At 23.9% G+C, this 72,089-nt stretch overlaps 1 pseudogene; it reads left to right on the top strand.

Moving 5' to 3' along the window:
* Nucleotides 1-54,657: 54,657 nt before the first annotated feature.
* Nucleotides 54,658-64,556, top strand: LOC145841635 (sphingosine-1-phosphate lyase-like; annotated as a pseudogene).
* Nucleotides 64,557-72,089: the final 7,533 nt, after the last annotated feature.

Below are 72,089 nucleotides of genomic sequence, written 5' to 3'. Positions count from 1 at the left end.
CGAGAAAGGAAAAATTTAACTTCGGAGTAAATTTCTTGATTTCAATGCCTAAAATGTTTTATTTATTCAAATATTTTAAACATTCTGACCATAAGATCGTTTTCAAATAAACAAATCAGTTGTATTATAATGTAAGTATATATTCAAAATAAACAAGAATGACAAAAAAAAATCAAGGCTCAAAAACTGAGACAACAAAATTACTAGTTTTTGAATTCTCTACTTCAAACAAAATTCATTACAATTATGTCCCGTTTTTAATTTACTTGTATGTTACATAACTTATCTAAAGTATTTAAAGTCGTTAAGCAATATGTAAAGGCAATTTTTTTTACTTAGTTTAGGTATTTATTTTGAAAGAAATATGTATCACCAAAAGAAGTAGATGATTAGATAAAAAATATTTGATTTATTATTTAAATTAGTTTTGATTTGATTTTTAAAACTATAAAAAAACACCTAAATATTGCCTATTAGATAAAGATATAAAAATGTATAAAATTCGTATTACGTTGTAATGTATGACATAAAATATTAAAATTACTATTACTTTTCAATATAATTATTATTAGTGATTTTTTTTTGTTTTTACTGCGATTATTATTATTTTCATTTTTATTATTAGTACGAATACAATGATTTCTATACATTTTTGGGGTAAATATGTTAAAAACAGTTTTAAAAATTGATATAAAAATTAAATTAGTAAAATTCAACTTTACTCTAAACAGCCTTTATAAGAATGTTAAATTTGAATAATTATAATTTGCGACGTTTTTGTTCTCCTGTTACAAAGGAATTGTTGCAATAAAATTTTACGGTTTAAATTGATAATGAATAACATAATTAAGGTTTTTTAAATTATGTCTAGTTTTAATATAATAGAAAGAAGAGAAAACATTTAATTTTTTTTTTCCAGTTTCCTATTATGTTTAAAATTAATAAGCTCTATGCTTTCTGACAAAAATTACAAAATTAGTCATGAATTTAATTTTAAAAACTAATCAGCAACAAAATAATTAATAAACCCTATAAATATACATTTTAAAATTACCATTAATTTTAAATTTTCAACAACGGTTTTTAAACTTTGTATTGTTCTTAAACAATTTTTATTTAAAATAAAATTTATTTGGTGTTTGTAAATTAGTTAAAAATCTAGATTTTTTTACAGAACTTCTACTCAGTATATTACTGTATAAAATTAAATAAAAGAATGGAATTATATTTAAACTGTTTTTGCAACAATTTCAAAACTTTTACCAAAGTGTAATTTATTTGATGAATCTTTAAAAATATATTACTATATATTACATCATTATTACTATATATTAATATTAAAACTAATAATTTATGTGCTCTATATGATGACGTCACTCGGACAATTCAAAATTATTATCGCATAACTTTAATTTTACATTAAATATATTGGCTTTAAAACTAGAAAGGTATTTAAATAATTTTTAATGTAAGTGTTTTAGGCTTTTATACTTTGGCTGTTTTAAAAGTAATGTTGGTGTAAAAATACAACTGAAAAAAATGTTTTGATAAAAAAAATAAGCTAAATTAAATGGGAGCTTGTAAAATAGAAGTAAAATTATAAAATTTTAGAAAACAAAGTAAAATCAAGAAAATTTGTCTAAATAGTGTAACGTAAAAAGTAGAAGAAACAAAAAAATAATTAAATTGAATTTATGTAACAAATATAATATTAAAATAGAACGACAATGTAATATGTACATAAATTTAAGTGTCTATAGCTTACAAAGTATTCGTTATAACATGAAGCGTAATTTATTTCGTACAATTTATGTTAAAAATTATTCAAATTAATTAATATAAAATTTTAAAACTTTTAATACATTTTTATTCTATAATTACTTTAAATACTAAACACTAGTTTTATTTAGAACGAGTATAGTCAAAACTTAAATGAGAAGTTTCAGTTACTTTCAACCTATAACAAACCAATACTTGTAAAGTTAAATTAAGAATTAAAATATTTTGAAAAATTTGAGGTACTTAATTTTATCGCATTTATAACATTTTTATTAGAAATCAATAACTGCATTTCATAGATATAATGATAAACTAACAAAGATCAATCGGAAAAATTTTCAAAGAAAATCATTAACTGAAGTTCAAGTGACGTCACTCAAAAAATTTTAACGTTTTAATTAGTTTTATTATTTCTTGAATTTGTCCTTTTTTTCTAGTTAAATTTTTATTGTGCTGTATTTATGTAAGAGAATTGTAATTAAAATATTTAAAGCTTAGAGTTATTAACTGTGCTTTAATGTTTTGAATATTTTTTGATTTAAATTAAGTATCATAACCTTTATGTTTAGTTTCCTCTTAATATAGCTTGAAATATATGTTAAATATAGTTAGAAAATTAAATGAAGATAATATATAACTAATAAAAAATAATTACTATTTAGTAAAAAAAATATCGATATTAAAAAAAATTTCATACAACTTATTTCTAATTAAGCATTAAGAAAACTATTAATGACATAAAAAAACAAGTTATACTAAAAAGCAATAGAGCGCTTTTACTTTTGAAAAATACGACTGCTTTAAGCTTTATTAAGAATCTAGAACAATATTTTTATCCAAGTTCTACTCAGTACTACAGATATATTATTTGTATTAGTAGAGCATATATAAACTGTTTTTACAACAGCTTCAAATAGATGAGAATTGTACAAAAAACTCAAGAAGTAGCAAAATTCAAATAACAACTTCATTTATATTTAAAAAATAAAACTAATAACTTGCGGGCTCCTGAAATGACGTCACTTAGACAATTCAAAATTATCATCGCATAACTAAATAGTTTTACTTCTACTTTAATTATATTGGCTTTAAGGCTATAAGTTGATTTGATACTTTATAATTTAAGTCTTTTTGAATTGTTTTTTTTTTTCTTTTTTAAAAATATTAACATTAAAACTTTAAATTGTATAATACATTTTTATTAAATAATTTTTAAAATTTAGAATTTCAGCTTTTTTAAAGTAGTTATAAAATTAGTGTAACTATACAACAGAAAAAAAGTGTTTTGATAAATACACAACAACTAAGATGAATTATAGTAAAATTTATTAAACTTGACTAAGCTTGAACAATTTAAAAAATTTAATAAGATAGAGAAAAATTTATTAAAACAGTTTAGCAAAAAACAATTATACAAATAAATCAAAAATTAATGTAAATTACAGTAAAATAGTACGAAATTACAACTTAACTTTGAGAAGTAAATAAAATTTTAAGCGGTTTATAAAAAACATTGATTATGACATAGGGAGTAATTTATTTTTTACAATTGTTTACAAACAAACATATTTGAATTATATAATTTAAACTTTCGTAAGTTTTAACATCTTTCAAAAATTTATATAATAAACTATTTCTTGTTACTAAATAAAAAATTTAGATAAAATAAATATAGTCAAACTTTAAATGAAAAATTTTAGTTTTTTTTATCATGTAACTAACCAATACTTGTAAAATTAAATCAAAAATTCAGATGTTTTAATACACTTTAGAGGTATTTAATTTTACTGCATTTATAACAGTCTTATTAGAGATCAATAACTGCATTTTAAAGCTACAAAGATAAACTACGAAGATCAATCTGAATAACTTTCAAAAATATCATTAACTAAAGTTCAAGTGACGTCACTCAAAACTCACTTAACGCATTAGTTTTATTATTACTGCAATTAGTGTTTTTTTTCTAGTTAAATTTTTATTTGTGCTGTATTTATGTATCATAGCTTTAAATAAAAATATAGAGATAAATCTGATATATACAGTTTACAACATTTTATTGTGCTGTAATGTTTTGAATATTTTTTGATCTAAATTAAAGTATCATAGCCTATATGTTTAATGTGGTTAATATAGTTCGAAATATAACTTAAGTATAGTTAGAAATTTAAATAGTAATAGTCTATAATAATAAAAATTATTTTTATGTAGAAAACCAATATCTAAGTTAAAAATATCTTTAAGTAACTAATTTGTAAATAAGCATTAAGAATGTTATTATCGAAAAAAAACTATGTGTACTAAAAAGCAATAGAGTACTTTTACTTTTAAAAATAGGACTACTTTAAATTTTATTTATTAACTCTAAATCGTTTCGTTAATATTAAAAGATATTTTGGTTTTTCTTTTACAAATATTTTAACCATGCTTAATTTTTTTAATATACTTTTAAATACAATTGTTATTTATGGTTTATTGTCAGAAACATTATAGCCTAATAGAAACTTAGTTTCACTTTCAACTAAATTTGATAACTTTCATAAAATTTATATCTTTAAATATATTCGATAACAAAAATATCAAGTTCAATTATCTTAAAAATATTACTTTTTTATTACTTTACAATTTTACTTTACAATTTTTTTTATTTTGTTAACTTGTTAATTAAAAAATGAGTTATCATTATGGTTTTTTTTGTTGGTTATTCATAAATAATTAAGAATCTAGAACAATATTTTTATCTAAGTTGTACTCAGTACTACAGCTAAATTATTTGTATTAGTAGAGCACATATAAACTGTTTTTACAACAGTTTCATAAACTAAAATATTATCGAAACATCTGCAGAATCAGCGATTCTAATAACAACTAAATTTATATATAAATATTGAAACTTATAACTTGCGTGCTCTTAAGATGACGTCACTTAGACAATTCAAAATTATCATCGCATAACAAAATATTTTTACTTCTACTTCGAATATATTGGTTTTAAGGCTATAAATTGAATTGATACTTTATAATTTAAGTGCTTTTGAATTTTTTATTTTTCTATTTTAAAAATATTAACATTAAAACTATAAATTGTATAATACTTTTTAATTTAATAATTTTTAAACTTTAAAATTTTAGATATTTTTAAAGTAGTTTAAAAATTAGTGTAAATATACAACAGAAAAAAAGTGTTTTAATAAATACACAACAACTAAGATAAATTAAAGTAAAATTTATTAAACTTGACTAAGCTTGAACATTTCAAAAAATTTAATAATATATAGAAAAATTTATTAAAACAGTTTAGCGTAAAAAATAATACAAATATATCAAAAGTTAATGTAAATTAAACTAAAATAGTACGAAATTACAACTTAACTTCGAAAAGTAGCTAAAATTTCAAGCGGTTTATAAAAACATTGATTATGACATAAAGAGTAATTTATATCTTACAATTGTTTAAAAACAAAAATATTTGAGTTATATAATTTAAACTTTCGTAAGTTTTAACATCTTTCAGAAATTTATAAAAAGTTCAAATAAAATCAGTATAGTCAAATTTTAAATAAAAGGTTTAAGTTATTTTTATCATCAGGGTTGCCATTCGTTTTTTCCAATTTTTTTCTAGGTTTTCAAAATTTCTTCCAGGTTTTTAAAAGTACAAATTTTTGAGTTAATATTTAGTTTAAAGTTAAGTTTAAGGTAAGAAACTGTGTTAAATAGTATAAAAACATTGAAGAGATATCAAAAGCTATTTTAAATGTTTTTTTTTAATAAAATAGTTTGATGATGACAAAAATGTTTCGTCTATATGATAGATTTTTAGAGTCAAGTCAAAACTTTACGACTTAACATGTTAAAATGGTTTAAAATTCCAAGTTTTTTGTTCAAAATTCCAGGTTTTTCCAGGTTTTTTTAAAATTTCTCAAATTTAAGGTTTTTCAAGTCTTCTTTAGCCTAAATTGTCAAATTCCAGGTTTTTCAAAGTTTTATCAGGTTTCCAGGTAAAGTGGCAACCCTGTATCATTTAACAAATCAAAACTTATAAAATTAAATCAAAAATTTAGATATATTAATACACTTTAGATGTATTTAACTTTACTGCATTTTTAACGGTTTTATTAGAGATCGATGACTTCACTTTATAACTACAATGACCAAATCACAAATATCATTTTCAAAGCTAAAATGGCCCAACTCAGAAAAAAGCAATCTGAATAACTTTAGAAAAGTTATTTACAGACTGTACCATATTCAAGTGACGTCACTCATAACTTTTCAACGCATTTGTTTCATTATTTCTAAAATTTGGATTTTTTTTTCTAGTTAAACTTTTACTTGTGCTGTATTTATGTATTAAAGCTTTAAATAAAAATATGGAGATAAATCTGATATATACAATTTACAACATTTCACTATGCTGTAACGTTTTGAATATCAAGATTTAAGTATCATAACATTTATATTTATTTGAATATCATCAGTAAAATAAATAAAGAAAAAAAAAAAAAAAAAAAAAAATAATTCTATAATTAGAAAATACAATATCTAAACTAAATAAATCTTAAAACAACTTATATCTGAATAAGCATAATGAAAACTATGCAATACACAAATACTTATAAAAGTTAAAAATTTAGATAATCTAGTACACTTTAGAGGTATTCAATTTTATCGCATTTATAACAGTTTTATTAGAGATCAATAACTGCATTTTATAGCTACAATGATAAACTAACAAAGATCAATCTGAAAAACTTTCCTAAAAATCAAATGAAGTTCAAGTGACGTCACTCAAAACTCACTTAACGTTTTAATAAGTTTTATTATTTCTGGAATTAGTACTTTTTTTTATTTAAACTTTTATTTGTGCTGTATTAATGTACTAAAGCTTTAATTTAAAAATTGGAGAAAGATTCACATTTTAAAGTTTTGAATTTCTTACTGTGTTTTAATGTTTTAAATAATTTTTATGATCCAGATAAAAATATCATAACCTTCATGTTTAGTGTGGTTAGTATAGTTTGAAATATAATTTAAGTAAAGTTAGAAAGTTAAATAATAATAGTCTATAATAATAAAAATTATTTTTATTTAGAAAAAGTAAATCTAAATTAAATATATCTTTAAGTAACTAATTTGTAAATAAGCATTAAGAAATTTATTATCGAAAAAAAACTATTTGTACTAAAAAGCAAAAGAGTACTTTTACTTTTAAAAATAGGACTACTTTAAACTTTATTTATTAACTTTAAATACTTTTTTTAACGTTAAAAATATTTTGGTTTGTCTTATACAAATATTTTAACCATGCTTAGTTTATTTAATACACTTTTAAAAAGAACTGTGATTTATGGTCTAACGTCAAAAACTTTATAGCCTAATAGAAACTTAGTTTCACTTTTAACTAAGTTTGGTAATTTTCAATAAAATTTATATCTTTAAGAATATTCGATAAGAAAAATACCAAGTTCATTAGTTACTTTATTTGATTATCTTAAAAGTATTTTCTTAGAACCTTTTTAAATTACAATTAAATTTTTTTTTGTTAACTTGTTAATTAAAAAATAGGTTATTATTATGATTTTTTTTTGTTGATTATTCATAAATAATTAAGAATCTAGAACAATATTTTTATCCAAGTTCTACTCAGTACTACAGATATATTAAGTGTAATAATATAAAATATATAAACTGTTTTTACAACAGCTTCAAAAAGATGAGAATTGTAGAAAAAGTTCTAAAAGTCACAAAATTCTAATAATAACTTCATTTATATATAAAAATTAAAACTAATAACAGGCGGGTTCCTGAAATGACGTCACTTGGACAATTCAAAATTATCATGGCATAACTAAATATTTTTATTTTATATATTAGCTTTAAGGCTATAAATTGAATTGATACTTTATAGTTTAAATGTTTTTGAATTGTTTATTTTTATTTTTTAAACATATTAGCTTTAAAACTATAAATTATACAATAGTTTTTAATTTAAGTGTTTTTAAACTTTAAATTTTTGATGTTTTTAAAGTAGTTATAAAATTAGTTTAACTATACATCAATAAAAATGTGTTTTAATAAATACACAAAAACTGAGATAAATTAAAGTAAAATTTATTAAATTTGACTAAACATAAACATTTCAAAAAATTTAATAAGATATAGTTAAATTTATCACAACAGTTTAACGTAAAAATTGATACAAATAAATCAAAAATTAATGTAAAATAAAGTAAAATAGTACGAAATTACAACTTAACTATGAAAAGTATTAAAAATTTTAACCGTTTTTTAAAAAACATTGATTATGGCATGAAGAGTAATTTAATTCTTACAATTGTTTAAAAACAAAAATATTTGAGTTATATAATTTAAACTTTCGTAAGTTTTAACATCTTTCAAAAAGTCATATAATAAACTACTTTTTAATACTAAATAAAAATTTTGAATAAAATAAATATAGTCAAATTTTAAATGAAAAGTTTAAGTTATTTTTATTATGTAATAAACCAATACTTGTAAAATTAATTCAAAAAATTAGAAATTTAACTACACTTTAGAGGTATTTAATTCTTTCGCACTTATAACAGTTTCATTAGAGATCAATAACTGCATTTCATAGCTACAATGATAAACTAACAAAGATCAATCTGAAAAATTTTCATAAAAATAAAATGAAGTTCAAGTGACGTCACTCAAAACTCACTTAACGCATTAAATAGTTTTATTATTACTGGAATTAGTACTTTTTTTTTCCTAGTTAAATTTTATTTGTGATATACTTATGTATTTGAGCTTTAATTTATAACACAAACTAAATAATTTGAAAAAGAAAGCTTAAACTATAGTTATTGTTAAAAATACTTATTTTATTATTTTTACTGTTATTGTTTTTCCTTTTTTTTTAAGTAACTATATTTACAAAAGTTTTAAATTACAAGAATTATTTAAGATTGATAGCAAGTTAAGATTTAACTTGTAAACTTATTATTTAATTATTAACAGTTTTACAGCTTGATTTGCGACACTTTTGCATTCATGTCACAGAAATGTTTGGATGCAAAAATGTATTACTTATGTAATTTTTTTAATATTTTATACAAATTAACATTTTTTATTTGAAATTAGTTTAGTCGTAGTTTTTGCGTGTTATTAGCTGTAAAAAATAATATTTTAATTATTTTAGTACAATTTATAATTAAGTATATATTTAATAAAGTCTAATCCTTCGGTAAAGGTAAATAAATCTAAAAGTAGAAAAGAAATAACTTAGCAAACAGTCTACTTTACTCTTAATATTTGAAAAAAAAAACTATAAGACTTGCTTAAAATGATCTGATCGAGATGTTTAGTAAATTTAAGAGTGAAATTCATCATTTTCTTAATTTAACTACATAAAATTGGTATTCAGATTCTAAAAACTTGTTTTATTGTCTTTTTTTAAATATTAACCAACTGGTAAAAAAATTATAACATATAATTTATAACCAAGTATTTTTACCATAGAACATACAACTGCATTTATGTTTTTATTTTATTTAAAAAATATGTTACTTTTCTAAAACTAATAACTTGCGTGCTCTTAAGATGACGTCACTTAGACAATTCAAAATTATCATCGCATAACTAAATAATTTTACTTCTACTTTGAATATATTGGTTTTAAGGCTATAAATTGAATTAATACTTTTTGATTTAAGTCTTTTAAACTTTAAAATTTTAGATGTTTTTAAAGTAATTATAAAATTAATGTAATTATACAACTGAAAAAAAACTTTTGATAAAAAACAAAACTTAAATAAATTAAAGTAAAATTTATTAAATTTGCCTAAACTTAAACATTTCAAAAAATTTAATAACATATAAAAAATTATGTTCAAACAGCGTAGCGTAAAAAAAAATACAAATAAATTATAAAATAATGTAAATTTAAGTAAAATATTACAAAATTACAACTTAACTTTAAAAAGTAATAAAAATTTTAAGCGGTTTTTAAAAAACATTGATTATGACATGAAGAGTAATTTATTTCTTGCAATTGTTTAAAAACAAAAATATTTGAATTATATAATTTAAACTTTCGAAAGTTTTAACATCTTTCAAAAATTTATATAATAAACTACTTTTTAATACTAAATAAAAAGTTTAAACAAAATAAGTATAGTCAAATTTTAAATGAAAAGTTTAAGTTATTTATATCATGTAACAAACCAATACTTGTAAAATTAAATCAAAAATTTAGATATTTTAATACACTTTAGAGGTATTTAATTTTACTGCATTTTTAACAGTTTTATTAAAGATTAATAACTGCTACAATGATAAACTAACAAAAATCAATCTAAAAAACTTTCATAAAAATCATTAACTGAACTTCAAGTGACGTCACTCAAAACTCACTTAACGTTTTAATTAGTTTTATATCTACTGGAATTTGTACTTTTTTTTATAGTTAAACTTTTAATTGTGCTGTATTTATGTATTAAAGCTCAAAAAATAAATTACTGAAAAGTCCAATCTCATAATTTAGAATATTTTACTGTGATGTATTGTTTTAAATATTTTTAGAATCTAAATTAAAGTATCATAACCTTTATTTTTACTAGATTATAGATGAACAATTAAATAAAGTTAATCTAAAAGATTAAAAAAAAATTAATTAGAAAAAAAAATATCTGAATTAAACTAATATTAGACAACTTATATCTAAATAAGCATAAAGAAATGAATATCGAATAAAAACAATTTATACTAAAAAGCAATAGAGTATTCTGTTTTTAAAAAGTAGGACTAAAGTTAATATTAACTTTAAGTTGTTTTGTTAATATTAAGAGTTTGATTAGTTTGTTTTTTACTAAAATTTTGACCATACTTAATCTACGTATTTATATTTAAATACAATTATTTTTTTTGGTTTAATGTACAAACCATTGAAGCCTTGTCGAACTTTCATTTAGAAAAACGTATTTATATACTCACGTACTTTAAAAAAGTGAAAACCAAACAAATTAGCACGTTTTTTTTATTTTGTGATGTTTAAATAATATTTTAAGTTATATAACACAATATATATCGGTTAGCAGTTAAACTTGCACGAGCGTACGAAATTTCACGTTAATTAGTTATTGAAAGATTTTGGTTGTTAACATAATCATAACAATACAATTTACACTATTAAAAGATTTAAAATTATAATACAATTTTCTTCCCTTAGTAAAAATTAAAAAGAACAGTTTAAATTGGTACTTTAAACAAGTTTTAACAGATAAGAATAGTTTTTAAGAAGGTATTTTTTTTTAAGTTATATTTTGGAAAATAAATTTGTTTACATATGTAATTAAAATATAGATAGACTTACTTGTTTCATTTTGATGACAGAAAAAGAAAGTTCAATTTCGGAGTAAATTTCCTTGTTCGATTGCCTAAGTTTTTATTAAACTAATTAAAAGTTGTGTACAGTAATTTCGTTTTTTAAATAAGTAAGCTAAGTCTGTTTAAATGCACATATGTTCAAAACTAAATATGATATTTAAAAAAAGGCTTAAAAATAGAAACAATTAAAATTAGTAGGTTTTAAACTCTCTAATTCAGACAAAAAATATAACACTCAAATCCTTGATTTAAATTCAGGCATAATTGTGTGTTACACAATTATTTAAACTAGTTAAAGTTTTCAAGAGAAACTTTGGAAAAAAAAACTCAGAAGTATATTGAGGCACAAATTTAAAAGAATTATGAAATTAAAACAACAACAAAGTAAGACATGAAATGGAGCAAAAATTTTTTTATTATTTAAGTTGGTTTAGGTTTGTTAGTTAAAATCAGTGTAAACTAAATATTACTAACAAAAGTTTGAAAATGACTAATTTGATGTGAAACTGAAATTTTGATTTTAGTGACGTAAGAAAATTGCTGTTCAAAACAATGTCTTACTTTATATTAGTTTGAAAAAAAAATATTTAAAATATAAGTACACTATCTACGTATTTATAAAAATAAAAATTGAAAATAGCTTAAAGTTTATGTGTATTGCATACTGACTATGTATTAAATATTGTTATTAAAAAATGTAAAACAGTCCATTGCAATTTATAAGAATTATAATTAATACAAAGAGTATAAAAATTACTTTTTTTTTTTATTGTGTTATTATTACCATTAATTTCTTATTGTCGCTAGTTTTATTAGTTTTTGTAGAATGATTAAACTATTTAATTTTATGTAACTAAATACACAGAAATTTCAAAGTTTCGAAAAACAACGTGACATAAAAATACTTTTCACAATAAAAAGTCTTCATACTTATGTAAAGTTTAAATGATTATAATTAGTGACGTTTTTATTCTTGCTTTGAATAGAAAATTAGTACAAAATAGTTATAATATTTTATCTAAAAATGTTGATTTATTATGGCACGTAAAAAATATAGGTTAATAACAATAACTTGTAATGAAAACATTAATGTTTTGTTGTAACATATTATCTTTTACATAAAAAAAATTATAAGCGTTTTCAGGTTAACACTTAAGTTGAGAACAATCTAGTCTAAAATTTCTTTTTTTGAAAATCGAAGAAGTAAAATATTTAATTTTTAATAATAAACAACAACAAAATTACTAATGATATTATGACAGTGTGTTTTTATGTTATTATCATAATAAATCTAACAACTGTTTTCAACTTTTTGTTGTTTTTTAAACAACTCAAAGACAGTTTTTTTTTTTATTTGGTTGTTGTTTTAAAAATAGTCAAACAATTATAAATGATATAACTTTTGTTATTTATTTTTAGCTACAAGTCAGTACATCAGTTTATGAAGTTAATTACGATGTGTATAAAAAGTTAGTTTTAACTGCTTTCACAGTTTAAAAAACTTTCATAAATTTTCAAAAAAATTTAAGAAATTTAATTGAAATTTTTCAAAACTTAAGAATATAGTCATGTAAACTGTGTTTACAACAGCTAGAAAATCTGAAGCTACAGAGAACTTTATTGAATTATCAAATATTTTCAAACTAAATTTCTTTAAGTATTCTATTTCATATAAAATGTTTGTGGCTTACTATTATTGCGTCACTTGAACTTTTAAAAAATGCGTCGCAAATTTATATTTTTCTATCGCAAATTCAAAACTTAAAGTTCAAGTTGAAGCGCATGTTAAAATAATTTTTTTAAGATTTTTAAACTTTGACGTTTTTGGTTGTTCCGTTTTTCTCCGAGTTCTTAACTAAACTAAATTAAGTTTACATAAATGATATAGGACAGATAAAGTCGATTAAATTTAATGAAAAATATATATATATTATCGGAAAAATATTACAAAGTTAAAAAAAAAACAAATTTTAACTAAAATATATTAAACTTAAATAATTTCGTCGCATATTGTTAATCAAATTGCTTTAACAAATCTCATACTCGTTTTTGTATGTTAATTATTTACTTGAGCTGTCAGTGATCAGTTAAAATAATTTTTATAATCATTGTAATAAAAATTTGGTGTTAATTAATTTATAAATAAGATTTTCTTAAATATGTCATAGAAAATTAAAACTTTAACAAAATACTGTTTACTGCATTTAATAAAAAAAATTCTTAAATATATTTTAATAGTTTATTGAAAAAAAAATACATTATAGTTAACATGTTTTCTTAAATATTAACCAACTGGTAAAAATCATAACATATAATTTATAACCAAGTATTTTTACTATAAGAACATACAAATGCATTTATGTTTTATTTTATTTAAAAAAATTGTTACTTTTCGAACATAAAAAATCTTCTAAAGTAACGAATAAGATAAAAGGTTTAATTTTAGTTTTAGAACTACAAGAAAAAAAAAACTACATTCATACAACAAACAAATTAATTTCTAAAAGAAGATATAAACTATCATGTTATTATTAATGAATTATATATTTCATTATATTTGCTGCTATTGTGGCTATTACTTAAATTATTTCTTTATACTTAACTGTATTTACAACAGTTTTAAAATGTAAGTATTATCAAAGTAATATAGCAAGTGTAATATCTAATCTTTTAAATTCTCATTTAATTATTAACAGTCTTATTTAGCTGTAATTTGTGACGCTTTTATTTACAAGCCACATAAACTTTTAGTTGCAAAAATGTATTGCTTCTATAATATTTTTTATAATTAAATACGAATTATTAGTTTAAGGATAAAAATGCTTTGTTATTTAATTTAGTACAACTTATACTTTAGTTAATATATATTTTAGTCTCATCCTTAGTAAAGATAGATACTAGTGAAAAAATACAAATATAAAAAACAAGTTACTTAGCAAACAGGGTTCTGTGCACTTAAAATTTGAAAAAAACCATAAGACATAATTGACATGATCTGATCGAGATGTTTAGTGGATTTTGCGAGTGAAATTCATCATTTCTTTATTTAATTTCATAGATTTGATGGTCAAAATCTAAAATTTTGATTTATTATCTTAATACTTGCATTCTTATTTCCAATCAAATTTTCAAAGATTAAAAACAACAAAAAATGTTTTTAAAGTTTGATATAGTTTACTTTTTCAAGTATAATCGATAACAAAAGTATCAAATTCTATTCACTTAAAAAAATTACCCTGAAAAATTCTATTTTGTAATTTTAATTAAGCTGTTTTTTTAGTAAATTTGTTTAAGAAAATAGCGCTTGTTACGTTAATTTTTGTTGATAATTCGTAAATAATTAAGAATCTACAACATTGTTTTTTATCAAAATTTTACTCAGAATCCATAGATAAGTTATTTGAAATTGAGTAAATAAGATAAACTGTTTTTACAACAGTTTTAAAAATTCAATAACTCACATCGTTTTGTTCACAGGAGAATATTCTAATAACAACTTTGTTTATTTATAAATATTAACGCTAATAATTTGTTTGCTCTATTTGATGACGTCACATAGATTATTCAAAATTTACTTCGCATAACTATATAAGTTACTTCTACTTTAATTAAATTAGCTTTCAAACAATAAATGGAATTAGATACTTTTTAATTTAAGTATTTTTTGTTATACTTTTCACAATAAACAGTCTTCAGATTTCTGCAAAGTTAAAATAATTATAGTTCGTAACATAACATTCATGCTTTGAATATAAAATTAGTATAAAATAGTTATAATATCTCATCTAAAAATTTTGGTTAATTATGGCAGGTAAAAAGTTTAGGTTAATACAATAACTGCAATGAAAACATTAATGCTTTGTTGTAACGTATTATCTTTTGAATAAATATTTTTATAAGCTTTTTCCAGTTAACACTTAAATTGAGAACAATCTAGTCTAAAATTTCCTTTTTAAAAAATCGAAGAAGTAATAAATTTCATTTTTAATAATAAGCAGCAAGAAAATTACTAATGATATCATGACAGTGTGTTTTTATGTTATTATCATATAAAATTTAACAACTGTTTTCAACTTTTTGTTGTTTTTTAAACAACTCAAAGACGGTTTTTTTTGGTTGGTGTTTTAAAAATAGTCAAAAATTAAGAATGATATAACTTTTGTTATTTTTTTTTTAACAACAAGTCAACACATCAGTTTATGAAGTTAATTACGATGTGTATAAAAATTTCATTCGAATTGCTTTCACAGTTTAAAATACTTTCCAAAATTTTCAAATAAAAATTTAAAAAATTTAATTGATAGTTTTCAAAATTTAAGAATATAGTCACTTAAAACTGTATTTACAACAGTTTGAAAATCTGAAGCTACAGAGAACTTTATTGAAATATCAATTTTTTTCAAACTACATTTTTTTAAGTATTGTTTTTCATATAAAATGTTTGTGGCTTACTATCATTGCATCACTTAAACTTTTTAAAAAATGCGACGCAAATTTATATTTTTCTATCGCAAATTCGAAACTTAAAGTTCAAGTTGGAGCAGAGATTATTATAAACATTTAAGATTTTTAAACTTTGACGTTTTTTGTTGTTACTTTTTTTTCCGACTTCTTAACTAAACTGAGTTAAGTTTACATAATTGATTTAGGACAGATAAGTCGATTAAATTTAACGGAAAATATATATAGTTTTTATCGGAAAAAACTTAAAAGTTAAACAAAAAAAAATTCAACTAAAATAATTTAAACTTCAATTAATTCGTCGCATATTGTTATACAAATTGCTTTAAAAAATATTATACTCGGTTTTGTATGTTAGTTATTTACTTAAGCTGTCAGTGATCACTTAGATATTTTTTTTAATCATTGTAAAAAAAATTTGGTGTTAATTGATTTCTAAATATGATTTTCTTAAATATGTCATTGAAAATTAAAACTCTAACAAAATACTGTTTACTGCATTTAATATAAAAATCCTTAAATATATTTTAATAGCTTAATGAAAAAAAATACATTATAGTTAACATGTTTTTTTTAAATATTAACTAACTGGTAAAAAAATAAAATTTATTTATAACCAAGTATTTTTAATATAAGAACATACAAATGCATTTATGTTTTATTTTATTTTGAAAAAAAAATATTTTTTGTACTTAAAAAAATTCTAAAATAACGAATAAAATCAAAAGGTTTTGTTTTAGTTTTAGAACTACAAAAAAAAACTACATCTATACAACAAACAAAATGTTTTCTAAAAGAAGACTTAAACTATCAATATTATTATTAATTATATATTTCATTATATTTACTGCTATTGTGGCTAATACTTAAATTTTTTCTACATACTAACTGTATTTACAACAGTTTTAAAATGTAAGTATTATCAAAGTAATATAGCAAGTTTAATATTTAATCTTTAAAATTCTCATTTATTTATTAACAGTCGTATTTAGCTGTAATTTGTGACGCTTTTATTTACAAGCCACATAATTTTTTAGTTGCAAAAATGGATTGCTTCTATAATTATTTTTTATATTTAAATATGAATTATTAGTTTGAGGATAAAAATGCTTTGTTATTTAATTTAGTACAACTTATACTTAAGTTAATATATATTTTAGTCTCATCCTTACTAAAGATAGATACTAGTGAAAAAATACAAATATAAAAAAACAAGTTACTTAGCAAACAGGGTTCTGTGCACTTAATATTTGAAAAAAAAAACCATAAGACATAATTGACATGATCTGATCGAGATGTTTAGTGGATTTTGCGAGTGAAAGTCATCATTTCTTTATTTAATTTCATAGTTTTGATGGTCAAAATCTAAAATTTTGATTTATTATCTTAAGATTACTTGCATTCTTATTTCCAATCAAATTTTTAAAGATAGAAAAACAACAAAAAATGTTTTTAAAGTCTGATTTAGTTTACTTTTTCAAGTATAATCGATAACAAAAGTATCAAATTCTATATACTTAATAACATTACCCGGAAAATTTTTACTTTGTAATTTTGATTAAGCTGTTTTTTAGTAAATTTGTTTAAGAAAATAGCGCTTGTTACGTTTTTTTTTGTTGACAATTCGTAAATAATTAAGAATCTAGAACAATGTTTTTTATTAAAATTTTACTCAGAAACCATAGATAAGTTATTTGAAATTGAATAAACAAGATAAACTGTTTTTACAACAGTTTTAAAAATTCAAAAACTCGCATCGTTTTAATCACAGAAGAATAACCTAATAACAACTTTGTTTAATTATAAGTATTAACGCTAATAATTTGTGTGCTCTATTTGATGACGTCACGTAGATAATTTAAAATTTACATCGCATAACTATATAAACTACTTCTACTTTAATTACAAACTATACATGGAATTAGATACTTTTTAATTTAAGTATTTTTAGGTTTTAAAAGATTAGTTATTTAAAAGTCATGATTAACTTAGTTATTAAATAACAACTTAAAAAAATGTTTCAAAAACACACAAAAACTGAGATAATAAAAACAAAAAGTTATTACATTTAAGTCAATAAAATATTTAAAAGTATATAATAAGATATATAAAATTATGTTCAAGCAGTTTAGCGTAAAATATAACATAAATAAATTAAAAATTAATTCAAATCCAAGTAAAATAGTTAAAAATTACTATTAAGCTACAAAAAGTAAGTAAAGATTTTAATAGATTTAGCTTTTAAACTATAAAGGAAATATTAAAATTTGAGACAACAATTCATTTTGCAGTTTTTTTTTTTTTAACTTAAAATTAATCAATCTACCCTTTTTAAAATTCTAAGTTCTAAATAAAAAATCAACTGCAAAATAAATTGTTGTCTTAAACTTTTACATCAAGATGAAGCGAAAAAAAAGTTATATAAAGGAAATCAATACTTTAGAGTCTATGTGTTTTTAAACTTTAAAATTTTGGCTATTATAAAAGTCATAGTTAAGTTGGTGCAAAAACACAACTAAAAAAAAATGTTTTAACAAATACACAAAAACTAAAATGATAAAATAAAAGTTTATTAAATCTAAGGAGAATTAAAATATTTTAGAAAATAAATTAAAATCAGAAAAGTAAATTTAATCAGTGTTGCGTGAAAAATAGCACAAATATATTAATAGTTAATTATAATTTTAATAAATATACTACAATTAACAATGTCCAAAAATATTTTAAAATTTTAAGTTTTTTAGCGACAACAACTTAAAAAATATTTGTTAAAACATGAAGAGTAATCTATTTTTTACTATTTTTTTAACTTAAACTTTTTTAAGTTTTAATAACTTCTTAACTTTATATTATAAACTACATTTTGATACTAAATAATAATTTCATATAGAACAAAAATAGTCTATGTTTAATTGAAAATATTAAGTAATTTATCAACATGCAACAAATTGATAATATAAAATTTAAATAAAAATTTAGATAATTTAATTTTGTAGCTTAATAAAAGTTTTATTACAGATCGATGACTTGTCTTTACAGTAACAATGATTAACCAACAAAAAAAATTGGATACTTTTTAATTAACTTATTGGTGTATTGTGACCTAGAGCAAGTGACTTTACACTGTTTAAGTACGTTATTATTTAAAAATAAGACACGTACGAAATATAAAACATTCTCTAATGAAGAGTTGAAATTAAAAAGTTAACAATTAATAAACAAACTTACATGATTCAGCTTCATCAGATAAATGTTGGATTTTCCATCAATATAATTCCGAATCTAAAAGTTTTAAAAATTTGGTAAACGGTTTATAATCTATCACTATGTGTTTATTTATTTGCCTTGAAACTTTACCGTAGTTAAGTATCTTTAATTTTTAGCCAAGTCAGTACAGCAACAGATTTTGTCTTCTTTTTAAAATATATGAATATTATTTGTAGAAAGATTTTAAAATTAAAGAGAAAATAAAACTTAGTTAAAAGATTAAACTAAACCGTAAGTTTAAGCAAAAATAACAATAATTTTGAAAAATGGTTTAAAACTTGAATCTTTGTAAAAAGAAATACATTCATGCACATTTTTAAAATTAAGTGCATAATAATTGCTTGATTTTATGCATATTATTACTTATTTTTAACTGAAGTAAGCGTATAAGAAAAAAATATATTAATAGAATAACAAAGGTAAACAACATACAACAAAATATTAATAATTATACGGATTCAAAAAGTTGTCACTAAAACTTATAGTAAAAAATTATTTTTACATTGGGTGTAAACAAAAGACTTCAATTTCTAGCTACAAATAAATGTTGCGTTTTAAGGCTTTTGGAAATGAACACGACATTAATTACCACAAGTTACAGCAAACCTGTATACTTAGTGACGTCATATATCAGCTTTACTGGTTATGACGTCGTAATTCAAGTTAATTAACATATGACGTCAAAGCTCAAGTTCACAGGTTCAAGTTTAAACTATGTTCTGTAAAGCAGTACTTGTGTGCTGTAGTGTGTGCAAAAGTTATAGCATTGTGCACTGAAATAAAGTAGAATGAAAATTTTTTTAACTGATAAACAACTGCGCAAAAACTATTGCGCAATATTACAACTTAATATGCATTCGACCACCAAAGTTGTTACTAAAAAATTTTAAATAAACGAAGCTTCTTACAAAAAAGTTTTGAATTTGACACAGTTTCAACATATGTTTATAACTCATTTAAGGAACCTAAGTTAAACAAAAGTGTTAGACCGTGTCATATTTAAAACTTTTGTTAAAATATTACTTGTAAATTCGAAGTCTGTAGTTGCTATTTTCGTAACAAAATGTAAATTAACTTCTAGCTTGGTACAACAAAGGTTTAACAGTTGATACAGTTTTAAACCTTTTCAACCATTAAAATTTATTAAAGTTAATACTAAAGGTAAAGAGATGTATAAGCTGTGTCAACTTAAAACGTTCTTTTGTACTATTTTTTACTAAATTTCTAGTAACAGTTTTGGTGGTAAATTTTAAGTTAAGTTGAAATATTGCACAACGGTTATTGCGCATTCAAATATTACCAAAATCAAAATTATTGAAGAATGAAATTGAAATCCTAGTAAATGTTTTGATTCTATATGTTTTATAGAAACTAGTTTTAGTGGGTATAATTGTATCGCATTTTTGTTTTCCGTAGAAAATCTTCATGTAAAATTGCTCTTCAATTTTTTTTAGTGAAATGCGATAAAAAATTTTAATAAAACTTCGCTTAAACTTAATTTTTAAAATAAGCTCCGTTGTATACTTCATATAATATTGTTTTTATTGCTAAAAAATGTTAAACTAAACAGAAAAAAAATTATTCAAGCTTTACTAGTTTAAGTAAAACAAATTAGTGATAGAATATATAATCTACATGTATATACAAAAATTGATTGTTTACAAAACCATAATGATATTACGCGGCCAAATAAAACCACATACTTAAAAGAAGAAAATAAATATCAAAACAAACATCATATGACAATTAACATTCCAATTAATTTTGATAAAAAGTATTATATATATTCTTTATGGGAACGGGACAAAATTTCACGACGACAAAATTACATATGCTTACTAAATCGCATGATGTTACTAAATTGCATGAGGTTACTAGATTGCATGAAGTTATTAATTTGCACGAGAACAAAATTGCACGAGTAACAACTTTTAAAATGCTGTTAAAACTCTCACATAAAATATAAAAATTCAAAGTCTTTTTACTTAACCTTTTTTTATTAATTTATAAAATAAATCAGCTCCTGGCCTCTAAAAAATTTGAAAATAATAATGGTAAGTATAAAAAGTAAGTTGTGTAGAAAACTAAATTTAAATACGTAGTTAAGGTTCAAAAATAAAAAAATTATGCAAACTTTTCATAAAAAATTTTGTATAACGTGTACTTTGAGTACTAGTAATTCTAAAATTATTATAAAGAAACGAACAATAAATTTAAAAAACGTTTACAAAACTTAAAAAAATCATAAAAATGCCAAATAAGAATAAACAAAATTTGTTATTAAAAAATAAAATTAAAAAAAAATATTTTTTCAAAAGCCACATACACTGAAAGCTAATCTAAATAATTTTAATTTATTAAAATCAACTAACCTCACCAAATACATTCTTTTAATCCTCTTTTATCGGAATCTACAAACAAACCAAAAACAACAAGTAGACGTTCAGGAAACCCTAGTTATTGATAACTGTTAAATGTGAAATATTAGTATTGATTTTTCGTGCAAAAGATGATATATTTTGTGATAATCATTTTCACTGAATGCTTTTTTAATAAACAATTTCTAGTTTTTAAAATCAAAATCATAAGTATCTTTTACTAGTAAGTAAAAACATAAAACACCATGTTGGTTTTTATTTATCAAAAATATTTAAGTTAGGATTTTAGTCAGCAAACTCACACTTTCAAAAAGTGTGTGTGAGCCCCACAACTTTAACTGACAATGTATTTTTTGTTCTGGAATTTAAAAAATCTATTTAAAAGTAACTAACTAAACTTTTTAATATATTTAAAGTTTTTACTAACTACAACTTAAATTCAGTGAACCATAAAAAATTACTTTTATCTTTCATTAACCATTTTAATTTTCTATAACATATTAGTACTTAAACATTTCCAAAAAAAATGCTTTTATATCAAAGTATTTCTGTTTTTTTGTAGTACTAGTAATAATACTTTGTTTATGTTAAATTGCAACCATAAGTTTTGTTTCGGTTTTAAAATATTTGAATATAGTTTCTACAAAGATTGTAAAATCAAGTTAAAAAAATAATCTAAATTAAAAGATTTAACTAAACCGTCAGTTTAAGCAATAATAACAATAAGTTTTAAAAACAGTGTAAAGTTTTAATATACTCAATTGTTTGTAAAAAAAACGTTAAACGCACACTTTAAAAATAAAGTGCAAACCAAATACCCTATTTTATACATATTACTGCTAACTCTAACTGAAAGTAAGAGTGTGAGCGGAAAAATGTTAAACAGCATAACAAAGGTAAACAATAAACAACAAAATATTACATAATTAAAAGATTCACAAACCTATAACGAAAATTTATAGTATAGATTTTTTATATTGGGTCTAAACAAAAAACTTCAATTTCTAGCTACAAGTAAATGTTTTGTTTTAAAGTTTTTTTGAAATGAACACAAATTTAATTACCACAAGTTACAGCAAAGCGATATACTTGTTGATGTCATATATAGGTTGTAACGTCATAATTCAAATTAGCTAGCATATGACGTAAAAGCTCAAGTTCACTGGTTTAAGTTTAAACTATGTACTGTGAAACAGTGGTCTTAACAGTGTGGACAAAAGTTATAATATTGTGCACTGAAATAAAGTACAATGAAAAATATATTTAACTGAAGTTTGATTTTTTTAAAAAACAAATTTTAAGTTCTTACCTTATTATTAATAAACTAAAACACTAAAACTCTGAAAATTTTTTTTTAATGTAATTTTCATAGCCTTGTATGCACTCATTTTATTTATTATTAGTAATAAAACCTATATGTTTACTTATTTATCATTCGATTGGTTTTACAACGTTGATGACTGTTATTTAAAAAATTAAAAATACCCAACTTTAAGTATGGGAATTAATATGAAACAAAAAAGCTGAGCTTTTCGTTTATTAATAAAAAGTTTAAATAACAAAATCGGATTTTATCTATCTATACAATTTTTATGCTAAAATAAATATGTTTCTTCTTACAAAATAACTACCACTATTGAAATAATAGTTTTCAAAAACATAATATTAACACAAAATATAAGTATATAATTATTAAAGGACAACTTTTTAATTTAACAAAAAAAAAGCGAATATTAAATGATTACAAAAAGCAACACTTAAAGTAAAAAGAAAGCAACAACGAGTGAATCTTTAATGGATAATCAATTTCAGCGCATTTTTTATGGATAACTAAAACACAAGTTGTAAATAGTTAGTTATATAAAAGTATTTAATTATAATAAGTTACCATGTTTTTTTGTTTTTTAAGTGTTTCCATTTTTTTGGCATTTACTAGATATTATCTACTGAACACTAAAATAGTTATACGGAATTTTTATTTATAGGTGGCTACTTAACCTAAAAACCTGAAAAAAAGCTGGAACTTAAAACAAATTTTTTAAATTTGCTTTTTACTTTTTTGGTAGTAACATTTTAACTTTACACGAAAACATGTGTTGTATAGATTAAAAATTATGTCACCATCAAATTTCTTTTTCGTAAAAAGTAAAAAACACATTCAAAGTAGCTTTACAATATCTTTTTAATGTTTTTATACTTTTTAATAAAGTTTTTTACCTTAAACTAAGAAAAGAACAAAAAACGTGTACAAAAAAAACACGGGAGAAATTTCTTCAAAACCAGTAGCCACCATGTATTAATTTGTGATACAATTTGAGTAAAGAGACAATTAATTTTAACTTTATTAATCAAAATAAATATATATTAAAAATTATTTGATACAATAAAACCTAGATTTTAGATTTAATATTTTCTTTATTCTTGTTAAATAGAATTCAGTATAATTTCAAATTTCTTATTTTTTGCAGCAAAAGTTTAACATGTATTTTGTGGTCGTGTACTAAATATTCTGAGAAAAAAAGGTCCTCTATAACGTTGACCTTAACCATTATAAGAAGTAACTAGTTTTAGGTTTTGTTGAATGGGTAAAATTCAAGTTGCAAGAAATGTTCTAAAACTTGTTTAAATCAATTTATTTATTGAAAATTATTCATCTAGTTACTTAAAACGTATAAATTTACATTAGTTCACAAAATATGAAAATACATCTAAACTTTTCTATCTGAGTTTATACGTAGTATAAAAAGTAAACATAACATTTTCGTGTCAGAATTAGTACGAATGTGAATTTTCTTATTATGTTGGTTTTGAATTATATTTTTTTTTCAAGTTTGTCGTTTTAATTAGTCGTGTAATATTATTCTTGTTCTGTAAAAAAATTACCCTTTCTTATTTACTTGTAGATTGAATATTTTATTAGTAATTTCTTGTACTTCAGCAAATAAAGTTAAATTTAGTTATTTTTTATTCAATTCAACATTTTTTTAAAATAAAAACAAAATTATATGAAGTTTACAACAAAACTTATTTTCAAACTAAAATTCAACTGAAATTATGTTGAGAAATTTTATTGCATTTCGCACAAAACAATTAGATAAACCCATTTTTGTATTCAGCGAAAAACATAAATGCGCCACAATTACACCCACAAACACTAGTTGCTGTGATAAATATATATCCAATACGATTATCAGGTTTCAAATGATATTTTAATGAAGTGCTCATACAGTTGAGCAAACTTTGAATGCGCAAAAAACATTGCGCAATATTACAACTTAAACTTAATTTTATAGTTAAAGAAACTTTTAAATTAATGGAGCTTCCTACAAAAAACTTTTTATTTGACATAGCTCATACTCATCTCTTTATTAAAAGGTATATCTAATTAAAAAAAATACTATAAGTGTATTTAAACTGTCAAAATCTTAAAAGTTTTGACAAGTTAAGCTTAAAACTAACTTAAACTTTACCACAAAAGTTGTAACTATAATTTTTTAAATAATAAAATATTCTTATTAAAAATTTTTACAAATAGCGCAGTCTATCATTTCTTTTTTGTTCAACTTAAGTTAACTAAATAAATTGTAAAAGTATGCTCTAACCTTGTAACTACAAAACCTTTTAAAGAAGCTCCAATTACTTAAAAGTTTATAGTAACATTTTTGGTAGTAAAGTTTACATATTTATCATTCGTTTTGCGTGCGTTGATATCGTTGAAGAATACTATTTTAAAAGATAAAAAATTCTCAACTTTAAGTATGAAACAAAAAAGTTGAGATTTTCGATTATAAAATAAAAAGTTTAAATAACAAAATCGGATTATACCTATCGATACAACTTTTTATGCTAAAATAAGTATAATTCTACATACAGATTAACTACCACTATTAAAATAAAAGTTTTCAAAAACATAATAAAACATAAAATATGAATACATAATTTTAAAGTCAAATAAAGAACAATAAGCAAATGTTAAATGATTACTAAAAACAACACTTAGAGTTTAATGAAAGCAACAACGAGTGAAGTTTTCAACGCATTTTGTTTGGATAACTAAAACACAAGTTTTAAATAAAAGTAAAAAAAAGTTTTTTACCGGAAATCATAAATGCGCTGAAATTATTCTCACAAACACGAGTTACTATAAAACGAATATAATCATTTAGTGGCACAACCAAATTTATATAAAAATTTTTATTTATCGTATGTTGGCTTAATTTTTAGAAATCGTGTAACAATTTTTACCATCTTTCGCTGTTTAATTAACTATTTGTATTGGAACTTTTACTTGCTTAAGTATACAAATATTTTTGTAAAACAAAAATCTCTTTTTATCACCACAAATTAATTTAATTATATTTTCATCACTGCGAAACAGTATTAACAAAATAAAGAAAACTTGTTTAATATAGTCTTATATTTACATCAGAAGTTACTTAATCAAGCAAAAATAATAAGTGCCAATAAAAATTACTAAAAAACACACAAGTAACTAAAACATAAAAATAACTTTAATAAAACCAAAAATAGTTTAAAAAAGAAAATATTAAAACAAGGTTTTATCGACAAAAAAGAAACCGCACAACTGTTTAGTTCTATAAACAATATAATCAAAACGTAAATGGTATCTAGTTTGTAATTTAAACCAACTACCCATTGCGTATTAATTCAACTTTATTTACATTTTATTATTAAAGTTGTTATTAAAAACTTTTATACAAATTTTGCTTCTTATAAAATTTTACTTTGTACTTAAATTAAGTTAAATAAAAAACTAATTGACCGCGTCAATTTAAAACTTTTGTTTTAAGAATCTTTATTTAACTATGTTATATGTTATAACTATGTTATAAGAAGCTTTATTTGTTTATAAGATTTTAGTAACAACCTAAATAAGAAAATTTAAATTAATTTAAAATACTACGCAATAGGTATTTGATATAAAATACAAAGTAGATACTTAATTTGTATTTTATGTATATTTGTTATAAAAATTAATGTTCAGCGGTTTTTTGATTTCCGATAAAAACTTGTTTTCATTTTTCTTATTTAAACTATGTTTGTTTTTAATATAGTTATTTTTATGTTTTATTTACTTAAGTGTTTTTTGGTATTTTTTATTTACTTATATGTTTTTTGCTTGATTAACTAATTTCTAATGTAAATATAAGGCTATGTAAAACAAGTTTACTTTCTTTGTTAAAACTGTTTCACAGTAATGAAAATATGTTGAAATATATTTGCAATGATAAAAAGAAATGTTTGTTTAATAAAAAATATATATACTTCAACAAGTTAAAGTTCCAGATAACTAAACTGCGAAAGATGGTAAAATTGGTTAACCATTTTTTAAAATAATAACTCATTTAAATAATCATGATGTTATTTATAACTGTGCATTTTACTAAATAATTATATACGTTTTAAAGTAACTTGTGTTTGTTGGAATAATTTCAGCGCATTTATGATTTGCAATAAAAATTTTTTTTGATTTTATTTATAACATGTATTTTAGTTATCCTAAAAAATGCGTTGAAAACTTCTTAAACCTTTCTGTTGCTTTCTTAAAACTTTAAGTGTTGCTGTTAGTAATAATCAAATATTCGCTTTTTTTTATTTAAATTAAAAATTTGTCCTTTAATAATTCTAAACTCATATTTTGTGTTCATATTATATTTTTGAAAACTTTTATTCCAATAGTGGTAGTTATTTATTATGTAGAAACAGATTAGTTTTAGCATAAAAATTATATAGATAGATATAGTCCAATTTTGTTGTTTAAACTTTTTATTTTATAATCAAAAAGCTCAGCTTTTTGTTTAAAAATTTTTGTTTCATACTCAAAGTTGAGAATTTTAATTTTTTTTAAATAGTGTTCTTCAACGATATCAACGCTATGCGTGCAAAACGAATGGTAAATAAGTAAATTTTACTACCAAAATTGTTATTAGAAACTTTTAAGTAATTTGAAGCTTCTTATAAAAAGTTTTTGTAGTAGTTCGGTAAGAGCATACTTTTATAATTTATTTAGTTAGCTTAAGGTAAACAAAAGAGAAACGAATAAACTTCGCAAATTGTAAAAATCTATTGATAAGAATATTTTATTATTTACAAATTTATAGTTACAACTTTTGTGGTAAAGTTTAAGTTAATTTTAAGTTTAGTTTAAAAACTTTTTTAGATTTGGACAGTTTAAATACACTTAAAATATCTTTTCAATTATATACACCTTTTAATAAAGAGATGAGTATGAGCTATGTCAAATAAAAATAGAATAGAAGCTCCATTTATTGAAAAGTTTCTATAACAATAAAATGAAATTCAAGTTGTAATATTGCGCAATGTTTTTTGCGCATTCAAAGTTTTCTCAACTGTATGAGCACTTCATTAAGATATCAATTGAAACCTGATAATCGTTTTGGATATATATTTTTCACAGCAACTAGTGTTTGTGGGTGTAATTATGGCGCATTTATGTTTTTCGTAAAAATATCTGCCTGCATTATTGCTTAAAATATTTTTATTTGGTTAAATGCGACAAGATTTCTTAAGATAATTTTGCGTGGAATTTAGTTTGCAAATGATTTTTATTGTAAACTTCATATAATTTTGTTTTTATTTTAAAAAAATGTTGAATTAAACAAAATATAACTGAATTTAGTGGCTACTTGCTTAAGTACAAAAATTAGTGATAAAATATTTAATATACAAGTATATAAAAAAAAGGGTAATCTTTTTACAAAACAAGAATAATATTACACGACTAATTAAAACGACATAGTTAAATACAAAAAAAAAATCAAAACAAACATAACAAGAAAATTCACATTTGAATTAATTCTGATAAGAAAATGCTATATTTACTTTTTATACTACGTATAAACTCAGATAGAACACTTTAGATGTATTTTCATATTTTGTGAACTAATGTAAATTTATACGTTTTTTGTAATAAAATGAACAATTTGCAACGAACAAGTTGTTTTAAAAAAGTTTAAAAACATTTCTTGCAACTTAAATTTTACCCATTCAACAAAATTTAGAACTAATTACTTTTTTGAGCGATTAAAGTCAATGTAATAAATAAACCATTTTTTTCTTAGAATATTTAGTACATCATTACAAATAAAATGTTAAAATTTTGCTGCAAAAGAGTAAAAATGTAAAATTATACTGACTTCCATTTATTAAGAAGAACGAAAATATTACATCTAAAATCTAGGTTTTATCGTAACAAGTATTTTTAATATATATTTATTTTGATTAATAAAGTTAAAATTAATTATCTCTTTACTGAAATTGTATCACAAATTAATACATGGTGGCTACTGGTTTTGAAGAAATTTCTCCCATGTTTTTTTTTGTACACGTTTTTTGTTATATTCTTAGTTTAAGGTAAGAAACTTTATTGAAAAGTATAAAAACATTAAAAAGATATTGTAAAGCTACTTTGAATGTGTTTTTTACTTTTTACGAAAAAGAAATTTGATGGCGATTTTTTTTTTCATCTATACAACACATGTTTTCGTGTAAAGTAAAAATGTTACTACCAAAAAAGTAAAAAGTAAATATACAAATTTGTTTAAAATTCAAGGTTTTTCCAGGTTTTTAGCAATTCTAACAAAATTCTAGTTTTTTATGATTTTTCCAGGATTTCAGGTTAAGTGGCCACCCATAAATAAAATTCCGTGTAGCTATTTTAATATTCAGTAGATAATATCTAGTAAATGCCAAAATAAATGAAAACACTTAAAACACAAAAGACATGGTAACTTATTACAATCATTTACTTTTATATAACCTACTAATTTTGTTTTTAAACAATTGTATAAAGGTTTGCTACTAGTCCACAGCAAGTAAAATAAATATACTGTATTTGTAATCATTAAAAAACTATCTTTTTTGTATAGTACTTTAATAACAGCTATTAACAAGCTTTAACAAGTTTTAACGTTTCAAATAGAGTTTTGTTGCATTCAATTAATATTAAGCTGAAAAATTTAATCATAACTTAGTAGCTACTAGTTTTTAGTCGTTTTAATTATACACCAGATATAAAATATATTTAACTCAAGTGGTAGAATAAATAAATAAATAGAACTATGTTTTTGAAGATACGTTTAAGATAATTAAAACAGCAGATTTTAAACCCTTCGTATTACTTTTGTATCAAGTTTATGTTTAAAACTCTTAAATAGAAATATATGTTTGAGTAAATTAAGTTAAGATAAAACTATCTGAACAGCAACTAAAATAAAATATTACAAAAAAGACATAAAATTCAACCAAAAAAAATACTACTTAAAAACAAACACAAATTCATATTACTAAAAACTACTTTACAAAGACTAAGAAAAATATTTTCAATTGCATAAAACCAACTAACTTTGCTAAATCCATTCTTTTAATCCTTCTTGATCCGAAAGACCTCAAAAAACACGCGGAAGATCATTTGACGTCTCTACAATCCTCTTTCCTAACTGTAAGGGGTGAATGAAATATTAGTGTTGATTTTTGTTCATCAAACATAATGTCAAAATTTATTCTAGTAAGTCATTTAAGCTAGTTTTTGATTTTTTTAAACAAAACTAGATTTTACTTTACTCAGCTTAGTACAACATTGATTTTTTTTTAATTTTTTACTCAGCTTTTAATCAGAAAACGTATACTTTTATAAAAAGTGTATAAACATCACAATAACAATTGAAATTATTTTTTTACTTCAATAAAGAAATAATCAGAAGATAATCAACTAGGTTTAAAAAAGTTTAACATTTTTCTAACTTAAAATTAAATTCAGCAAAACATAAAAAAACATTATTTTTTAGATTTTGAAACATCATTTACTTTTATCTTTAGTTTACCGATATAAGTTTTATTTATAGATTTTTCTTTAATTCAATTCACCTCACTAAATTTCTGTGATAATTAAGTTAACTACATAACTAAGAAGACATCAATTAAGACAGATATATTGTAAAGAATTAAGAGGGGAAAAATAAAAATTAATTTTATAAAGTTTTAAAATTAGCTATTTTTTACTTTAAAAACAATTTAAATTAATATATATATTTTTTTTTATTGGTTTTTTAATTCAAAACACATACAAAACTACAAAGGTGATTATTTATTCTTTCGAAGTGCAACTTATAGGTTTAATCATTTTACTATCAAACAAAACAGAAAACTAATCGAAAAGCTTTTTGTAAAGAAGTAGATAAACAGAACAAACAAGATTTTTAATGAGCATGTTGTGTTTATACACTTTGTCGTCTCATTATAATTTTCAGTTTGAAAATAAGGTCAAAACAACAAAAATCAGTTAAAATTTAGCATTAATAAAATTTTTGTAAATAACAAAAAAAACTGCTTCAATTTTCTAAGAGCGTTTATTATAAAGTAAAACTATTTATTTTTTACTGTTTAAATTTTTTTTTTCTATAATTTATTAAACAAGTTAAGAATAGTAATAAACGTTGAATTAAATAAACATCGTTTTCAATAATTTCATTCAAAAAAGTATTCAATAACAGTAGCCACTTCGCAAAACAGCTTTGCAAGATAAATCAGAAGAAAATATCATATCTGATAATTATGCGCACAAATCTACTGCGCATATTGCAACTTGCCACGCCCTTTTAATCGATATTGATGGCTAGTTAAATCAAATTAGTACAAGATTTAGTTCTATTAAGTAAGATACAGCGTTATAATTTGATTTAAAGACAAATAAAAATTATTAAAAAATTAAAGCTTCTTAACTTTAAATTTAGTGAACTTCGGAAATAAGTCAAAATTCAACTTCTAAAGGTTAATTTTACTTATTTACTTATACTTAAAACATCTATAGTGAGTAGTTTTGAAAAATGTATATAAATAGTTTAATTCTATTATCTATTAAAGTTTTGTCAATAAAATTGAAATTTTTTAAGTCAAGATTGCAATTTTAAAGATATTATTTTCTAACTTTGTTATAAGAATAAGCCAGCTTAAACAATGAAAAAGAGTTTACTTTTTATTAGATATTTTTAAAAATTTTTTTAGAAAAATCAAACTATTAATTTTTCTAATGTTGATTAAAAAAATAAGTATATGAAGTATAAATAGTTCAAAACATTTCCTGTAAAATTTTAGCATTAGACATAAAAAATCAAAATGTACAAAAAAATTTTTTTTTTTAAATCAATTTTGAAAAAGAGATTTTGGTATAGTTGATTTTATGAATACAAAGAACTAAATCAACATGATAAATGACAAATCAAAAATTGTAAGTACTTCCACAGTTTAATTACCTTTACAAAACAATGTATTTTTAACCATATATATATATATATATATATAACCTATAAAAACAGTATTTAACTGTGATAAAAACCAGGTTGATAATATATACTTAAAAGCAATTCTTTATACCACTAAATTGTTAGGTATTAAAATAGATCAAAAAGATACAAAATTACACTCAAAGAATAAGACACAAAGAACAAAACAAATAATGAAAATCAACACAAAAGATAATATACTTATTACAAATTTAACTGAAAAAGTGCTACATGTTTTTAAGCACCAGTTTTTATACAACTATAGGCAAAGTTTTTAAATCAATTTTAAAGTTAAATAAATAAATTTAACTGACTTATTCGTTTCTTCTCAATCCTTCTCCCTCCGCTAGAAAGCCTTTGAAATGCAAAATAAAGAGCAGACTACCTCAGATATCAGATGTAATTCCAAGACTGACTTTCGAATAATATGATAGTTAGCATCTTTTTAAGTTTAGCTTATTACAGTACAAAATCATATTTTTATAAAATGTTGTTTTATGCTTTTTATCCACAAAGTCATAATTTTAGAGTACATTGTACTTTTTCTAATAGATGTTGTACAATAAAAGTAAAAACAGTACTTTTACAGTCTTTAATTAACTAAAGTTATATTTAGTGTAGTAAAAGGAAAATCTTAACTTTGATATTAAGTAAAATTCAATTTACATAGGTGAAACACTACATTTTGAACATTAAGTTTAGTTAGAATTAAAAACGAAAACTTTTGAAACTTAAATGATCGAAAATCAAATGTAAATTACAAGTAATAATAGTATAAAAAATATATTTAACTCTATTTAATTTAAACTTGAAAGTCATATAAAATACTTTTTAACTAAAAAAAAATATTTAATTTTAATTATTAAATTCTTAAACAAATAGCAAATGTAAGTAAGAAGTATAAACTTTTATAAACATTTTCCTAAATCTAAGTCATTTGTTTACATATAGGTTTTATTTACTTTTCTGTAGTAAAAACAGTCAAACTATTAAATTGTTTTAATTTTTATCAATGAATTTTCATATTAATAAAAACAGCATAAAATAAAAACAAATTGGCTTTGTTATGAACTTTTCTGTTAATATTTATAATTAAATTCATTCAGTTTGTGTACAAAAAATCATATATCATTATATCATAAAATAAAAGAGTTGTAAAAAATTCCAACTAATAGTTGAAGTAAATTCTAAAATAGTTTAACTCGGCTAATACTCACTCTTAATACAAATTAATTTAATTTAACTTCAACTTACTTTGTTTGATTCAAATGAGAAACATAAGGATGTGAATTTTTCCCTTCAGATTAAATCCATAAATTTAAAGTCGACATAACTATTACTTTAATTGACTAAACAAAATCACATTTGTCATTAAAACAAAACAAAATAAATATTCTTGATTTTTACACAAGTAATGAAACTTTAAACCACTTTAAATTCTTTACATTAAGTATAATTATGGATAAAAATATTATTAGTAATACTAAATATTTTTTCCTTTAAGTTAAACTTATGTTTAGTGGGAACTTATTATACATTTAAAAAAACATTGAAGTATTTACCTAACAATAAATGTTAAATTAACAAATCATGAAAGATACAAAAAACTATAATAAAAAGTTTCAAAATTTAAACTAGTTTGTAAGTGGGCCAACTGGCCACTTAGGAGGCCATGACAGATACTCAGCGGGCAAGGAGCAGCAAAGGGGGCCATTAGTTTATAATTTGAAACTTACACTAGATATTCTGAAGTTATTGACACAGAGCAAACAAAAAAGTCTGAAAGGCTTTTAATGGTAGTTTTTTGGGTAGCTGAGTAATCTTGTTGAAGGGGCCATAGCTTTTATATTTTTTTTAAAAAAAGGCCATTTGAAAAAAAAAGGGTAATCCTGCTGTATATTGATAATAAAATTTATTATTGTTACTGAAAACAGCAACTTTTTATTTAATTTTTCACAGTTTGATTTTTTTTTAAACAAAGTTTTACAATCTAATTGTTTTATGTTTTACTGGTGTAAAACATAAAAGATTTGTTTAAGATAACAAAACTTAAAAAAAAAAGTTTTCTGCAGAATCTTGAAACAAATTTATTGATATTAAGGAACACTTTTTAACTTTAATTTTCTTTTAATTTAAAAAGTCTGAGAAAACAATAAACTTACAGTTATAACAAATACAATACATGGTTTTATAAAACAGACTTTATGGACTTGTCAAGTTTTAAGTTTTCAAACACAGTTGTTTTTAAAACAAACTTTACCACATTTGTTTTATCTTTAAATTCAAATAAATTTTTGTTAAAAAAGTTACCCCTTCTTATAAATATTAAGTTAAATTAAAAAGAATTAGCCAATTTTGCAAAATATACTGTTTGTACACCAAAGTTTATAGAATTAACTACAAAACTAACTTTAACTTTAATCATATTACAAACTCTAAAAACTAAATTACTACTGTTTTATAATTCGTCATTAAAATAATTAATAAGTTTTTTGTATAGTTCATTTATCTATAAAATAAATATTAGTATGCATATATCCATATATACACTAAAAATGTTTTTGTACTGAAATTGTTTATTATTTGGACTAGAAAAACTGAATTAAGTATTAACAAAATCTTAGTATAAAAATTATACTATAAGAAATGAGTTGTATTCATAATTGTGATTGATTAAAATTTGTATTGTTGTCAAAATATTTAATTAATTTTTCTCTTATAAAATATACTTCAAATTTGTTGATCCAAACTTGACAAAAAGTTATAAAAAACAGGATTTTGATAGTACTGTGATTAATATTGTTTGTGTTAAAGAAGCTTTTTACCAAGGTGCTTTAACAAAAAAGTTGTTTTAATACAATAAACTAAGTTGAGAACTATAAACAGCTTCTCTGTATAACTGGAGAAAACTCCTGAAAAAGTTCTTATGAGCTTATAGGTTTTAAGTGTTTTGTACCATTTTATCTTCTTAAAACTATTTTTAGCTCAAAAAAATCATAAAATATTTTGCTCTCTGGTTTTATATGGTTAACACTAATATGAATTTTTTTTTTACTTATTTAACACACTGCTTCTAAAAACTAATCTTATTTCTACTTTTATTTAGATAAGACTAATTAAAGCTTTTATTTTTGTTCAAAAATATGAATAATATAACTATTTGTTAAATAATGACTGGTTTTTATGGATTATTTTTAATTTAACAATATAAATTGTATCTGTTTTTTGGTCAAGTGTGCGGCTGCAACAGATTTTTATAAAATTGAAAGTTTTTCAACAATGTAAATAAACATAAACTGTTCTTTAAACAATTATTTAAATCATTACAAAGTCTGACACTTTTCTAGTGTGATCTGAAAAATCCAATCGATTTGACAAACTCAGTGCTGAAATAGATCGTGTTTAAGATGGGAAACCTTGTAAGCACTGATTTAAGAAGGAGTAAAATATATTATATACATACACCTATTATAGAGGAGGCTCAAAAGTTTTAATCAGTTTTAAAGTGATTGTAAATTGAAACTGTCATTAACAGTAAAATGTAAAAAAATATTGGTTTTAAAAGCCAGGATCAATTTCTTTACAATAAAAAATCTTAAGAACTTTCCATAAAAGAGGCTTGAAAGTTGATCACAAGTGCTGAACACTTTTTGGTTTCAATAGGATGCTATCATGAACAAGAGACTCAAAATAAGTTGAAACAGTAGCATACATTGTGCAGACTAGAAATTACAACTAAGTATAGTACATGGAAATATAAAAACAAAAAAAAAGGATGGTAGTTGAATTGTTTACCTATAATTGATATGCGAGTTTTAAATTGTTTAATTTTTTAAGTAGTTTTTTAAGAAAAAACACACGAGCACTTTTTGTATCAAAAATCTTAAGAATAATTCTTTTTTTTGAGTATTTTATTTGAGTGCTTTGTCACATGGTAACTTATTTAAGGCTAAGCTTAAACTTTCTGTTACATTCTTTACATTTATCTTCAAACACAAAAAAAAAAAAACTTTGTTGAAAAGCTACTAAAACAAAGTTTTTATTTTGTTTTGCTAATTCCTTAGTCTATGTTGTTTTTAAAAGCAAAGTGTTGCAGCTAAGGTTACTTTTGAGATTACCCACAATGTTTTACAGTGGCCCCAATTATAAAAAGTTTCAATTAACAAAATTTCCAAAACCTTAAAATGTTTAATACTTTTTTATAGTAAGTTTAAAATTTATATAGTAGTAATAAATAGTACTGAGCAAAACACTTACATTACCCACAGTAGTTTAGTAAGTAGTAGTTAAAGTTAGTGACATGGGTAACTGTGTTAGCACAGATTCAAATACCAACAAAGTCATTCAGTGCCTAGAAAGTATAAATCAAAAGAGTAGTGTCTTTAAATTTTCAAAACAGTTATACTTCTGAAACAAGCAAATACACTAAAAATTGTAAAGCTAAAGATGTATTTATTTTTTCATTGTTTAAGGTTCTTCAGCATATAATTAGTTTAAAAGCATTTTAAGAAGTAAAAAGACAAGCAATACCTAATACAAGGTGGCAAGGTGTTTTTTCTTTCAAGTCCAAGTTTAATAGATTACCTTTCTACATAACAAAATCTAAAAGTATCACTATAGTTAAAAATAAATGAAAGTTTTTTTTCTTGAAAAGAAAAAAAAAATAAAATGTGAACACTCACAACTATGGTCAATTGAATGGAGTAGAAAGAGCTACTGAGCTTGCTTCCAGGTTAATTCTATAAAACAAGTTGGGCTTAAAAGCAATGTAAATATACAAATGCTCTATAGTATTCATAAGTGGTTGTTAAGATTAACTTGGAAAACATTTACTCACTAGAACCTACAAATAATATGATTGAATATTATTTTTTCTGTGGTTGATTATATTACAATCAAGTTAAATCTTTTGAAAGATTAAAATAAAATGTGAACACTCACAACTATGATATTGTGATTGCAGCAGAGAGAGCCACTGAGCTGCAAACCATTTGCTTTTATTGTTTGAAGCTAGTTACATAATAACAAAAATGATAGTTGGGGTCAAAGCAATATAAAAATGCTTTATATCATTCATAGGTTGTGGTTAAGATTAATTTGTAAAACAAAATATAACATGTTTCTACAGATAATTAATCAACTATTTTTGTAAATGCATAATGAAGTAACAATTACCTACACAAAAAACTAATTAACCACAACAAAGTTTAGTAGTGTATTTAGCCCTATTGATCCAAAAAATGGAGTTCTGATACTTTCAGAACTGAATTACTTAGCTGGAGTATGGCAATTTTTTTCTATTTATTTTAGTTGAATCTTACCAAGTTATGTTATAGGGAAAAACACTTTGGCAACTTTTAACATGTTACAAGCTTTAAAACTTTTTGAATTTTCTGTTTCACTAGACTCAAATGGCAGCATTAGCATTTTGTAGGATCTTTTGTTAAGACACTATATAAGTGTAAAACTTCAGCTAAGAATTTAGAATGTATAAATCTGTTTGATTAATGTGCACATGAAAAACATAATTAAGTTTAAGTTGTACCATAATGGGTCTGGCTTGGATTTGTTCAGAAAACTTATCATTACTTATATTTAGTTTATTTAAATAAAATTAATACTCAATTTGAAGTAAAACATTTTTAAACAGTTTTACACAGAAAAAGAGTTGTTTTTTTTTCTGAAGCTTCTCAAAAACAGAATTTAAGGAAAATTGAATGATATATAGCCCTTTACAGACTACTTTAAATCTAAAAAAGTGCTTTGGGTTAAATATATGTAAATAAAATAACTATATAAACAAATAACAAAGTAGAAAAAGCAGTTTTGTATTAATTAAAACAAAATAAGTTATATCAGCAATGAAGTTGTTAAAAAACAATTAAATAAACTTAATTTATTACAGTATTTAAAAGGTTGTATCTCAAAGTGGTTACCTTTATCAGTAAAAAAATTCAACAAATACTGTTTTTAAAATAAAATGCAAAAATCACAAAATTAATCAAAGTGTTATGAACCATGAGAAACTTTGCCAGCATTTTGATATATGTGGCAGTAATTGATAGTTCTAGAAAAATACATTTTATCAGATAGAAAGTTTTACTCAGAGCATGGTTTTATTTTTCATAATATAAAATCAATTAAAAATTAAACAAACCCAAATTTAAAATAGTTACATGAAAGTACAAAAAATACATAAAAACGATACATTAATAATTGTTAAAATTAAAATGATATATAACCACGAAATTTAACAATGTAAAACACAAATAGTCCAAAGACTTTTAGATTAATGCTTATAAATAAACAATATAAGGTAAAAAATCAAATCAGTGTACATGAAATTAATACAATAACTAAATAAAACTATTTTATGTAAAAGTTATAGTTGTTTTTTTGTTTTAGTTCTATTTTGATAAATAACGAAGATTTAAGATTAAAATAAAAAACTATAAAATAGTATAATATTTTTTTATAGAGCGTTTTAAAAAGGTTCACACATAAAAATAAAGACTCATTTTAAGTTTTTAAAGTTTTATCGATCTCGTAAACAAATTAAGTACAGTTTCAGTTTGATTTTTAAAAACTGTTTATAACGGATTGCATCAACTTGTTTGAAATGGTTCACATTTGCTGCATTTTTCTCTAAAACATTCTTATTTTCCTGAAAAGTTAATATTATTTAGTTTTTATTTAGTAAACACACAGAGATAAGTAGAGATCTATTAAAAGTAAAATATAAAAAAGTTTAAATATATGCAATTATAAAATAGTTCCCTACGATTTGTTTGTATTATTTAGTTAATTAGTTTAAATTTCGTACTACTAAAATTTTTGTTGACTTTTAACGCTTTTTATTTCAGTAAAGGCAATTAGAAAATTATATTAGAATCTTATGATAAAATTCAATTTATATAACAGTTTAATAAGTAATTTTAAGTTTTTCGTTGTAAAAAATAAAGTTAATTTTTTTAAAAACTAATTGAGTAATAAAAAAACTTAAAAAACCGTGGGAGTAGTTTTTTTAAGGATGCTAAGATTTGTTATGGTCATTTAAAATAAACTTGAGTTTTTCTAAAAATTGCCTTTTTTGTTTAACCTTAAATGTAAAAAAAAATTTTGACGCTAAAGATGAGATAAAAACTATTTTTTTGTATTTAAATAATGAGCTATTTAATTTATTATAATTAGTTATAATTTAGAATAATTTTTGGTAAAAAATAAGTTTCAGACTAAAAAATTTCATACGTGTTTTAATATCTACAAATAAAGCCTTAACATTTCTACATGGAATTTTTTTTTTTCATAAACTGTTAAAGTTTATAAAAGATTAAAAACAGTAGAAGTTTAAGGTTTTGGAGTTTTTACTGTCCTGGAAATGACATTAAACTGTTATAAAGTACGACTCGATAACTAAAAGGTTTTTTCGTACACAAGGTTCTTGGTCGGAAACTTTTTGAGCGCTTTTTGTCGTTCAATAAACAATAGTAATATATTTCTTACAATTTTTTAACAAAAACTATTAGTTTTTGTAACTAAATTAAGCCAGTACGACCTTTAAAACTTTTAGTAAAGAAATTTAACGTAAGTTATTATCTAAAAATTGTCTAACCTAACAAAAGTATTAAGTGTAAATAAAAATATAAGTAGACAATATGTTATGATTATATAGTTTTTTTCTAAGTTGGTGTACAAAACAAATGTGAACTAATTGTTCAGACAGTAAACTAGTAACCACTTAACAAAATAAATTGATAACTATTCAATTTATGTATTTTGTAGTATTATCAAAACATAATTTATTTTATGGTCAAAAAGCGTATTTTTGATTGGAATTATGATTAGTTTGATGTCTTTTTGAAAGACAAGGAATTTTAATCGGTAAAATATTTTCCTTACTAGATAATTTATTGTTTTATTTTTTAATTGAAACATATTGTATTAAAGTTTATAGGCAAAATAAAATTATGTAAATTTTATACAAATATGTCACTTCTATAAAGACTAAGTCTTCCTCGGAATAAGAAAGATTATGTGCATAAACTATTAGTTCTAAATCGCCTGTATTTTTTGTATAATATACAACGATATTCTGTAAAACTTAGTTTTGTTATTCTCGTTTTTCTTACACGAAAAAGTTATAAGGTAACAGCTTTTACATTTTGAAATAGAGAATAAAAGGTAATTGAACACAAAAAAAGATCTAAAAATTCCAAAATCCTTAGTTTAAGAACCAAGCGTACAAAAAATAGTCATCTATGTATGAATAAACTTTTAAATCTTTATTTGAACTTATAAACACTTCAGGGTGATTAAATTTAAAGTTTAAATCACTATAAAACAAACACCCGGCTTAAAACTTTTTATTAATTTTATCTATTTAGCAACAAAACTCAGTTTTCAAAACAATTTCAACTAAACAACTTTATATTTAGTTTTTTGAAAACTTTCTGAAAAAATATTTCTTTGTACAATTTTCATAACCTATCTTAATATTTTATTGTGATTTAGAAGTCAAAATATTATCTTTCAAAGCTTTTTTTTTAGCGCAAAATTAGTTTTAAATACCGCTACTAATAATCTTAAAAAGCTTATTCGGTAATACTTACAAATAAGCACTTCTACAAATTTTTAAAACAATTAAATTTTCAACAGTCTGTGTATTTAGCTATGTGTTTAGTCTTGTTATAATGTTTCAATAAACCAAGATACTTAAAAAACAAAAAGCGTCCAGCGCAAAATTACTTGAGCATGAAATTTGAGGTTTAAACAAATTAATATCTCTAACTATTCAGTATTAGAAATTATTGTTTGTGACATCACTGTTTGAAGCAACTTACCAAAAGTCAAGTTACTGCTCCAGTTTCGAGTTTTGTTTCTGTGGTATCGACCTTGTCTTGCATTCAGATATCTGATGACGCTGTAGCTGCAATCAGATATTTTTGTGCCGATCTAAAAATATGATATTTTTATTAACAAAGTTGTTTAAGTTTTTGACAAGTACGTTTATGACGATTTGTTTAACAAAATAAGTGAAACATTTGAGAATCAAAAGTACATTATAACCTAATTTTAATCAAAAAAGGTCACAATACTAGCTTTGTAGGTTCTTAAAAGTTTGGGAAAGTTGCTAGCTAGCTTTGGTTTAACTTTAAAGTCAAGAGCAGCTAGAACTTTTGAAAAAAAAAACTATTAAATGTGAAAAATATAAGCTAAAGCTCAAATGCTTCAAGATAAATTAAAACTAATTTTTGCGTTTAAACATTCATATACATGATCAAGTATCATTAAACATATTTAAGTACATGCTAAAAATTAAGTCATTTTTGATTAAAATGAACTGTTTTGTTTTAGTTATATATTTTAGTTGCTTACAAGATTACAATCATTCTTCATAAATAGCTTTTAATAAAATGATGATTTACATATGGCTAGTAATAAGTTTAACTAAACTTGGTATCAAGAAAACTATTACCTAAAAAGTTAAGCTTTAAAATATACTTTTTTTTTCTTTACCATATCTTAAGTTGCTAGGGTCTAAAACAGGGGTCGGCAGGCAGTTGGTGGTCGAGGGCCAAATTTCAAGTTTCCAAAGTCTTTGCGGGCCGCAGTTTTAGTTTTAGTGGCATTTGAATAATATTTTGGTTTTAGTTTTAATCACACTAAAGAAAGGTTTAACTTTTATTCACCATACTTTTTTTAATGACTTTAAGATATACATAGAATGCCTATTTTTATTAATATTTTTTAGAATAGAATTTACATTGACTAATATACTTAAGTGTTAATAAACTATGTACTTTCATAAGCACTTAATAAGTTGAACTTAATACTTTTGGAATTTTACTTACAACCTAACTCTCTATAAAAACCTAACTTGAAAGACAATTTATGGGTTATTTTTTATACACTTGTTATATTATCAACCTTTTTTTTCATATTTCTAAGAATATTTACTTCAAAAAAAGTTTTTAGGGTTAAATAATTTACACTCATTAGAAAATTTATTAATTAGTTAACTTAACAAAGTTAATATATGTTTGTATTCAAGAAATCTAAAACAAATTCTTTAACATAATTAATTCTCAAAAATTTTAATAAAATATCTTATTAGTAATTAGTATTTTACATAGTTGCCACTTAAAAAGCAAAAATGTCAGAGTTGTATCAAACCAGCCTAAGTTTATTAAAAGTTGTAAAAGCTAATAAATAGTTGTTAATCAAGCTTAAATACCTAGTTAAACTATCATCATCATCATCAATATCATCATCAAAAAGTACACAAAATGTAAAAAAAAAAGAAAAAATTACAATTAGTAAACTACACTACAGTCATAAAAACTATTCTGAGAGTTGGAAGATTTCTTTAAAATGATTGAAATAAAAGTTTCACACACACCTGAGTTTTCAAGCTTTTAAAATAGCCTGTTTGTGTAGCAACCCAGTTAAAATAAAATTCACAACATAAAGAAATAACGAAGGTTATTAATAGTAAATAAATTACATGCCAAAAAAATATAAGTCAGCTGGAATGGACAAATAAGATTCTTAAACTAATTTAACAAAAGTATAAAGTTCTATTGAGTCATTAGCGAAGTAGAAAAACTTATTTTTTATTTAACATTTTAACAATTCTTTATCTGAAATAAGAATATTGTGTTTAAAAATAGTAATTGTAAAATATAAGACGAGCTACAAGAATAAAAAGTACGTTAGTTAGGAGTTATTGCGAGAAACGATAAAAAAGCAAATCACCAAAGTCAGTTTTCCAACAAAGCACATGATTATCTTCAGTAACTACAGAATGATCAGAAAAAATTGTTAAGGCAAGTTATAAAGTAGAAAATTTTATTAATTAAAATGAGATACCGTTTATAACTGAAAACTTTTCTAAAGAATTTATGTTGGCGGTATTGAAAAGCTTTTGTTTATTTCTTCAATGGCAACTAGATGTCGTGTTTAGGAAATGCATTAAGGTTATATGTCGAATAAATTAAATTAGGACTTTAATCAATCTTTCAACATGTGAGCACTGAAAAAAAATTTGCTCATCTGAGAATTTTTTCTAGAGATATTTTTACTAACTTTGACATTTTAGTAGAATTTCTTGGTTTAGTTTCAAAGCGAAGCACAACAATCGGTGAAATTTTACAAGTAAAGGTGCAATGCACCAAAACAAAGTTTTTGAAACTACAATTCCTTATTTTATTTTTAGTGGAAAAATTAATTTAAGTTGAAAAAAATGTCTTAACAAATATGTCAATATTAAAAATACTGTTAAGCTACTTTAAAATATTTTCTAATAGAAATAGTTTTTTTGTGACCAATCGAAATTTTATTACTTTACATGTAAAAATTGTTTGAAATTCCAGGTTTTTTCAAAAATTCTCAAATTCAAGTTTTTTTACAGAATTTTTAAGCATAAGTTTTCAAGTTCAAAGCTTTTCCGGGATTCAAGTTTTTTGGCAACACTGATTGTTCACACTTAAATGTACACAATAATATAAATAGCATTTTAAATTATATTAGCTGCAAGACTTAAAATTTAAAATATATTATAGCTCAAACTAAGACCGTGGATTGAGCAAAACATACATCATAAGTTTAATTTTCCACTTTTTCAAGCAAAAAAGCCAGCCTGAGTCAACAAAAACATTTCTGATATTTTTATATACAAAAAGCAATTCTAGCCAAAAACTTAAAAAAAGACTTAGTTGGCCTAAGATTTAAAGTCTTCAAATAGTGATAGTCTGAGTGTGTGACAATGTTTATTTGTTTATTTGCTTGAATTTGAACTATTTTGATTAACAATGTACAAACTTAATAAATTTACCATCCCTAAATTTAGTTTATATTAAATAGGTAGCTCAAAAAAACTGCAATTGTGTGTATTGATATGCAAGGCATAAAAATTAACTAAGTTTGACAAAAAAAAATGTTTAAAAAATGAAAATGTATACCTAACAAAAACTATATTAATTTATGTCATATGTGTTGTTTTAAACGTGTGTGTACAATTTAAATATTACATGTAGAAACAACAATGTTAGAAAACTACGCACAAACTAAACTTAAACTAACTAAAGTATTAAATAAAAAGTGGTTTAAAGTATGAGCATCTTTTTAAGTTGGTGTGCATAGAAATTAATTCAAAGTGCAAAGAAAACTTTTTGAAAATTTAAATGTTTTAAAACAAAAATCAAATAAACCTTATTTCTTATTACTATGTTATGTTTAATGTTTTTACACTAAAATATAACATTAACAAATAAAAAATCTATAAAGGAAACTTAGCATTCTTTACACTCTTTTTTCAGATAATTACTTGCTGTTGTTAAAAAGTAGTTATTATGAAACTGAGAAAAATATCCTGTTAGAATGCTAATCTGCATTTTTCACATTTCTAAAATAAAGCAGTAATTTTTTTCTAATTATTTTTAAATATTATACAGAGACTTAAAACCAAACTAATCAAATTAAATCGAATTACCGAAAAATTTCAACTTGAAATATAATTTTGCTCAGCGGGCCACATTTACATACTCGCGGGTCACAAAATTTTCTTTCGCGGGCCGCATTCCATTCAAAAAAATAGCGTGCTCGCGGGCCGCAGATTTAACCTTTGCGGGCCGCAATTTGCCCGCGGGCCGCAGTTTGCCGACCCCTGGTATAAAACTATAAAATATGCTGTTTGACATCAAAATAATTGCACAATTTTGAAAGATATATAATTTGATAAAGCTTTATTTTACGTTTAGAGGTTATAGTATTATACCTTTTCGCAATATATTAATTCAGACATAAACATAACAGCCAAGAGTAAAAAACTTAAGCATTTACAGCAAAAGACTAAAAAGTTTTCATCAACTTCAACTATTCCATAAAATTTACAGTGTGAAAATTTTCAATTAATTTTTTAAGGGATGTTTTTATTAAATGTAATCGAGTATTCAGTTGCCTTTTATAAGTAGGCCAATTTTCTACAAAAAGTTGCTTGGGCCGCATTTTACAGATTTTTTTGGCCGCAGATGCTAGGAAAGAACTGTAATGGTTATCATTAAAGTATTTGTTACCGAAAAAGTGAAAAATATGTAATAAAAACGAGTAACTGTTGTTTACTTAACTAAGAACTTAATTGTAATAACTTTTTTTTGATCAAGAGTTATTTTTGGTTATTCGTGCTAACAGTAATTTGCCGATCCCTGGTTTAAGTAAAAAGTATTATAAATTAGGTTAATTACCGCTTATAAACAAAAGTTGAAAAATGTTAAAATTTAAAAGGTTGTATCGGAACGCTTTAAATTTCTAGCTCAATCAAATATTATGTACTAATAAGTTATTTAAGAGACAAAAACACGACATCTGGTTGTGGTACTTTTGTACAAAAACGCAAATCTAGCACCTAAAATTATCTTTTATATCGTTTGTATTATATCAAACCAGTCTTCAATCAAAACATAACATAATAAGCACCATAAGCACAATAGCACCATAAGTTTTTTTATTGGAAGTTTTTTTTATTATGCTAGACTTGATATTTTAAGTTTTTTATAATGAAATTGACGTTTATAAGCTAATTTTCCAAACTAAATTGAAATAATAAAAAGTTTTAAAGTTGTCTATAGATAAAAACGGTAAATAAAACATTGTAAAAGCGTGTACCACAACATACTCGTCAACTTATCAAAGCTTCATTAAGCAAGTTAAGTTACTATAAATATTTCAAACTCCTTCGTATAAAAATATTAAATCTTCTTAATAAAACAGATTTACGTTGTTTTTTAAACCATATTTATAAACTACAAGCAGTATGTATGTATAGAAATGGTATGCTATCAAAATCCACGCAAGTTCAAAATCCACCCAATTTGTTTTTAATTTTCTTTATTAGTTTACTTATTTTTTTTTACTATCACTGTTACCCCTAACCCTTACCATCAATTGGTAAGCGGTTCTCGAATTTCACCTTGATCTGGTGGAATTTGAACGTGTCCCATAGAAATGGAGTTTAGCTTGACTTTAAAGATACTAAAACTAAATATTATTAATAACTTTTTGTAGCTTTTTTGATATAACGTGGTGGGGTATAGTTTATACATTTGTTTAAAATAATTTTTTACGTTATTTTACTTCTAATGAAAACTTTTTTAAATCTTGATAATTAAAAACTGCTTAACCAAATCTTGGTTAAAACTAGTGATGTACCGGACTCACTATCCGGGTCCGGGTCCGGCCGGATATTGCCATTTTTGTCTGATATCCGGATCCGGCCGGACTCTAATTTGAAAAAAAAGTCCGGATCCGGTTCCGGCCGGATTCTAATTTGAAAAAAAAGTCCGGATCCGGTTCCGGCCGGATTCTAATTTGATAAAAAAGTCCGGATCCGGGTCCGGCCGGATCCTAACAGAGATCCGGCCGGACCCGGATCTAGTTAGTAAAATAGAGCATACTGAAAAGTATTTTTTCAAAAATAAACCCTGTGTAAATTAATAAGAGTCATTTTCGTCAGTTAAAATTAAACACCTACCGTGATTGGCTCATTTTGTACACGTGACTAATTTACATTTGTTTGCATTTAAACTATGAAATAAACATTTCAGAAATGCAACTGTTTACATATGTTGTAAAATTAAGAACTTTGGAATGAATACTTGCATTATTTATTGTTTAAAGTTGAGCTCAGAGAATATTTAGAGTTAATACGGTTGAATTCTGACTCAGGCTTGTTTATACTCACTCTAGCTAGTTTTATTGACTTAAACAATGGCAACCCTGCTATTTTCAAAATTTTTGGGAATTTTAGAAAATCTTTGACTGCCTCAGGCTAGTTTAGTTTTTTATAAAAACTCAGGCAAGTTTTATTTTAGATTTTGAATGAGTTTGAGCTGATCCAGTTTTCAATATTTTGTAATTTTCTAGTGTATTTTGTTCAAGAACTTGATTTCAGATTTTTAATTGTAAATAACACCTAAATTTGTAAACCTTGTGGCTAGCTGTTCTTCTTATTATTAGATTAAAGTTCTTTTTTTTTATTTTTTAAAAACCTCATTTTGACTCAGGCTAGTTTATACTAGTGATGTAGCGGACTCACTATCCGGGTCCGGCCGGATATTGCCATTTTTGTCTGATATCCGGATCCGGCCGGATTCTAATTTGAAAAAAAAGTCCGGGTCCGGTTCCGGCCGGATTCTAATTTGAAAAAAAAGTCCGGGTCCGGTTCCGGCCGGATTCTAACTTGAAAAAAAAGTCCGAGTCCGGGTCCGGCCGGACCCGAAATTGTGGGTCCGGTACATCACTAGTTAAAACCTAATGATATATTATTTTCGAAAGTTTTGATGATGTTTTATGCATTACTGGTTGTTAATTTAGATGAACATAATTATAAAATTAGTTTTTGAGTTTTTAAAGTTTTTAACTTTAGTAAAACCAGAGGTTAGCAAACTAAGAACCACCAAACAGTAAGTAAGACTTTTGGGGTATTTTTAGCTTAAAAATATTTTAAGTTAACTGAAATATTTATGAAAAATTTAGCAAATGATCTCTTAGTTTGTATGATCAACAAAAAACATCGGCGAAAGTCAGCAGTGCCGAAGCCTGGACTTTCGTTTGCCGTGAGACAAGCTCAAGTTTAACAATAGGGTTGATCACGCCAATTCGATCATCAGACCACAAGTTTCGGTAGACTGAGACCGGTTTCGTCCTTATTAGGACTCATCAGTCAGTCACAACCGAAAAACTTAGTTTGTTTGAGATTTAGCGATAGTAATGACAGCCTGCATTTGACCGAAAATAGCTTGTACTTAAAAATGAAGCAGCAGTGCAACTCCAGCAATTGCCGATGCGGCAGGACCTAACTCGCTACAACAAGATTTATCGTTATCTCAGAATCTAGCAGACCGGCTTCAACAACGGCTCGTTGATCAGACCTTTGCAAAGAAATAGAATTAATTAAAAAATTCCCTCTAACCTAGTTTTAACAACTTGTTCTTTTCTGACCTTTTTTCGGAGTTTTCTTCTGAAGCCTTAGTTTAGCCAAAAACAAAAGAGAAAAGAAAGGGTTCCGCAGAGCCGGAGTCAAAAAAGATATAATCATAAGGAAAACTAAACAGTAGTACTTGTTTAATAGTCATTGCATTACATTTTTTTTTTTAAGTTTTAAATATTATTTATTGATCTTCGAAACTAAAGTGTGCTTACTGTTCACTGTTTTCAAATAAATTTAGTCGCTTACAACATTTCTTTATAGTCATTAAATATTTCAAGCATGTGTTTTTTTGGTGAATAAATACTCTTTTAGTTTAAAACAGAGAAAAGTACAAACACTTTAAACTTACATTTTAGTACGGTATATGTAACAATGATGCTTCATAAAAATCGATATTTTTATGAAAACTCTTTTATGTACATAGTCAAAACAACCTTCCAAAAGATACCCAACACTTAAATGACGTAGTACCTTTATTTTGCATAAATTTTATGTAAAAATATCTAAAAAGAAAACAATAAAAAGTTACAAATAGTAATTAACGAAAGAAAAATTGAACAAATAAAAGTTATCAAAAAACCTGTGGCAATAAATGGCGCCATAAAAAGTTCTACTGGTAGTTTTTGGAGCTTTACTTTTGTAAACATACAACAAAAAGCGTCTAGGCTTATAATTAATTATCATTTGTGGTTTTTATTTGTAATCAAATATAATTACGTAGATAATAGTAAAATTAAAATATTTATAATATTTATAATACTTTTTATTTTCTATCATTTTACAAACTAATTTAAACCTAAGTAATGGCTATTGTAAAGTTTAATAACAGAATTTAGCTTTTTTTTTTTATTCTTTTAAAGATTATAAGGTTAGTTTAAAGCAAGAAGTAGATGCTATTTTTACTGCATCTTGTTTTAAATAAAGTTAAAAAGTTTTTTATATAAAAAGTGTTTCTACATATGTACTATTACTATACCAATTATTAAACGTTTGAAAAAGTACTCATACCTTAAAAAAATTACACATATGCTAGCAACCATCTAGGTAATACCTGTTATTACATTTTAATCTAAAACCTGCGGCTCGCAAAGCAGTTTTCTGCTAAGAAAACGCTTTTTAAAAGAGTAAAAAAGAACTTTAATGAAAAAATTTACATATAATTGCTATTAAATCAATAAGAACTGTTTAATAATGCTTTGTTGTTGCTTATTTTATCAAGATTTTGGTTTAAACAGTATATTTTTGTTTCTTATTACATTTTTATTTTAATAACTGCTACCCGCAAAAATATTTTCTACACAGTGCGGCCCGCGAACAAGTTTCAATAGAAAAATCGGACCACGTTTCATTAAAGGCTGCCGACTTCTGGTTCAGACGCTAAATATAAATTAACTTGTAGAATGATACTAAACAATAAATATTATAAAGATTTAAATTTTACTTTTATACACGTAATTATTTTTTACAAGTTAAAATCACCATCAAAATGTCTTTATTAGAAGAGTAGGAGCTTTTTGTTGTATGTTAACTAAAGTTTTGCTCTAAAAACTACCAGTAGAGCTTTTAATAATGCAATTGTTTGCAACAGTTTTTTTATGTTATGTTGTAGAAATTTATTTTCTTATCATACTTTTTGTAACTTTTTAGTGTAACTTATTTTTAAGGTAAATATCTTTTTGTTAACTTAGTACAAAAATACCCAAAATAACAGTATGTCGTCATTCCAAAAATTGGCTTCTTTTTGCAAAGTTACAGCAATTATAAACTTAAAAAAGGCTTCAATAAAGATGTCCCACAAAAAGTCTTACTCAAAAAAATTGTTAAAAATTGCTTACATAGTTTAACCAGTAAAGTCTGTTGACGTAAATTTGTGATTACTGAATTTTCAAATGTTATTTTAAAAATTTACTTGTATTTTTATACTAGTACTGTAGGGACATTGGTGTTCAATTTTGAATACAGCCCAGAATTCATGTCTTTAAATTTAATACAAATTTTACTTTTTTGCATTGTTGTACCTAACATGTACATTTTTTAACAAACATACGTATGGTTTGTTCTATCTTTTTAAGTTACTAATTATTTTTAATTTTTGCAATAATCAAATTAAATTTATGTTTTCTTCATCTAATTTCATCAATTGAATATAATACCTTTATTATTGTTTAGGTTTCTACTATGACGTCAAAAGTAGTTTATTTGATTTTTAATTTTGAGGTCACTTGAGCCGACTTATGTGAATACATATACAAATTATAAAAACGATATAAATTAAACTGCAGGTTTTGTGCATCAACTAAAGCTGTATTAATGTAAAGATGCAAGCTAAGTATAGAAAAGTTTTTATACTTTTTTACTGATAAGTAATTTTATATAACTGATTTGCAAGATTAAACCTGTACATAATGATACGTTGTCGAACTATAACTATACTGTTACCACTATTGAACAGCAAAACGACTTTAAGTTACAAGGAAACTGTAAATGTTGAGTTTTTATTTTAGTGCTTAGATATTAAACAGTGTGGTACAAAAGTTAAAATGTTGTATTGTCAATTTAGAATAAAATACAGAAAGTTACATTGAAATCTTAATAAGTTGGTTTTATGTTCAACATTTAATTATAGTAAAATAGGATGAAATCTAAACTCATACAATTTGATTTAAGTTTTCTAAATTTCTAACTCTACTATCAAGTATGTTTTTTTTTTCTTTTATGGTGCTGGACAATTAGGTCCTTGACAATGACGTTAAACTGTGCATAAGTAGTACAACAGTCGACAATTTTTCGCACACCAGACCGTAGGAGAAAATAATTTGAGTTCTTTTCTTTGTTATTCAATAAACAGTAAAAATTATTAAAAAGTATACTTTTAATTTTATTAAGAAAATTTAAATCGTACTTATGATAAACTGAGATTTTTGTAGCTTACGTTGTAACTTTTTTGTATGCTAATGTTAAAAACCACTAGTTAAATTTATTCTTTAATTACAAATGAAAGATTTAAAGTTCAACATAGCATTTTTAAAATAGCCCTTATTAAGGTAGCTTATAATGTATTTTAAATATTCTGTGCGTAAAAAATAAATAGTAATAATTATACAAACAAATAAAACTAAAAAAAGAATAGTTATCGATCAAAATACATCGCTTAAAAATGTTTGTATAAAGCAAACAGCATTCTATGGGAAACGGGTCATATTTACTGACAAAAGTTCCTTCTTAACAGGCCGAATTAAAAGGGAAAAAATCGACGTGGACCACAGCATTATTTTAAAATTTAATCAAAAAGAATATGCGTATAATAGGATTTGTGTAATGAAATAAAACTAGCCAGCATTTTATAGTCATTATCAAGAAATAAACGTTTATAGATGTTTGTTATAACCAAAAAAACATTATTTAACTTTATTGGTTGTTTTTGAAGTAAAAATCACATTGTAGACTATAAGACTTTTGCCTTTTGCGGTTTAGCTTAGAGGTATCAGTTACCAAATTTTGTGTTAGTAGCTAAAAATTTGTCAAAGTTAATTTAAAACTAAAACTTTTATAGTAAAATAAATTATTATAGTTACAAGAAAATTTGTTAATAAATGTCTTACTAATTTCAAAATAAATTTAGAAAGTGCAGAATTTATGACAACAAACAAGAAAACAATAGGTAAATATACATTTTTTAAAGTAAACTTTTTGATGTATAACTCTTAGTTTTTAAAATTAATACTATGTACTTCTTTTTTTAATTTTTTGTTCATTTTTGATTTTTTATTCCATGATTTTAGAGAAGTCCACAACTTCAGCAAACCAAACAAAATTTTACATTTCTTAGTGAAGATGTCAATTACCATACTATAAAGTAAATTTACAATTTATGTTACCACAAGAAAATATGTAGAATCAAATAACTTACTTCCAAAAGATAAAATTACATCACAGTTACATAGGAAGAGGTATTATTATTAACTAAGAAATAAATTATACCTTGTGTAAAATGTTTATAAACTAGTACAATTAAATACACAAGACAAATCATGTAAAGAAATTAGATTAACTATTTTAATATACTTAAATTCTCCTAAGAAAAAATTAAAAGTAATATCTTTACCAAATATATTCAAATTATAACTTCAAAATGCAAACTGAAAACTATATTTCAAGAAGACAAAAAATTGTTTACCTTTAGTTGTTGTCTTACGAATATGTCTTTTATCAGAATAACTTCTTTAAACAGCTGCAGTAATAAAGTGTTCCGAACTACAAAATATAAAAAAATAGAGAAAACCTGCAATAATTTTTTTTATCATACTTAACCATGGTGTTTCTTTTTAACCTTTAAAGATTTTATTTCGACAATACATTCTATATTACATTTAAGTATACAGTGTAATTTACACCCAAATTTATACATAAGAAAAAAATGTGTTATATAAATTGTAATGAATATTCAACTAATTGTATAAAATTCAATTTTATAAAACTGTTATTCTTTTACTCTCAGTGTACCGTTATTTAGTCTAACACAATTAAAACTTTTTATTAACAACATATACTTATTTAAGTATTTTTAGCTAGAAAAAACACTGCTTGAAAAAGACAAACAGTTTGTTTACTAAGCAAATAACATTAACGAACATCGCTTTCTAAAGTTTTCAGTTTTATTATTCATTTTCCAAGTCTTTTGACCTCTTTGTTGTGTTATAACAAAATTTAAAATCTTAAATAAGTTTTGTGTATTTTGAAACAATATGACTAAAGAAAATTTCCTTATTTTTTTTTAAAATATACTTGTTTTTCCTCTATTTCTAAAAATGGTAGATTACTATAAGGTTAAACTAACATTTAAAAGCTCATTTTTTAACTTAAGTAACGAACAATATGATGTTTAATATGTTTAGATAATTTATAATATTCTTGAAAATATTTAGAAGTTTTTTGTTAACAAATATCATTAAAATAGTATATTACTGCTTCATTAAGACTATTTTACTTTTTTACATGTTTAAAATTTGATAGTTAGCAACTATTATTAAAGATGAGTTTTAAAATTTAATTCGTTCATATACATTACTTTTAAGTAATATTTCTAGTTTATTTCAACAGACAGGTGTTTGTGTCGAGTTTTAATTGTTAAGTAGAAATCGATATATAAGACATTCTAAATACATATATATATATCTATTTTTAGTTTCAATGTATTTTGTTTGATATGTTTTTGTTACAAACTATAATCCTAGTTAGACACACTCTTGGAAAAAAGTTAAAGTATTCTATAATCCAAAATACATTTTAAAAGAACATTTTTTTTTTAAATCCTTATTTCGTTTGTTCCAAAAGGTAAGTAACAACACTCATTTAAATAAATACAAAACTGCAGAAACCGATATAGTATTAATTTCTAAACAAATATGAGATTGTAAATTTAACATATTCAATCGCAATGATCTGCTGCAATAAATTGTTTAAAATTACTGCCAACGTTTCACTAATTCTTGTAAAAAACAATCATTAAACTTAATTCTGTTATTTTTATTTTAATGTTTAACTTCAAGCTTTGGTAGTCAATAGATATTTTTTTATTATCTCTCTAGGTGTTTGTCAGACATTAAATTCCGCTTTCTTTAAATAAAGAAATTATTTTTTGAAAAAAAAAAGTAAAAAAATCTATAAGTTATATATATAGAAAAGTTATAAAGTTTCATTAAAAAGGATAATCTTTTTAGTGCATCAAATTTTTAGACTTATTTTTTATTACTTTGTCATAAAAAACTTGATAATATCAAAATTCTCAAATTTTACTAACGAAGTATGTTGTAGTATAAGGTCATTGCTATAAAACCAAATAAAGTATTCATCTTAATATTTTTGGTTATTAAATTTAAATTAAACAAAAGGTAAACTTTTAAAGCTAGGTAAATATTTTCTGCGGCAATTGGCAATTAGAAGTAAAAAATGTTTTTAAACTGTTTAATGTTTTACCATTTCTAGTAAAAGCCATAAACCGAATTCGATTGTCGTTTGTTTACTAATAAATTTTTATTACTTTTGTCTTGTTCAAAAATATACTAATTTAAAGAAGTTTGTTAACTAAGTTTTTGAAAAGTTTCAGACAATCATAATTGGTTGATTTATTTAAATCTTTTTTTGTTTAGTTCTTATTATCTGAAACTGTTTAAAAATTTGATAAAAATTTTTCATTCTATGAATATGTTTTTATCTTTCTTTAGATTTTACCATAACAACAAATGATAAAAGATAGACCAGTAAAAGTTTATTTTTATTTTGATTTAATGAAAATTCAATAGTGGTAGCAATAAAATTGTTTGTTGAAGCTATAAATTTTTTGACCTACTTAATGTTTATTATTTTTCGTAAATAGTAAATTAAATAAGAGTATTAAAGTAATTTTGTATGTTTCTTTTGTATGTATTCTGATTAACTTGTAACTAATAACTAGTTTTAAAAGGTTTTAGATATTACTCAAATTAGAATAATGTTATTTTAGTTGCTAAGTCGTTTTTTATTAATTAATAAATAAATATTCGAAGTAATTTTTTATTGCTATTATCGATAGCAAGTATTTTTAGTATATTTTTAAAACATTAAATTTGATCTGTTTTTTTTTTTTTTTTGAGTTTCTATTAGAGTTGCTTTGAAGTAACAGATTTTTTTTTGTATTTAAGTTTAAGTAAAAATTGGTTTTCTTATATGATTAGTCCAGTTTTGTTTTTGTAATTAGTAAAAACAGCTTTTGTTGTATTTATAGACTGAAATTTACAAGTTTTGAAATTTAATCACACAATGAACATATTTCAAAAACTTAATGAAATTTAACAACCATATGCTAGCATTTATTTTATGTAAATAACTTTTTTTTTTACAAAAGTTAAAATCAACAATATGTTAAAAGAGCAAGAGATTATATTTCTTATTGTATACCTCCATAATTTCAAAATAAAAATGTTTTTTTTTAACTATCTTACATCTTAAACAATGTATTAACTTTTTTTTTACTAAACTTTAAGAAAAACGAGCGAACAAGTTTGTTTAAAAAAGTTTTTCTGTAATACTTTATAACAGAACTTTTAAAAGGAATTGTGTTATGACATCATACTTGGATTACGCTTCATACGTCATCAGCACATTTGTGGTCATTCATCTGACAAATGTTCTGATAAAAAGAGGATTCGAGTTTATGTGGAAGGAAGTCGCTACTTTTATTATGAAGGTAACTTTGTTAATTTTCTATGTTAAGAGAATTTTCTTAATGTTTTAATGGTAGTGGTGTACAAGTTCGTTTTTTAATTTATGCAGATATTAACAACTTAAACTATGACAATAAATTACATTAGGTTAAATTTATCAATTTGTTTGTTAGTGAATCAAGTATTTCGTAATACATTTTACTTTGATTGAATTATTTTGTCTAACTAAAGTTATGTATCAAAGAGCGAAACTGAATTGTTTTTATTAATCAGTTTCCCGGGGTCGAGGGGCTGATTTCTATGGCAACCAAACAAGAAGTTAAAATGTACATCAACGAAAATGTGGATAAAAATGAAAAGGAGAAAAAAACTAACGAAAATATTCCTATTCCAAAAAAAGGTTTGTTTCGATATAAACAGGTTGAAAATCCCAACCTAAGGCAAATTAAAACTTGTACTCATATATGAATTTACATAAAAAGGAAGTATTTTGTTAACTCATTAAATTTATTTTAGATAGGTATGTGTGATTTTTATCAGTTATATTCTAAAATCTAGCCCAGGTATACTTGTTGTAAATGTTAACCACGTCGAGCAAATATTAGGTAATTTTTAACTTGATAAAGTTTTGGGATAGTTTGTAACATTAGCTTTAACTTTTTTAAAACATTTTGTGTAAAATAAAAAGTTAAAATGATCGTTTAGAGTAAAAACAAGATTCTCTCCCGACAAATTATAGCTTTTAACTTTTGTTATCTTAATAAGTAGTAAAACCATAATTTTAAATAGTTGTTATTTTTTAAGTGGTATTACACCAATTGGTTTATTCAGTATTGTTTATTCAGTATTGTATGTAAAGCTTCTTTGTGCACTGAAAAATAAAAAACCTGATTATTTTAAACATTTCATATATCCTTTTTCTTACTTATGTTTAAACGTTCATAGTAATAAAACAGAAGTTTTAATTCTAATTTATATTATGTGTATTTAACCTTTTTTATACTATGTTATTATTAAAACTGTAAAATGAATTTAAATCAAATTTAAACGTAAGTTAATAAAATAGAATATAAAGCATCAATTTACTAAAATTAATTTTAGCAACAAATTGATCGAAAACTTTTAAATGCTAGTGGACTGTTAAGATTTAAAACCGAAAATTTTATCTTTTATGACGTAAATAAAGTTAGAAAACAATATTTATTTGTAGTATTTTTTCTTATCTTTTGTATATAGATAACACATAAAGTGCTGCAATTATCAAAGTTATTTGCTTATTTTCAATTTTGCCTATTTGCAAACAAAACTTTAGAGCAAAAACTAATTTACAAACTATAATAACAACATGTTTATACTTCTGTTTGATATAAAAAACCTCTTTTAGTCTTTTTTTAAATTTTTTCACTGTAAGCAACTTAGTTAACCAAAAATATTAGTGTTCTTGTTTTTGGTTTTTTTTACCGTAAAAAACTTATTTAAATTTTTTTTTTGCAAAAAATTACTGTAAGTTCAAAAAGCTTCTTAATTGTTTACATTTAAAACTATATATTTTGCCTTTTATGCCGTCAATAAATTATTTATTTTTTACTCTTTTGGTTTATATTTTAAATGTAGATACAAATAAAATACTGCAATTATCAAAATTATTTACTATAAAGTAGGTTAGTTTTTGCCGAAAATGCACACAAAAGTTTATTAAAGAGCAAAAACAAAGTTATAAGTATTTAATAAATAAATGTTTACTTCTACTTGTTGTAAAATAGATTTTCACAAATGAAACTTTTATGAAGTTTTTTTTACTATTTTGCGTCGAGTATAAACATTTTATTTTATTTATAATATCAATGTTTTTTTAGAGTTTATTAAATATTTTGCAAACAGCCCTTATACGCTTACTTACTTTTAAATAAAACATACAAAAAAATAAAACAAGTTTTTATAAATTTACAATCGAAGTAGTAACCATTTAAAAAGTCTTGAACACAATATAACTGAACATAACAAAATTAACAAGCAAAACACGTATTAAGTTTTAAAATTTTTTTGTCAATATTACTGTTAAACATATAAAATGAGACCATTGTCTATCGACAAAATAACTCGTGGTTTTTCGAGTCTATAGTTTAATGAGTGTAATCAAACACAACTAAAACATTTTTCACAAAAGAAAACATTTATAATTGTAGAAAACTGCAAACAAATAAAAACAGGTGAAATATTGTCACGAACAAAGTTTTTTGATTAATTTGCAAAATAATCTATATAAAAATAAATTATAACAGGCGAATCCGAAGAATTTTTAAGAAATGAACTGGTTAAGTTAAAAGAGGGAAACAAAGATCTTTCCAAAAAAGGAAGATTGTTCGCTTACGTATATACTTCAGAGGGAATTCAATTCGAATTGCAAGTTAGTGCTTTTACGTTGTTGTTTATTTTTTTAAGCTTTTAATAATATTTTCGAACTTTTAATAACATTGTGGCACTTAAAGCATTTATTTACATGTTTTCAATTATTTTTTCAAACTTAGGTTACAAAATATTTATCTTATAGTTACAATTTAAAAGATAAAAAAAAACTTTAAAAAAAAAACAAAAAAATTTAATAAAAAAAGAAAAATAACCGAAGCTGAAACAAATCTTTGTGATTATAAATGTTCTGTAAACTTTTGATTTAGTTTATTAACAATTTATCCAAGTCCGTTTTAATTAAGTACAACTATGCAACGCACAAAGTTGTATTCTACATACTTAATAATGAAGAAGTTTTCACAGAAAAAATATTTTTTTTCACTTTTAATTTATTACAGTCAGAGATATTAAAATCCTGATCATTTTGTTTTATATTTGTCTATAACTAAAATAACTCTAGCTGTAAAAATTTTAATTTTCACAAAGTAAATATACTTAAAGTAAATAGTCTTCTTATTGCTAAAGACTCTCTTTCGTTTTTTACAGAAAGAAGCATTTAAAATGTTTACGAATCTGAGTTATGACGATGACAAATACCGAGATCTAGTAGTTACATATATGGAGTCATTTATGCACGACAACGCGTTGAATCCGATGGTTTTTCCCGCGCTGAGGTAATTAACTTAAGATTAATATTTATTTTGTTATATTTTATTGATATCTGATAGATACATATATGGAGTCGTTCATTCACGACAACGCGCTCAATCCGATGGTTTTTCCCGCCTTGAGGTAGTTAACTTATTAAAGTAGTTGTAATAAAAGATAATTAATATATAAAATATAAAGTTTAACAAAGTCCAAGAAAATAAAATAAGATGTTTTTTTCTTTTTTGATTTTTATGTTTTTTAAGGCTAAGAAAACTTTTCTTTTTAAATAAGTTTAAAATAAGTTAATTAAGGCTGAAAACTATAATAGATAATGATAACTTTTTCAAGCTACGTTTTATATCAAACCTTAATTTTGACCAAGCTCTATTATAATAAAGCCAGCAGCAATCAAGAAAACAGAAAGTTCGAGTCAGAGTGGTAAATTCTTTTTTTGGTACTCTTAGTTTGTTTAAAAACCTTTGTAAAGTTTTTTTTGTTTTAGAAAGCATTATCAGAAAATTTAAACACTAACTTAAATAAGTTTACAAAGTACTATAATGCTTTTTTTATGAACTTAGAATTCAAAAATCAAACATATTACAATAACTTTAAGTATCTAGTACCAATTCGAAACAAGAACGAAATTCGTCAGCAGACATGCTGCACTAAGACAATGACGTAGTAGAGAGCGTGACGTTATAATAAACAAAAACCATAAACTAATAAACTATACAGGAAACTCGAGAAGCTTATTGTAAAACCTTGGTCATAGTTAGGTTATAAAAACATTTATAAAAGGTTTGAAATGTTTGTAATTATTTCTATACAGAAAGTTCGAGAACGAAGTTGTAAGCATGACGTCATACATGCTTCACGGCGACAATGACGTAGTAGGATCAGTGACTTCAGGCGGAACTGAAAGTTGCCTGATGGCGATGAAGTCGCACAGAGGCAGGGCGAGGAAGCTGAGACCCAAGATTAAGAATCCCAATGTGGTATGTTTATGAAAATTGTGTTTTGTTATTTTAAAATTATAAACAAGTGTTTTTATAGCAAATTAATAAAATTCATACTACATTCAGTTGTAAATTGATGGTTTGAAGGTCACATTAGGGTTGGGCCAGAAAACTGAGACCTAAAGTAAAAATTTCTAGTTTGGTTAGTATGAATATTTGCATTTGTTTAGTTGTATATAATTATACTCAAAAGTAGAGTAATAACGGCTAAAAACTAAAACTCCCTTTTTAGTTGGTAATAATTATGATACTGGGTGAAGAATGCATTAATAATGAGAATGAAACTTATTTATACAAAAACATTTCGAGCCTGGGCCAGAATTAAAACTTGTTGTTAAGTATCTTAGTGGTTGTAATAAAAGAATTAAGAGCTCAACATTAAACTTTATTAGTTTTTGTTTTCCAAACTGTGTGCTATAAAACAAGCTAAACTAAATTTTAAAAGTGGCTTAAAGCACTTCAATCAAACTAGTGCACTTATTCTTTAAGACCAAACTAATTTTTATTCTAGTTTTGCTTAAATATTTTACTTTCAAACTATTTTATTAATTTGGAACAGGTAGCGCCCGTTACAATCCACCCAGCTTTTTCAAAAGCAGCAGAGTATTTCGACATCACGATAAAATACGTCCCAGTAAACCAATCAACGTTCACTGTTCACTTGGACGAGTATGAATCTCATATTGACATTAACACGATATTGTTATCAGCATCAGCACCAAGCTACCCGCAGGTTATCTACACATGTTTACTTGTTTAGTTGTTTATAGCTATTGTAAGTTTTCAAACATACTTAGACGTTTGTTAAAACTAAATACTAAAGCGCATTTATAAGCGTCCACTGTTTTTAATTTGTATTTTAAGTTTCAAAAATACCTTTACATATGATGCTTTGGCGTTTAAATAAGCTTTGGCTATAAAGCCAAACATTTGTTTTTAACTTCTTTCGTTTAAGTACTTTTATTTAGTGACCTAGCTTCTTTCTAAGTATTTATCTATACATAAGGTTAATGTTCTAGTTTGATTCGTCGTAACAAAAACTGTTTATTAAGGCGATAATGGACCCAATCGGTGAAATATCATCGATTGCAGTCAAACACAACTTGCCTCTTCACGTAGATGCTTGTTTTGGTGGATACATGTTGCCTTGGTTAGTTAGAATATGTACGTAGCTTAGTAGTTTGCTGAATTCTCGGCTTATTACCAAAACCATGTTTAGTTTAATTGATACTTTTTAATGCTATAAAAGTATAATGTGTTTTTGCAAAAAAACCCACAACACAAATACCTTATTTTGGATTAGGTTTAAGCCAATCTGTTTGGTATTTTTGAACTTAAGACCTAAAAACCTAACAGTTGTGTTTATCTTAATAAAGTTTTGTTTTTAACGGACTAAACTCTAAAAAAGTTAATTTTATGTATACTTTTTACAACTAATTTAAACTTTTTTTATGATACACAAATGCTTTTTTTGAAAAGTGATGTTTATTAAATTATCTATTGAGAAGAAAGATTTTTATTAGTAACAAACTTTTTAAACGTTAAAAACAACTGATTTAAAAAGAAAAGTGTTAAGAAACAATCCTTCTTTAGCCTTTACGCAAGCTGTAATAATTTACGAATGTTGTTTTAAAGTAAAAGGAAACATTGACTAAATTATTGATTAAAAGCAAACAAAAATTGCAGCAATATAAATACAGCAAACGACGATTTGTAAACAATAATCTTTACAGCTTTCAAGTTAATTAGTAAGTAAGTAAATAAACATTACTATGAACCGTAACTTGTGCTTGCTTTAAAATTATTAAACAGTAAACAGTACTTTTTACAGCTTTTGAGTAAGTAATAAACATTAATTTTAACCATAACTTGTGCCTGCTTTGAAACTACTAAACTTAAAAAAATAAGCAACTTGAAGACTTTTACGCTAAATTAATATGCAGTTAAAAGCTTAAAACAATCATATAATTTATTTTTTTTCGCTGCTAGTTAACAAGAAATATTTTTTCAAACTTTTTGCATTTTTAAACAAAATTTAAACGGTGATTTTAGTTTGTTGTTTGTTTAACAAAACTAAATACATTTCGAATATTCTTTTTCTCAGAGTTGACCGTTTACCGGGGCGTAACATACCAGCTTAGGACTTTCGACTTCCTGGAGTGTCCTCCATAACAGCTGATCTTCACAAGTATGGGTACGCCACCAAGGGAGCGTCTTGTGTTATGTACAGGTCAGTATAAAATTGTTGATTGTTATTAGTTATTTTTATTACCCACAAAGGTATATAGAAGTAACATTATAATTTTAACATACGTAATACATTTACTAAAATACAATCAGTAGTTCACAGATCATATAATGTATGTTCTTTAAGTAGACATATACAAACAAAAATATAAAAAATACTGTTTATAAATTAGATAATGTATAAAGTAAAATAATAAATGTTAATTAAAATAATAAAAAAAACAAAATTAGATATAATTCTTGGAAACTCTTTATTCCCGTTAAAATTACAACAGGTCTTCGGAGATCAGAAAGTTTCAGTTCTTCAGCTTCGCAGGATGGCCCGGTGGTTTGTTTGCATCTCCATCTATGGCAGGATCAAGACCTGGTTAGTTAAATTTATAAACTTAACTTGTATAAGTATAATGATTTTTTAACGAATTATATATACTGTTTAAATTTTTATGCAGCATAGTATGTTGATTAAAGTACAGTGACTGGTCAGTTAGATAACAAGTTAGTTAAGTTTATTTTTCAGTTCAGCCTTTGATATTGGAAAGACCGTTTGTGTGTTAATTGTTAAAGCTGTATTTTATAAAAAAAGTTGGCTTTTAGTTTTTTGAATAAGTTATAAAATCTTTTTTTGGCTGTGTAATAACCATATTTTTTTTTCGAAAGGGACTGCTTCATTAAATAATATAAACCTGGCTTTTGCAAAACATTAAGCGGTTTCCTGCTGTACAAATCAACAACCAAAAGATTTTTTCGTTCACCAGTTCCTTAAACTAAATTTGTTGAGCGTTTCTGGTTTTTATAGTCGTTAGATAAACTTAATATTAATTACAACAATACTTGTTCAGTAAAACCTAGATGATATTTGAAGGCAATTAATTATACAAAAATAAACGCATCAGTTTTGTTGTTTTGTTAAAATAAAAAAAAAATTATCGACATAAGTCAAAGTTACAAACATATTTTATCACAAAAAAAGAAAAACTATTTTCCCAATAGGTGATCACCTATTTGCATCATTATGACGTAATAAGTGAAGACTAAAATTTATATAAAGATATGATTTGACAAAAGCATAAAATATTGTTTTTTATTAACGTTTTATATGATCCTTAACATTAACTAATTTTACACTTAATAGTAGTTATTTAATTTAAAACTAGTTATTTTTTATATCAGGTGGCCACTTAGCTGCAGCATGGGTCGCATAGAGATCTTTCGGACAGGAAGGATACATCAATATGGCATCCAAACTGATGGAAGTAACTGAGAAAATGAAGAACACAATTAACAACACACCAGTTTGTTAATTAGCTTATAAAATTTGATAACAAATATAGTTTATATGTTTTAACCTCATTAGTTACGTTGTTTTTATTTAAAAAATGAGAATAGAATCATCAACAACATTCGTTTGATAATTTAATTTCAAAGTAAAATTTACATTGGCTTTTATACTTGTATTGTATTAAAGGTAAAAAGTACGATCAACACACTCTATATATTAACAAAAAAAAATTCCTTAAATGTTTCATCGATTTTTGTACTTGTGTTATAGTAATTTTATTTTTAAGTAAGAATACAACCAATAACACCCAGTATCTTAATTAGTTTTTTTTTGTAGTTTAATAGCAACTTGTGCTCATATTGTAGTAATAATAAAGAACATGATTAACCAACCCCGTACACTCGTGTGACTATTTATGAAAATACTTCATAAGTTTTTATACCTATGTTATAGTAATAATAAAGATTTTTTTTTGTAAAAGTTTCATAAGGGTTTGTAATTATGTTTTAATATAATAATTAATTTGTAATTTAACATTTTAGTATTAATATATACATCGTATATATGTGAAGTTTTTTAATAGAACTAACTGTTGTACGTAAGTATTTTAAAGAACTAAACAAAATAATGAACACTTCGTTATTTCTGAAAATCAACAGTTTGTCCAATTAATTTAAAAATTAGTCCAGGCACAGTCTTAAAGCTTTAATAAAGTTTCTTTTATTACTAACAGGGACTAAAAGTGTTACGTAATCCTTTAATGACTGTATTTTCATTTAAGTCGGTTATAAAAAATTAAATATATTAAAACATAAAAATATACAAATTATATATAGCTACAGAGTAAATAAAACTTTTCGTATATCAACAGGGTCTAAAAGTGTTAGGCAACCCTCTAATGACCGCTTTTTCTTTTGGATCGGTCGTTGAGAAATTAAATATATTCGCAGTGGCTGATATGATGGAACAAAATAGTAACAATACTTTTTTTATTTTCATTAAGTTAGTTTTTACTAGTAATGATTTTCACTTTTAACAGTACGCAGTAGTGTAACTTTTTAAGTATACCTTTGTTAAATTTATTGCTTTATATGTAACTGTTGTTTGTTTCAAGCGATACATTTCGATGTATTAATGGTATAAAAATATTTATTTTTTAAAACTATCATAAAAAATGTAATTATATTGAAATTTAATATAAATACCCAATTGTAAATATCAATTGTTTTTATCTATTTGAGTAAATATTGGCTACGATAAACTCTGCAATGAAAATGTTATTGAGAAAATTAAACAAACATTTGTTTAAAAGTTTTAGCTTTGAAGTTGAAATATCGTTTTTACGACTACGTTGACCTTTTACGCTTTGATAATTTCTATTTTATTAAATTGTAAGCTGTAGATTTCATAATGTACATATTTTTAATTATTTATTTTTTATAACTTAAAAAAAAGCATTTTGTCTGCTAAACCTGAAACGCTACTTATCAAAATCTGCCTGCCTCTATTTTCGATTTTTAATATTGTACAGTTTTATTTAGATTCTATACGTCATAAATGTATTTTAACTTGTTAATGTTTCTTTAAAAGTCCAATTATGTTAATTCATAATTTGTTTGTAAACATTTATTATTCTATAAATACATTTGCAATTAATATGCAAGTACAAATAGTTGTATTATTAACAATTCCTAGCTTTATTTTTGTATGTTAGTTATTAAAATGTAGTAACTCTTTTGCGATAAAGAAATATAATGGAGAAAATGTTATATCTTTAATAAAGTGTATTTAAAACTGTACAAGTTATTTAGAAACAGTAGTAAATTTAAAAGTATTTATTTTCATGAAAAAAACTAACACAAAAAACTAATCAATTAATAATAAAAAAGAACCTTCATACAAGTATACCTTTTTAAATTGATAATTTAAGCAACAAGCGCCACAGGTTAAAGGTAAGAAATTTATATTCAAGAGTCAAGATAAAAGTTTAAATTGATAAAAAAGAGCTAAATTGATTTACAACAATAAAATATTCACAGGTTGGAAAATAGAAGTACAAATAAATCCGGATTGTATTCACTGCTCAATTTTACCGACCCACATTAAAAGCTGTGATGATTATATGAAAAATTTAACTGAATGTGTCGATCATATTATAGTAAGAGTATGTATAATTTATGACATAACTATATAATTTATATAACTAAATATAATAAAACTAAGTAATGTTGTTTTATTATGTACAAATAAACGCAATGATAGCTCACAATAAGTCTAAACACTTAAAGTTAACAGCTAGAAGGAAAACGTGCTCTGGATTCCCTCCTTGACGTGTCACTGGTCTCCGGTCGCTCAGTTTCTGGCACTCGACGTTGGTCCGTCTCGTTTACAGAATCTTGATGAACGTGGCTTGATCTTCTTTCGTTTCCTTTCCGTAATCGGGGCGTGGCGATAAAATACAATATAAATAGGCACGATAATATAAATATGTATAAGTATTACAATACAAATACAATAGTAAGTAGATACGATGATATAAATATGTATAAATATTACGACAGAATTATTTAAAAGTACGAAAACAACTTGTTCGTAGAAGTGGTCGTAGAAGTTGTCTGCTGCAGTATGCGTAGGCTTATGAGTATGGCACGTTAAGAACTCAAATCGAGTTGTTCGCCCCGTCGACGTTGTTGAATAAGAAGGTTTTCTCGGGTGTCATCTAGCTTTTCCAAGATGGCGACTTATGTTCAGAGCGCCAAGAGAAGGTTTTTCCAAAGATTAACTAGCTTTTCCAAGATGGCGGCTAACGCTCAAATTCGCGAGCAGCAGAGTGTCGCTTCGTGCTTGTTTCGAGGTAAATGACCTGCTTCACGCTCTGATTGGGCGTATTTATAGTTTTCCGATTCTTTTTCTAGAATTTCCGTAAATCACGCGATCTCTCATTTTCCTGGACTTTAGACTGTAGATCACTTGATCTCCCATTTGATTCTCTCATTTTCCCTTAGCCACACCCATAAACAAGCTATTTCCAGTTCAATCAAGAAATCAAAAAAAAAACTTTTTAACTAGCACTTATTTTGTTTGTGAAAAATAGTTTTTTTTGGGAATTAGGTTTACTATATTTATTTGTTGTTTTTTTTAAAGAAAAAATATAATATCAAGTGAAAAACATTAATTTCTTTAAATTATCAATATTTGGACACAAGGAAAAATAAAATTTTGCATAAATGTCCTACAAGCCGAATTAGAAGCCGAATTAGAAGCCGAATTAGCCGAACTCAATCGCAGAGAAGCTGCTGGAGAATCAAAACGCAATCGCTCTGTCGCCATACCGAATTATGACGTCACGAGTACAGCGTCACATAATGCAACAAAAATACCTGTTAAGAACCAACGTTCTGAGCAACCACGGCCAGAATCACCAGGGCCAGAGTCAACGACCAGAGCCAAAGATCCAAGCCATTCCAACCAGCACAACAACGGGCAGTCCCAACGGTCCAGACAACCGCAGCCAGAATCACCAGGAACAGACTCAACGGTCAGAGCCACTGAAGCCAGAACCTCCACGACAAGCACCAACGATCAGAGCCATCATAGCCAATACTTTATGGGGCAGTCCCAACGATCTGGGCAACCACAGCTAGAGCCAGAACAGTTAGAGCCAACGGCCGATATAGAAGCTTACAGAGAGACGTCTCCACCCTTGATAACACAAGCAATACCTGCGCCATCAGATAAGGATGCAGAGACAAAGCAAAACATAAACGAAAGCAAAGCAGCGACTACAAACATTTTTTCCAGCGTTAATTCGTCCGGCAAAGCGATGAACTCACGAAAGTTGCTCCTTTCTCTAAACAAAAGCACAAAAGCGACGTCACAAAACGGCAAAACTAAAATAAATGTTAAAACTAATTGCGAATTTTTAACAAAAAAACACATTTCATACTTTAAACGCAAAACGATTACGAATAAAAAAAAACTTTTAGAAATTAGCTTAAAGCAGATTTTTAAAACAAACCACGTATTAATTTGGTTTATATTTCACAAATGGCGATATAAAGTCAATGAAAGTTTAAGCAATAAGGAAGCACGCATTTTTAAGACAAACCACGAATTAGTTTGGCTTATATTTCACAAATGGCGTTTTTAAACAAAAACATCTTAAAACAATATTGAAGCACGCATTTTAAAAACTAATCACGAATTATTGTGATTCTTTTTCTATCGATGGCGCTTTAAACATTTTAAAAACGAAAAACTTGTTAGTCACATAATAAACCGTTGTGAAACTTTGAATATTACTTCGTAGGAAACTCTTTATCGCTGAAAATTAAAGTAAGATATTATTGTAGCTTTACGGTCAATTAACTCTTAGAACGAAAAGTTAAGACCACCAAATTAGTAATTTATTTCTATTTAATTATAGCAGCCAACTAGTCTAAGAAGCTTTCTGAACAAAGCTTAGTACGAAATCGAGTCGTAAGAAATCGAAGGAGTATTTTTAAAGTTTAATCTTTAACTTAATTTTTTTGCTGAGCTCTTACTAATACTAAAAAAAATTGCCTTATATTGTTATACTTAACTTCAATTTAATTTTTAGCAACAATTTTATGTTCAAACTTTGAACTATGATATTACAGTTATACTATAATAACCTTAGTAATTACTGGTAACAAACTTTATTACCATGTTTTTCTATTGTTATATACTTCAGCTTACTTATAAAAACACATTTCTAATAACGTCATTCGAGGTATTAAAAATCTTGTTCAGTATTTAAACGCTAACAAACAACTTTGTTTTTTACTTTTCTAGAATACTAAAGTTTTAAAAATTAGTTCAAAGTTCAATAGCTATATTTTTTTACGAAAACAAGTTTAAACTTTTGAAATGCATGTAATTGCTTGTTTTGTCAACTAACTCGTGTTAAATGTGACATGTTTATTTTACGCTAAAAGTTTGTCTAAAAAATAATTCGTTTAAACTGAAGCTATAAATGTTTTTAAGCTTCTTATAAACATACTTGAATGTACTTGAAAATGCTTGAAAAAGTGTCTTCTTATATTTGTACTTTTAGTTAAATTAATTCAAGTAGTTGCTTTCTTTCTTTTTGAACTTTCGCACGAAAACGGCTCGAGAATTTAAAGTCATCGACAAGACGGCGAAGGAGACGCAGAGATCTGATGTACCATCAGCACTGTGGCCGAGGTGGAAAACAGATGAGCAGACCAAGCATGTACGAGGAGGGTGTACGGGAAACAACGAAGCGCGAGTACTATCAGTAAAGAATTCTGAAATTTTTTTGAGTTTTTGTCATCTTATAAATTGTTTAAACTTTTTAATTCTGCGCGGCATCAACGGATTTTATAGAATTTTAAAAGTAAAGTAATACTTTTTTACTAAACAAGATAAAAGTCGACGACAGTCGGCGGTCATTTTTGATTTATGCTTCTATATTAGATGTTGTTTAGTGTTTTTTACAAATTCTAAATTATTTAAAGACAATATTTTCTTATCCACAAAAGTAAATTCAAAAATGGCGAAATTAGTGAAAGGAATGTAACAATTTAGCATTGTTTTTCTGAAGCTGAAAGCGGTGTTCTTTTTCTTTTTTTTCTCTCAAAGTATTCCACCGCTTAAATTCAGTAACGTGCTACTTTTGGAGAGTTAGTTTTTAGCTTCGTAGTTGATAGCACTTTGTTTGCTTAGAAGTGTTGTGTTCGCCTCGTACTTTTTGTACGATGGCGACTGTTTTTTTTATGAACTTTTGAATTAAAGTAGCGTATTCGTATAGTTTGCTTTATGTTTAATCGTATTTTCTATTCAATGTAATACAGATTTTTGTTTATAAGACTCGATTTCTTTATTTACAATTAGTTTAAGCATTCTAACAATACAATATAACTACTTAATTAGGCTAAGCTTAAATTATAGTCTAAGTTAATTCGCATTTAAATTAGTCGACTTAGCTAAGTATTTCTAAACATTTAAATACCGTCACCGATATTGTTATAACGCGTTGAGTCAGATAATAGCCAGGTTCGCGTATTAAGTAACAATTCAAGTTTCGTGTGACCGGCAAAAATCTAAGGCAGAAAAGTCTTTTGGTAAAAATGAATAAATTAAAAAAGTTCTTAAATTTATTTAGAATTACTGAGTACTGATAAGTACTTTAAATTATTCACTGATCTCAACAAATTACAACTTTAAATCGAAAAGAATATTCAAATAAAGATTTAATTACACAAAATATAGTTTTAAGGTCTTTGGTTCACCTAAATGGTTGCAACTTGAATTTGATTTTAAAGTTTAAACTAATATTAGATGTTTACTACATCTCGTCCGAAAGTTAACGTTTTGTAAATTATAACGCATATTTATCTATCAAAAAAAACTTTTTTTCTTAAACTCTTTTTATCAGCTTGATATAATATTTTTGTCCAGTATCTAAATATTACAAAAAAATTATCAACTTACATTTTACACTTGCTATGTAAGTAAGTTTCCTTCATTTTATAAAACTAAAGAGTTTTAATAAAAAATATTAAAAAATGAAACTATTTTTAATTTAAGTAACACAGCCCTAATTAGGAACATTTATTACAAAGTTATCTGAAGATACTAAATAGATGTGAATAATACTAACAAATCAAAGCAAATACATAAACTTATACTCATAATTATGTTGTAAGACCGTGTAGCCTAATGGATAAAGCACACGACTTATAATCAAGGGATTGCGGTTTCTGGTCCCGCAATGGTTGTTTCACAAACTTGAAATCAAAAAACTCACAATCAGGAATAAAAGATAAAAATTAACTTTAAATCAAAAGATAGCAGACCAGAATCTTTAGATGGTCGCTTTTAATTTTAAATATATTTGTTCAAATGAAAGAGAAAATAATGTTTCACATATGAAACTTAAATGATTGGTATTAAAATTATTAGTTACCTTAAAATTTATTTATTTCTAACCTTAAAAACATATTTTGCATACTTTTTTGAAATTAAAATTAAACTTCTCTCTTTGAATCTTTCTAATTCTATGAAAGAAATAAAATTCTAATGAAATGTTTCTGAAAGATGTGTTCTTTAAACTATAACTTTTAAAAATCATACAATTTTTCAAGGTTTTTTTTTAGTTTTGTTTTGTTATTTGTAAAGAGTCATTGATTTTACTATATAATTAAGTATTCAAACTTAATAAACACTATTTTGTTCATTTTAAGATACTAGATAATCAACTAAGTACTAAAACTAAAGTCGGAAAATTTTATGGTAAAGATTAAGAGTTGAAAAAGCCTCATAATTCTATTTAGAACTACTGAGTACTGATAGTATGTTTTGATATATGTTTATAAAAAGGAGTAAAGGACTTTAACTTAAAAGAATTATATTAAACATTTTTATGAACAATAATTAATCAACTGTAAATGAAAAGAAGTAGAACAACAAACATGAATTAATGAGGTAATAGTCACTGTAATTAAAGCTAATGAAAATTTGGATTGTATATATTATATATAGTGGGTAAATACAAACATTAAAATCAAACTTAGTACAACTTAAAACAACAAACTAAAATTTTATAATAAAAAACAAAGCACAAAAAATTGAAACTTTTATTAAGCATTCAAAGCCATGAAAAAAAATTCAATTATAATATTTAAATAAATTTAATAAGTTTAAGTAAGGGTTACATTTTCTTTGACAAATATACGAAACAACTAAGCTTACTATCTAATTTTTTATATTAAACTTAGGTAATTTTAGGTTCAAATCAAATTATTTCCTTTAAAATTAAGAAGTGTATATTAAGGTTTGCTTAGTATTAATATAGTAAATATTAAAACTAAAAATAACATTTTAAAGAAAAACAGAATATGGTTGGACGTAAGAGCAAAATTATTTATGTAAATATTTTGTATTGAATAAAGTTTTTTTTTGCTTATAACGTAATGCTAGAATTTTTTCTAGCAAAATGCAGTACGACATTATTTTTAAAATTTTTATATTTGTTTTACAAACGGACTTTTCAAAACAAATCAATTGAATAAAAGTTTAAAAGTAATAATTTTTTATGTGGAGTTTATCACGTTAACGAAAGAAATAAGTTTGATCTATGGTTTCTCAATTTAGTTTTTAATAATTTGGTATTCTATAAAAACCATCTGTGTTGGATAAAGATACTAGTTATAACTAACACTAACAACAATTGTAATAACTAATCATAGTCTTTACATTATAAACGTATTTTAAGTTCTAAGCTTAGTACTAGTATAGTAAATATTAAACTGTAAATAGGTGTTTATTATAAAATAGGTTATGATTTGATGTAAGTAAACGGGCAAAATTATTTCGCAAAAAAATTTATAAAAATAATTTATCTTTTAGTTTAAAATATAACACTAGAATGTTTGTTTGCAAAATTTTTCGTATAAACTGTCAATTATGCTGCATAGCTTAAATCACCAAGATACATGTGAAAACAAATTGTTCTAATTACTAATGCGTGTAATTTTAAGTTAATATAAACAAATAGTTTACGCTTCAGTGCTTATTTAGCATATAAACTTTTAGAATTTAGACGACTCTGTTCAGCAGACTTTTTTAAGAACACTGCAATTCAGGTTTACAAGAAAAATTAGGTTATGATTCAAGTTGTTGTTTTTTTTTCATTTCAAACTAAAAAATGCAAAAATGATTGACAATTCAGCTTAGTTTACTCATTAACAGAAAAGAAACTTATTTGTAAATTTATTTAAAGTATTTTGCTATTTAACAGACTTGTGAAAATGATGCTCGCCGAAAAAAAGTTTAATAAATGAAAAATAATTTTTGTTTAGGAAGTTAAAAACAAACACAATTAGTTTAAGTTTTTTATTTACTTGCACAATTACAAGTTATTTAGCAATATATAAGTTTACAGTAAACATAAATAACTTCTTACTTTTTATAAAATGATCTATTTTTGTTTAGAAAATATCCAGTTTTATAAAAAAGTTGTTATACCATTTTTTAATTCAGTTAAATTTATAAACAAATGCTCAAAAAATTTAATCGCACGGTTTTTAGAATCAAATAGTTTTGAAGAATGAATACAAACTTTATTGTATAAATTAAAATGTCATGCTCGAATAATTTAGGCGATTTGTTTATAGTAATGTGGCAAGTATGCCCTGAAGGAGAATTTCAAAATACTCGTGTTACAGTGTTGCTTTGCCAAATGAACAACAACCAGTTTGTTGATTTTATCATAAAACTTCATTTTCGACAACTTGTATGACATTTTATGACTAAATTATAATAATATCTCGTTATAAATTCATTTCATGACTAAAGTTTTATGATATAAAAATGTTATAAAATATTATTTTGAGTTTTTAAAACAGTATAATTGGTTATGTTTATTTATTATTTTAAAATGTGTGTTGAGAGCGAAAAAAGTCTAATATTTTCTATATATTATAATTGTTTAAGGTTTTGTTCATTTAATTTTATTTTATTTTAGATATATGTATTTTATTTTAAGAGTTCCTATAATAATACTTTTTAATATTTTATAGCCAAAATTGTTAGATAAAATTTGGACATCACTTTTAAAAATAAAATCAAATAAAAACTTTTAGAATTTGTTATTTAGCAATCTTATAAATTGGAGAACTAAAATTTTGTTTTTATGATTAGATGTGTTTTTTGAAGAAAGAAGAATTAAATTTTTATATGT

The sequence above is a fragment of the Thalia democratica genome, chromosome 7, assembly GCF_965202585.1.
Source record: "Thalia democratica chromosome 7, ktThaDemo2.hap1.1, whole genome shotgun sequence".
NCBI classification, from domain to species: domain Eukaryota; kingdom Metazoa; phylum Chordata; class Thaliacea; order Salpida; family Salpidae; genus Thalia; species Thalia democratica.
The sequence above is the reverse complement of the archived record's forward strand: the minus strand, read 5'-3'. Positions and strand labels throughout refer to the sequence as shown.